A 72089-nucleotide genomic window follows, 5' to 3' on the forward strand; every position below is an offset into this window, starting at 1 on the left:
AAGCAATGTCCCTGTCCAATTGCGCTAAAAGTGTTGGTTTTCACGAAAGGACTTATTTTTCTCTTTACTATTTTCATTTATTTATTTATTATAGTACTAACTTTCCTACTATACTGAAGAAAAGATATCCTCCTTCAAGTGAAAGAGAATTTCCAATGAATCCGTGTGCGAATCAGGTACAAAGATATATTCATACCCAAATTTAACATATAAACTTTAGAAGGTACATGAGCATGAAAAATCAACAATTTTGAAAGATGCGATGCAAAGAGTATTTGAAGATGAGAGTGGTACTTTGACTGGATTGTGATCTGGAACCAATGCTCGATGTAATCCTGGTGGTATCAGACCATTTCTTCATTTGGACCACTTTGAAAATCCTCCTCGATCATGCCAGGCAAATTTGGATAATTGGTCTCTGGTATGCATACAAGGCTTGCTACTGGGCATGGTGAAAGTTCCTCAATCTCAGGTTCAACTGGATACTCCCCATCAGATTTGGTATATGATTCGTCGATATCCTTGATAGACAGGCAAGAGGAATCAAGGGAGGCTTCTAAATCCTTTTCTGGCTGCGGAGAGATAGATAATTTCCTGAATGTGGTCAGGATGAACTCTTCCTGAGCGGCAAATATCCCAACTACTGCTAGGATTTGAGAAAGTACTTCAAAGGACATTTTTCAAGCTCTCAATCATTATTTGAATTTATCCTACCGGTTTTTGATCCCCGTTTCACAACATGGATTAGTACACAGGGTTCTAATAACACCCCATAAATGTTTTATCTTTAAAGAGCTTGAATTTTTAATCTAAATGAATAAAAACTGCTAATTGCAATAAAATTCACCAAACATGCTTACTTGGACAACCTGACTTTGGAGAGACCCCAAACCAAAGCAAATGTGTGGCTTTTCACTCACATCTTACCGTCTTCTCCGCCCTCTAATTTCCCTGCAACTAAGATCACACCAAAAACTTGTGAAAAAAACTACACTCTAATCCCTTTAGCACCTCCTTGACAACGACGCCAAAAATGTTGGGGAAATTATATGTGTTATAATTCCAACATTAAATTATCAATCTAGGGTCGTAAGACTTAGAGGCACAAGTGCAGGTAATGTGGGATTAGAGCATCTAACCTAAATTAACATCAAATTCCTAAAATCAATTCCTATTCCTATTCCTGAATTAAGTACATAATACAAATCACTAAACAATTTTAATCTCAATCTAAGTAAAGTGAATCAATCAAAACTTAATTTCAATACAAGTAAAACTTAACAACAATGAAACCACACTAATGCATTAACTACAAAATACTCATAAGCTATCTACGAAATTCAACTTATGTTCAATGAAAGCATTCATTCAATCACTCTAATGCTAATCAAGACAGAGCATTCTATTCGAATAACATGAACACTAAATCAAAAAGCATGAACACTAAATCTATGCTAAGCTCATGAATATGAAATCTAATTTAAACTAATGAATACGAAATCTAAACTAAGCTCCAGAGTTTCTGATCTACTTTGGCTCAATCAACAAAAGACATTCAAATGAAAAGGCTTCTAAAATAATGTTATCTCAAGAAATCGATTTATAAAACTCAGAGAAATCGAAACAAATGAAATGTAAGGAAATTGAAACTCTATTGTCAAATAATTCATCAAATCTATTGTCCTAATCAAGCTAGTGATAAAACTCAGATAAATTAAAATGTCTGTTCTAAATTTTTACTATTGTTCACAATCAAAACTCAAGGGAATCTAACTATTGTTTATGATAAAACTCAGAGGAGATCTAACCTATTGTTCATGATAAAATTCATAAAAAATTAAAGCTATCATTCATAACGAAACTTTAAAGAAATCAAGACTCTTGCACACAACAAAACTCAAAGGATTGAAGCTATTTAACGAAACTCACGAAATCGAAACTATTTCTCACTCGAAACTTCAAAGAGATTCTATAGTAATGCATGTAATTCTTAATGTTAACACAACCTTGTTTTCATTATATTGCATAGTCAACTGAGGAACATAGAATTGGAGCATTCATGTAATGCCATCAAATTCATGAGGAATATAAACTATGGGTTTAAGATATTTTCAATGCTTCAATTGTGAATTTGAATCAAGAAGAATTCATAAATGTTTATGTATAGTAAGATTATCAAAAGAAACAGTGATATATTAAAACATCGCTTAGCATGACCTTGATCAAGTTATATCAATTAGGGAATTTTATCTTTGTCGACTTGGTCTATGAAATTACAACAAGAACTTTAAGTACAAAAAGAAAAAACTTAAGCAATCACACAAAATGTTGTTGTAAATTAACAAAGAAAACTAATCCTAAGATCTAAAATAACTATAAGACTTGTTTCCAGAGGTGGTGGATCCTTGCCACTCCTGGAGCAAGCCTAGATTAACTCAAATCACTTAAAACTCAAGAACCAAAATCACTTACAACATTTAAGTACAGAATTGGAGTTGTATTAAAATTCAAAACATAAATTCATATGGATACCTTCTTTCAGTCCTTTCGATCTATGCTCCTTCTTCCAAAAAAACTTTTAATACAGGCCATGGCTAAGCTATTTATAAGATATACAAGGCGAATTAGTCATTTTCCCCAATTCTGGAAAACTACCCATTTTTAACAAATTGACCTCAAAGATATTGACATGTTTTCCTAAGCATGGAGAATTTTAGAAAACGGTTTGGATGGATCCTAATGTGTTATATTTTCAATAAAAGCCTCTCTTTTATTTGTCTCATTCAAATCTAGATCCTCGTAAATCATGCCTGAAGTTGGTTGTCTGGCTGTTTTTGCAAGATTTTAGAACTTTGGAAAAACAATCATTTTTTCTAAAACTTGCTCAAACACCCACGTATAACTTTTAGAAAAATTTGAATATGGAGAAACGGTTTTGGATATAGATAATTTTTTATATTTTTAACAAACTCATTTGCTCATATTTTCCAAATTCACCTCCAACTGCATGAAAATCGAGGAAAAACTTGCCAGTTTGGAAACTGAGCGAATTTTGAGTAGATTTGTTGATTTGCTTCTAAAGACCCACATGTGAGACCTGGGTGAAATCCAACTCATGGGAAGGTGTTAAAACATTATTTTGGACAATAACCTCCCTCAGTTTTCCCTGAAAGCGTGCCGAAATGTCAAAGCCCCAAATTGGATATTTCCGTACTCTACTTGCACCAACTAGTTTAATTGACCTATGAGGAAATTTGGCAATGGAAACTTGCAGAAAATGAACTTAGAAAAAACTGTCATTAGTAAATCATGGAAAAATCATCTCTAACTTTCGAAAAGCTAAGAAAACTAATGATAATCAACCATAAGATGCAAAATGTGATTTGACGGCAAGTTGAAGAATTATGGTACAGAATGAGTGTAAAAGTATATGAATTTAGGTTATGAATGGAGGTAATATATAGTGGAAAATTGGGCATATTTGAGGCCCAATAGACTTCTTCTCTATCTTTCTTATTATTTCCCTTCTTGAGTTTAGGATAATCTTTCCTATAATGCATATAGCAATGATTCTTGGCTATGAGGACCAAATTTTCCAAAATTCCCTTTCCTTCATGCAAATGTTTGAATCCTTTTATTTTAACCTTCAACACTTTTTCCATAAACCTGTCTTCTTCTATCTTGCATAGAAACCATAAGTTGTTGAATGGGATAGCCTTCTTATCCTCATAATCATTGTTACCTTGTTCATCAGTTAGTGCATTTAGAACAATAATGATGATCTCTCCCAGATCTTGCAATTGAGATCTTAAGAAGATAACCCTTTATACTTTAATACCTTCAATGTGTGTAGATCAAATTTAAGTGATGTGATATTCTTTATCACAACTTAAGAGAATAGTTCTACTAGCTTATCATATACATCTCTTTGATGTCTCCAATATTGCTATATGAGGAGACCTTTCATAAGAACCCCTTTCCATGTATTCAGAGGAGACCTTTCCGTTGATAAGTTCAATCAATTCACTTTCTTCTAGGAATGTGTCTATCCTCCTTTTCCATGCAAGTAACTTTGATGACCCAACCAACTTATAGATCTCCTTGCAAAACAAAGTTATTTTACCACATTTGATTATATAATTAAAGATAATTACTTGACAAGTGAAGATGAAATATTCAAATTGATCACTTTGATGGTGGTTGAAGAAGATTTATTAGCACTCATTTTGGATGATATTCTTCCAAATGAAAATCACTTCTTCAATAAAGGAGATTTATCCTTTTATGATATTAACGCCCTTAGATATAGCTTCATTTCTTGATGGTGATTAATGAGGATGATTTGATGATTCCTCAGATGATCTTCTTCAAGGATATGGAGGGGATCCTTGCTTCAATGATAGGGAACTTGCCTTATAACTTTTGAAGATGATTATAATGCCTTTTAGCCTTCAAGATACTTCGACTTCTTTGGTGGTGAATGAGTGTAGATCAGAAATGCTTCTGTTGGGTCCCTATAATACTAGTGATTACCCCATTACTATTGTAGTTATACCCCTTATTTATATTGTTGTGCCCCTATTACCCCCATATTGTTATTTCTGTGCCCCATAGAATCCCTCTATTGTTATTTTTGTGGCTTTATATTATTATTGTTAGGTCGGCTGGATTATATTGTGACTCCTTAGACTCCTATATATAGAAAGGAGGTTTTGTCATTTGTATCATCCAAGAATTGTTCATTTATGTAATGTAAAGGAGGTTACCCCCTCGAAGAGGCTGAATTCTAAGGCGTGGATCTCTCTTTTCTATCTTTTTGTGAGCTGGTTTCATAACATTTGGTATCAGAGCTTTGGATTCTAGGGTTTCGCTGCTCCAAACAGGTCATCGTGGAATTTTCGCTATAACTTTTTTTCTGTGATGTTTCAGAAGTCGCAAAAAAAACCCATTTGAGAAGAATTGGCTCTGAACCTTGGTTCCGAATTTCAGAGCTTTTCGCGCGATATTTTCGGAGATATGATCTGAGGAAGTTGGCCTTTCTGCAGACTCCTGAATTACATTCAAAACAGGTGACCTGGGGAAAATCGTCATAACTCTCTCTCTGAGGATCGGATTGAAATTTCGTAAAAAGGTATAGAAAGAGGACGGAATGTAGTTTCTTGTGTGTGTGTTTTAGATTCAAAGGTTGAAACAATGACTCGTGGCACGTCATACAAGTTTGCTATACCGAACCAGTCTAAAAGCAAGTCACTGTGGGAGATTTCACATAACTCTTCCTTGGAGAATCCAATTTGGCTCAGACTTGTGGCATTGGAAAGAGGACGCAGAAGGCTACTACAGGTAGCAATTTCAGAAAGGGTCACTAATGGTGAAAATGTAGTAAAGGAAACTCATGATGAGAACAAAAGAAATGTTAATCATGATACCATAGACACTAATGTTGGATTGAAGAATCACCATATTCCAAAAATCGATATGAGGAAGTTTGATGGCAAGGATCCCGCTACATGGATATTACAGATGGAGCAATTCTTCGATCTCAATAATGTGCAAAATGTGCAAAAGGTACGTATGGCAACTGTATATTTGGAACCAAATCAGTTTGTATGGTATCAATGGCTTTGCTCTCGTAAACAATTTATCACTTGGGCAATTTTTACGGAAGAATTGATAGCACATTATGAAGATACAAAAAGCAACACTTTTTTTAGCCAATTGATAAGTCTCAAACAAAAGGGTTCAGTAATGGAGCACATTGAGGAGTTCCAAAAATTGAACATAAGGGTAAAAGATATTCTAGAGGAGCATAGGATTGATGTGTTCATAGGGTCTTTAAAGGATAATATCCAACATGATGTTCACCTTTGGGAACCGGATTCATTAGAGAAGGCATTCAGGTTAGCAAGAAAAATGGAAAGCAAAATTATGGCAACCAGGAAGCATACCACTCACAACTATAAAGACGGAAGTGTTGTTGCCCCTAGTCTTCCACAACCTATAAGGTTGACACCACAACAATTGGAAGAAAAAAGAGCAAAAGGGCTTTGTTACAGTTGTGATAGCAAATACACTAAAGGTCATAAGTGTGCTGAGAAGAAATTATTCTACATAGATTGTGAAGAGGAAGAAGAAAAGGAGCAAGAAAGGTCAAAAGAAGAAGATATACTCCAGGAACAAAGCCTAGATGAAGAACAAATAAATCCGACCATATCTTGTAATGCATTGGCGGGAATTACCACTCCTCAAACCATCAAGATAGAAGGAAAAATCAAGAAGAAAAAGGTAATAGTGTTGATTGATTCAGGAAGCACCCACAATTTTATTCATTGTAGGGTAGCAAAAGAATTGAATTGCTTCCTATATCCAGCACCAGAGTGTCAAGTGATGATTGCAAATGGAGGAACAATAAATTGCTCTGGAAAGTGCCATAATATCAAGCTATCCATGGGAGAATATGTATTGACTAGCCCAATGCTTTCCATTCCAATGGGAGGTGTGGATGTTGTACTAGGAGTCCAATGGCTACAATCCTTGGGTACAATAGCTTTTAATTTTCAAGAACTTTTCATCAAATTTTCTTCGGAAGGAAAGGAAGTTGAATTAAGGGGTATTGCAGGGAAACCAGGAAAGATAATCAGCTCTCATGGTATGACAAAGCTTCTAAGAAAGGAGCAAAGAGGTGTAATTGCACAATTATGCTCGCTAGATGTTTCCACATTGGAATCATCTATTTCTCCAGATCTCCAAAAAGTCTTGGACAATCATTCCAAGGTATTTGAGACTCCCAAGGGTCTCCCACCTATGCGTGATCATGATCATGCTATTCATCTGATTCCAGGAAGTGTTCCTCCAAACATCAGGCCGTACAGATATCCCTATGTCCAAAAAAGTGAAATTGAACGTATGGTTGCAGAAATGCTAGAGGCTGGTATAATTCAACCGAGTCAAAGTTCTTTCTCATCTCCAGTAGTATTGGTGCACAAGAAGGATGGATCATGGCGCATGTGTCCAGATTATAGGGAGCTCAACAAGCTCACTATTAAAGATAAGTTCCCCATTCCTGTTATTGATGAATTACTGGATGAATTGCATGGATCAATTTACTTCACCAAGTTGGATCTTCGTTCGGGATATCATCAAATCAGAATGAAGATTGAAGACATTCCAAAAACGGCATTTAGAACTCATGAGGGTCATTATGAATTTTTGGTCATGCCTTTTGGCCTTACCAATGCACCTTCAACATTTCAAGGTTTGATGAATTCAATTTTCAAACCATTCCTTAGAAAATTTGTGTTAGTATTTTTTGATGATATACTAATCTACAGCAAGTCTTGGAAGGATCATGTTGAACATGTTGACAGGGTGCTACAACTATTGGAGGAGAAACAATTATATGCAAAAAGATCCAAATGTTTCTTTGGAGTCCAGGAGGTGGAATATTTGGGTCATATTGTATCTCATGAAGGAGTTAAGGTAGACCCTAGCAAAATTAAAGCCATTAAGGAATGGAAAATCCACACATCCATAAAGCATCTGCGAGGATTTCTTGGGTTGACAGGGTATTATCGCAAGTTTGTTAAGAATTATGGGAGAATAGCAGCACCTCTAACAACATTATTGAAGAAAGATTCATTTTCATGGACTCTGGAAGCAACAAAGGCCTTTGAACATCTTAAAGAGGCAATGTGCCAAGCACCGGTCTTAGCTACACCGGACTTCACAAAAACCTTTATTGTGGAATGTGATGCTTCAGGAAATGGAATTGGTGCTGTTCTAATGCAAGATGAAAGACCCATTGCTTTTGAAAGTCGTCCAATCAAGGGAAAGTTTTTAAGCAAAGCTATTTATGAGAAGGAAATGTTGGCAATACTCCATGCACTTAAGAAATGGCGACCCTACCTAATTGGAAGACACTTCAAGGTAAAAACGGATCATGATAGCCTTAAATACTTTTTAGAACAAAGATTATCCTCTGAAGAGCAACAAAAGTGGGTCACAAAGATGTTGGGTTATGACTTTGAAATCATCTACAAAAAAGGGAAGCAAAATGTGGTGGCAGATGCACTCTCAAGAAAGGATGAGGATGTGGAAGCATTGTTGTGTGCCATTTCTATTATCCAACCAGATTGGATAAACGAAGCAAGGGAGGAATGGAAGAATGACGAAGAAGTGTGGGCACTTATTCGAAAGCTACAACAAGATTCCAGTACTTTTGATACATTTAGCTGGCAAAATGATTCGTTATGGTACAAAGATCGCTTATACCTCTGTAAGAATTCCCAGCTAAAACAAAAGATTCTTATGGAATTGCACACTTCTCCCTTAGGAGGGCACTCAGGATTTTTAAAAACTTACCACAGGGTTAAGAAGGAATTTTTTTGGGATGGCCTTAAATCAGATATTCAAAAGTTTGTGGTGGAATGTTTGGTTTGCCAGCAAAATAAAGTTGAAACAATTAAGACACCGGGTCTATTACAACCTTTATCCATTCCAAGCCAACGTTGGGAGGAGGTTTCAATGGATTTTATCACAGGTTTACCCAAGTCTGAGGGAAAGAGTGTCATCATGGTGGTAGTTGACAGACTTACCAAGTATGCACACTTTTGTGCATTATCACATCCATTTAAAGCCAGTACAGTTTCTACTGCATTTATGGAAACAATTCAAAAGCTACATGGAAACCCAAAGATTATTGTAAGTGACAGAGATCCCATTTTCACTGGAAATTTTTGGACATAATTATTTTCTTGTCTTGGTACTCAGTTAGCTCATAGCTCATCTTATCATCCTCAATCTGATGGGCAAACTGAGATAGTAAACAAATGTTTGGAAGGATATCTTCGTTGCTTTGTATCTGATAAACAGACACAATGGGTCAAATGGTTGCCTCTGGCTGAATGGTGGTATAACACTTCCTTCCATACAACAACAAAAATGACCCCATTTATGGCACTTTATGGGTATCAACCACCATCCATCACATCATATTTAAGAGAAAATTCTAAGGTTCAGGCAGTGGAACATCACATCGAACATCAACAACAAGTCCTCCAACTCTTAAAGGATAACCTCGTGTTGGCACAAAATAGAATGAAACAACAGGCAGATCAACATCGCAGTGAAAGAAGTTTTGATGTAGGTGATTGGGTATTCCTACGGCTACAACCATATAAGAAAATGTCCCTAAAGCAAGCTAAGAAGGATAATAAATTATCACCAAAGTATTATGGTCCGTACAAGGTGTTGCAAAAGATTGGTACTATGGCATACAAATTGGAGCTTCCTGCAACTTCTCGATTGCACCCAGTCTTCCATGTTTCATGTTTAAAGAAGGTTATAGGTGACAAGCTCCCAATTCAAACAATATTGCCAGAACTTGATGAGGAAGGAAAAATTATATTGGAACCGGAAGCAGTCACAGAAACAAGAACTCGAAAGCTACGAAATCGATCAATTTCAGAGTATCTTATCAAGTGGAAGAACTTATCCGCTGAAGATTCCACATGGGAGGATGAGAATTTTATGCAGAAGTATCCAGAACTACTCAAGCGTTGAGGACAACACTTTTTTGAAGGAGAGGGGCATGTTGGGTCCCTATAATACTAGTGATTACCCTATTACTATTGTAGTTATACCCCTAATTTATATTGTTGTGCCCCTATTACCCCCATATTGTTATTTCTGTGCCCCATAGAATCCCTCTATTGTTATTTTTGTGGCTTTATATTATTATTGTTAGGTCGGCTGGATTATATTGTGACTCCTTAGACTCCTATATATAGAAAGGAGGTTTTGTCATTTGTATCATCCAAGAATTGTTCATTTATGTAATGTAAAGGAGGTTTCCCCCTCGAAGAGGCTGAATTCTAAGGCGTGGATCTCTCTTTTCTATCTTTTTGTGAGCTGGTTTCATAACAGCTTCTAGGGTTTCAAATTTCTCTAAGATGGTGTGATCTTAATCCTTTAAGTCCTTCTCTTGGATGTCTATAATTTGGGATACCTTGCATTGTAGATCTCTTTGGCTTGATGAGGGTCTTTATGGTCTTTTAATGATGACTTAGAGGATCCAAAACTTTTGCTGGTGTAGACTCCTTCTTCGATCTAAAGTTTAATTCTTCAATGTAGATCTTGAGATTTCACTTTGATACCCTTCAAATTTCTTCGATTCCTTTCTTAAAAACTTGATCCTTGTGTGTCTCTATGATTGCATTCCCTTTTCTTGAATTTGACACCTTAGCTCCGATACCATGTTGAGAATTCAATAGGGTAGTAAGTAAGTTAATTTTCTTAACTTGGTAATTGTTTGTGTTACCTTTTCTACTTATTATCTTTGTTCCTTATTATTATATTGTGCGAAACATCAAACAACAACCAAAACAATAAGAATAGTGATACAGGGTATAGGCTACAAGCCAGGGCCAAAACCCCTCTTGTTGAGGGGAAAACCCGCAAATCATTTCTCTTCTTATAGATTCATCAATTGACTAATACCATGACCTAGTGACTCAGACAAATATCCTCCAAGATCAAGATCAACTCGACCTCCTGTTGTAGTGACTTTGACCTCCCAATGTAGATCCAAAATTCTGGCTCACGGTAACTACTGCCGCTTCTCTTGGAGACTTCGATCTCCATTGAATAGCCTTCTCCTTCCTTTGCTTGCCTTTGCTTGAGTCTTAGGGGTAATGAGACACCCTAAGATAGTCCCAACGTAAAAACCCTAACTTCGACCTTCTTGAGAGAGAGAGATCTAGCCCAAGAACTTAGACTTCTTCGACATCCTCTTCTTCATACCCTCTTCTTTGAATTCTTTTCTTCATTTTCTTTGCATAGAAAGAGATGATGAATGTATCTAATGGAGGACGAATTCCTCTCTATATATAGGCTCTTCCAAGGGGTAGACGTGGCTCTTCATGTAGGCCAACTTGATCTTGGAGGTATTTTGACACTTTAAAGACAAAATAATTTTTTCTTTACAAGATACAATGTGCCCATAGGGTCTTCAATATATAACAATAACTCTTTAACCTAGGACAAACCCTGGAAGCACTCAATGGGTGCTTGACCTATAAAATAAAAGAACTTGAGCATGAGACCCATGCTCCAATAATAATTTCTTTTCATTTTATTATTTACAAGAATACATTTCATACTTATGAAAATCGAACCTAGTTACGCATTCTTCAACACCAAAAAGTATCTAAGACTATTATGATCTATTTTTACCTTGAAGTGTCTTCCCATTAGGTAAGGTCGCCATTGCTTTAGTGCATGTAGTATTTCCAACATCTCCTTCTCATAAATAGGTTTGGGTAAATATTTTCCTTTGATTGGATGACTTTAAAAATTAATGGGCCTTCCTTCTTGCATTAAAACAACACCAATTCCATTTCCTGAGGCATCACATTCCACAATAAAGGTTTTTGGGAAGTCTGGCGTAGCTAAGATCGTTGCTTCACACATTCCCTCTTTAAGATGTTCAAAGGCCTTAGTTGCTTCTGGAGTCGAAGAAAATGCATCTTTCTTCAGTAATGTTGTTAGAGGTGTTGTTATTCTCCCATAGTTGTTAACAAAATTGTGATAATACCTTGTCAACCTGAGAAATCCTTGAAAATCATTTATGGTTGTGGGGATTTTCCATTCCTTAATGGCTTTAATTTTGTTAGGTTCTACCTTAACACTCTCATGAGATACAATATGACCCAGATATTCCACTTCATGTACTCCACAAAAACATTTCAAGGTTTTTGCATATAATTGTTTCTCCTCCAATAGTTTGAGCACCTTGTCAACATGTTGAACATGATCCCTCCAATACTTGTTATATATTAGTATATCATCAAAAAATACTAACAAATTTGAAGTGTTTGAAAATGGAATTCATCAAACTTGAAATGTAGAAGGTGCATTGGTAAGGCCATAATGCATAACCAAAAATTTATAATTACCCTCATGAGTTCTAAATGTTATTTTCAGAATGTCTTTAGCCTTCATTCTAATTTGATGATATCCTGATCAAAGATCAAACTTGGTGAAATAAATTGCTCCATGTAATTCATCCAACAATTCATCAATGACAGGAATGGGAAATTTGTCTTTAATAGTGAGCTTGTTTAGCTCCCTATAATCTGACACATGCGCCATGATCCATCCTTCTTACGCACCCATGCTACTGGAGTAGAGAAATAACTTTGACTCGGCTGAATTATATCGGCCTCTAGCATTTTTGCAACCATACGTTCAATTTCACTCTTTTGAGCATATCGATATCTGTAAGGTCCGATGTTTGGAGGAGCACTTCCTGGAATCAAATGAATAACATGATCATGATCATTAATAGGTGGTAGGCCTTTGGGTCTCAAATACCTTGGAATGATTGTCCAAGACTTTTTGGAGATATGGAGAAATAGATGATTTCGATGTTTGAATCTCTAGTGAGCATAATTGTGCAATTACGCCCCATTATTATTTCTTTAGAATCTTTGTCATGCCATTAGAGTTGATTATCTCTCCTGGTTTCCCTATGATACCCCTTAATTCAACTTCCTTTCCTTCCCAAAAAAAATTCAAGAAAAGTTCTTGAAAGTTAAAAGTTATCGTACCCAAAGATTATAACTGTTGGACTCCTAGTAAAACATTAGCACCACCCATTGGAATGGAAAGCATTTGACCATTCACCACATATTCCCCCATGGTTAGCTTGATATTATGACACTTTCCAGAGAAATTTATAGTTCCTCTATTTGCAACCATCACTTGACACTTTAGTGCTGGATATAGGAATCAATTCAATTCCTTAGCTATCTTACAATGAATAAAATTATGGGTACTATCTGAATCAATCAACACTATTACCTATTTCTTCTTGATATGTCCTATCTTGAGGGTTTGAGGAGTGGTAATTCCTTCCAATACATTACAAGATATGGCCAGATTCATTTATTCTTTCTCTAGGGTTGGTTCCTGGTGTATATAATCTTCTTTTGACCTTTCTTGTACCTTTTCTTCCTCCTCTTCACAATCTAAGTAAAATAATTTCTTCTCGGCACACTTATTAGTGTATTTTCTATCAAAACTATAACAAAGCCCTTTTGCTATTTTTTCTTCCAATTGTTGTGGTGTCAACCTTGTAGGTTGTGGAAGTGTAGGAGCAACAACACTTCCATCTTTATAGTTGTGAGTGGTAGACTTCCTTGTTGCCATAATTTTTCTTTCAACTTTTCTTGCCACCCTGAATGTCTTCTCCAATGAATCAGGTTCCCAAAGAAAAACCTCATGTTGGATGTTATTATTTAAAGTCCCTATGAAGACATCAATCCTATTTTCCTCTGGAATATCATTTACCCTTATATTAAATTTTTGGAAGTCCTTAATGTGCTCCACCATTGAACCCTTTTATTTGATATTTATCAATTGGGTAAAGAAGGTGTTGCTCTTTATATCCTCATAATGTGCTATCATTTCCTCCATAAAACTTAACCAAGTGAAACGTGGTTTATGAGAACAAAGCCATCGATACCATACAAACTGATTGGGTTCTAAATATTAAGTTGCAATGCGTACCTTTTGTGTGTGTTGCACATTACGGAGATCAAAATATTGCTCCAGCTGTAGTATCCATGTTATCAGATCCTTGCCATTAAAATTCCTCATATTGATCTTTGGAATATGGCAGGTCTTCAATCCAATGTTAGAGTCTATGAAATCATGATTAACATTTATTTTGTTCTCATCATGAGTTTCATCTAATATCTTTTCGTCATTAGGAAGCATTTCTTGTAGCAACTTTTTCAAACCTTCTTTCAAAACTTCCATGTCTGATTTTAAACCATCCTTCAAACATTCCATGTATGCTTTTAATCCATCCTTCAAACCTTCCATGTCTTATTTTAAACCATTCTTCAAACCATCCATCTTAGCTTCCATTTCATTTTTGGTTACTTTTTTCGAGGGTGGAATTTTTTGCACTTGGTCTCATAATTTTGATATATCATGTTGCATTTCTTCCTCTTCTTCATGCATCATAGTAGAGCTTTCTGGTTACTTACTAGGTGTTTCTATTTTCTTGCTTCAAGTCATTTTGGAATCAAACAATGATATTTATGCTTCTCTATGCTCTTTGAATCAATTGAAACCAATTTTTCCAAACAAAAGTTATGAAAAATTTAAAAAATACACACCTTTCTTCTTGCTTTTTAGGAGCTAGATATTGCAGCTATTGTATCTCTGTAATAGATACTCTCCAAGATATTCCATCATGTATTATCCCTCTAAGTCTTCTTTCCAACCCAATAGGTTAGCCTATGATTGGATTCTTCAAGAAAGGGTTATGCCCAATCTCCCATGATGGCCTGATTATAGACTGATTTAGTAGAGCGAACTTGTGTAGAGTTCCACTTGTCACTATTTTGACCTTCGGCCTTGAAAATGATACCCAACAAACTAAATTCCGTCCTATTTTTTTACATTTTATGAAATTCAAATCCTATGCTCAGAGAGAAAGTTATGATGATTTTCCCTAGGTCACCTGTTTGAGATGGAATTCTGGAGCCTGCAAAAACCCTAACTTCCTTGGATCATATCTCCAAAAATGTAGCTAGACAAGATATTAAATTAGTAAAAAAATTTCACAAGATTTTGGCTCCATGTGGTTTCAATTTCAGTTTCTGAAGCTTCGTAGAAAAAAAGTTATAGCGAAAATTCAACAATGACTGTTTGAAGCAGTGAAACCCTAGAATCCAAAACTTTGATACCAAATGTTATGCAACAAGCTCACAAATAGATATATCAACGACTTAAAAGTTATCCTCTTCAAGGGGAAAACCTCCTTTACATTACATAAATGAGCAATTCTTGGATGATTCGAGCGACAATACCTCCTTTCTATATATAGGAGTCTAAGGGGTCACAATATAATCAGAGCCTACATAACAATAATAATGTAAGGGCACAACAATAACAATAGTGGGTTTCTATGGGGCATAATAATAACAATATGGGGACTACATGCACACAACAATAACAATAAGAGGGATACACTAACAATAACAATAAGGGGCTACACTAGTAGTATAGGGACCTAATATCCCTTTCTTAATAACCAATAAGTCTTTTCAAAGAAATTATAAAATAAACATAGTAGATTATAAAAGCTAAAAATGCTTAAGTCATGCCATAAAGTGAAAGTAAATTATAACAAAAAAAAATCATTCCTTAAGCCATCAAATATGTAAAGAAAATAGTAATTATTATGGAAAAGACATTGAATGGATTGAGAATAGCCAAAGTCATATGTTAAGCATAATACCAAATGATTCTCAAATAAACTTAATAGAAGGGTGAAGAAAAGGTCTCTCTACTCAACAAAGGTATTTAGCTTTAAACCAAACCCTTGAATCAATGAAATTAGATGAAACAAATTATGTTACAACAAATAGTTAAATAAAACGTCAAATGAGAACTCCAATTGTTCAGGGACTAATAGAATTTTCAACTTTAGCTTTTTGAGAGGTATATTATATTGTCTTTTAATGTATGATAATACATCCTTTTCTCTCAATATTTTCTTCCAACAATTGGTGCTTGACATCTCACTAAATATTCCACGATTGAGATTTCAAATCAATTTATAAACCAAAAGTGAAACTTGCATGAGAAAAATAAATAAAATTAATGTATTTCCTACAAGGTATGGAATCTCTATATCTATTTATATTTATTATGTGTTTTATGAAACCAAATTATTTGAGAAAACATACACCAAAAAAATAAATCCATAAAACATGAGTTTGCATGGGAAAAAGTAGTTTAAATAGAGGGTTGACATCAAATGAACGGGAGGGGGTGACCACAAACTTAAGGGTGCTCTTTGTGGTTTTAAAATTGGATTGGGGTGGTAGGACATTCCTAGACATGAAGGGATAAAGAGATATGTGTATAAGTTATTAGAGGTATGTATGTAAGCTATAGGTGCTTTGACTCACTAGATTTCAATTAGTTCAGAAAATACCAAAGGAAATTAAAGAATTAATGTTGGAATATTAGAGTTCGAACCTTGAAATAGAGTTGAGTTTTATGATTTCTCATATAGAAACTTTAGTATAGAGGTAAATACCATATTACCAAGGTTTATTTATTATATTTGTTACCATGTTCACAATTAGGTCTCATAAGTAACAATATTAGTCCATTGTAGGTGTTACGTATTAGTATTGGCTCATGAGCTCAAAATATCACCTTCCATCATCCACTGGACTAAGATGGCAAGAAACAAACTTTAGATAGGTATATTCCACAAGAATGGATTTATAGGTTTATTTTAAATCTTAAATATTCTTCCGTCACTTCACTCTCCATTTTCTTCTTAATTTCCATATTATCTTCATGATCAATAAATTTTATTACCCTCTTTCATTTTTCTAGAAATAATTCTATTGACTATTCAACTTTCCATTCCTAGTATATGTTGCTATTCTGGCACCCATGAAGGCTAATTTATTCAATATAATTATCAAACTCTTTCCTTGCATCCACTAAATCATCACATTTAGCATACATATCTACACTGTATTGTTCATGTTTTCTAGGAGCTACTCTTTGTTGGTGGTCAAATATGTTTGTAGTGTACAATTTTGTATAACAAGGCATGGGGTTTTATTAGTTGACATTTGATGGATTAATTTAAGTTGTGGTAACTTGAGTTGTTGCTTTAACTCTTGGTCATTTAGACAAAAAATTGTCCAATAAGTTTAAAGGCTTTGGTGTACTTGATAAAACATGTGTTTTTTTTTAAATCTTTATCACTCCAAGATAATGATACTAGGATGCCACTCTATGTAACTTGGTGTTATGTTTGTCATAACATATGTGAATTCATTTATAGATTTTCCAAACTACATTTTTAGGCAAATTCTAAATACTTATAAAAAATGTACACATGCATTTTATAAAATATTTTTATCTAACATTATGAAAAATATTTAAAATGTTTTAAACCAAGAGTTTAAAGATTCAAAGAATAGGATTTTAATTTTCTTTATCTAATTGAAATTTCTCTCCTTTAAAAGTAGTTGTTAGTAACTTATTTTCCTACTTGATAAACCATAAATATTTGCAAGGCATCAATATAATTTTTATTTCAATTGTACATATAATTTACCTATCTTTCTTAATTATATCAATTATTAGCTATAACTTATGAAGAGATAATTTCTTGACAAATTCACTTATCCAAACTTACAATTAGGAATGCCTAACAACTAGAAGGTTGTGGGACTTAGTTTATGGACATGAAAAATGGCACAGTGAGAAGAATTTTCTCTTAAATTATCCTATTAGCTCTAATTTCTTAGGAGAAATACTACCCCTCAAATAAAATCCCCAAAATGGCATAGGGGAAATCCTAAGAATACTACTAGGAAATCCACCCATTTTCACCTTGGTGGCCTTTGCCTCTCACTTTAAGGTCTTAGAGAAAGGGGACCAAACCTTAAGTGAGGGATCCATTTGTAGCTAAACTAAGCCACAATAACTTGAGAGAAATAAGATTTGCAATGACTTGGCTTGACTCAAAGTAACAAGTCACCATAATTGTTGTAAGAGGGGTTGAATGAAATATTAGTTTGATATTATTCTTGCTTAATCAAGGGAAGGTTTCACTCTCAACAAATAACATTAATAAATATTAATCGATATTCAATAAATAATGTCAATTAAAAGATTCAACACATTGATGATATTCATAAACACTAATGGCTAAGGGATTTCCATTTGTATGAAGTCCTCAGGTATATGTTCTACTTAAACAATGATCAATCAATTGACAAAGTGTGAGCAACCAATCCAAATGGTTAACCATAAGAAACTAAGCCATATTTTGTGTGTGTGCCATATAATGTGTTAAAGTGACCAACTTATTGAAATAGCCTTGTCATAATGTGAGGATGTAAAATGATCAAAGCCATTAATGTGCTTGTAAGGATCAAAGGAGCATGTAGTCACCACCCATAAAACAATGCAACTGATTAGTGCACATGTATTAGGGTTTGCGTCACCAACTTACAATTAGCTTGCACTAAATGGCATAAACCATATTGACCACATGGAATGAGTGTAACTATAAATACCTGGCCGATAAAAAATTTAATTATCTTTTTAAAAAAGATTATTGGGGTATTCAGTTGTAAGTTTTCTATATTATCTACTAGAGTATTCATCTTTTAGAATGGTCAACATTTCAAATCCTTAATTGGATTCAACTTCAGGACCAAGTGTTGAGTAAGAAAAAAAGAAGATATCCATTATTAATGCACAAGGGACATGATGCAGAAAAGGATAAAGAGAAGGAGAGGGAGAGGTTAGCTATGAGAAAACTTAAAAATAAAAAGTAAAAAATTCCCAATAAAATAATGAATATCACTATTACTATTAACAATATTATAATATAACAATTGAAAATATTAATATTAATAATATACCATTAATAATGTAGTATAAATATAAATATTAATAATATAAGGCTAATAATATAAATAATATTAATGTTATAATTAATAATAATGATACCATAAAACCATTATTATAAGAAATACTACTAATATTTTAGATATTAATACTACACTACTATTGATGTAGTTATGAATATGAATATTAATATTATAGCTTTATGATATTATTATAAGTTATATTAACTAGCATATATCCATTCTAACTCCAGATCTACTAAGCACCTAGTGGGATCAAATCTCTCGAGACCCAAACCTCTTTTTAAGTCCAAAGATATTTTATTCCTTGAAGTGTTTGGTAGATGAGGATGTCGTCCTTAATAATATTATTTGTATTTATATACATCTCACACACACACATTCGATTAAAACATTGATAATAAATATAGTTACATATATATGGGACATTTTTGTTTGATATATTTTATAATTTAATTTTTAAATGTGATATGAATGGATAATATATATAGATTGATCCAAAAAAAGTTTCTTGAAAATATATTTTATATGTTTATTAATTAAATTTAAATATGAAGTTATGGAATATAATTATGATGAATATGAATTATTATTTTAATTTATATGATCATATATCTATATATATATATATATATATATATATATATATATATATATATATATATATATATATATATATATATATATATCTATATCTATATCTATATATATATATATATATATATATATATATATATATATTAAAAAGAAAAAAGTTACATTTGATATTTCATAGGAAATCAAAAAGTACAATCCCTTGGCTGGAGAGCAACACACTTGATAACTTAAAAATTGGGTTAAGAACAAAATCCCAATTATATTTTAGACCTTAAACATATCTTGAAACTTAACTAGAACCTAGTTGAACATGATCAAACATATTTAAAGACAAAAGAAGCAACACATTACCATTAGACACCTCTTAGATGGAAACTAACATAACATCTAATAGAAGAGCTTCCTTGGATAACATATCTACCAAGGCATTATTTTCCCGAATGTATGAAGAAAATGCACATCATCATATTGCTTCTATAGTTGGTGGATTTTCCTTTGCCACGATTCTAAATGAAGGACCCTTAAATCAACTCTTCCATTAAACTAGTCCATAAGGACTTTTGAATCCCCATACAATATGAATATTTTTACTTGCTTCCAAAGGGAAATTGTCATGGAACACCACATAACGAGTTCAACTATAAAATTTATGCCTCTGTCAAAACCTAGTTTTCATTTAATCATTAGATTTTGGGAGAAGAAAATGACCATACTCGTATCACAAACATCCCTTTGACTAGCTCCATCAAAGAATCTATGTACTATAGTAGTCAACAACTCCACATCTCTAATTAGCTTGATATTCTTCCCTTTTATTAGTTTCACTTGCTCAAGATAAGATGATCTTGCATTGTGTGCAATAACTTCAGAGAAAACCACAAAGCCTTCAAATAAACAATAGTTTTTCCCTAGCCAAATTCCCCACAATACAAAGATCAGAAGGAATTTAAGGGAAGAGGAAATAAACTTTTGATTTCAATTCCAGAGACACTCTTCAACTGAGATTCCATTCTACTAGGAATCAAGGTTAAAACAAGAGAAAACCACCTTGCAAACAAAAATTGCAAAAGGAAAATGAATAAATAAATGAGTTATGGACTCCTCATTCATCTGACATAGAACAAAAAATACAAGACCTAACCATCCTTTCTTAACAAGAATATCCAAGTCAATATTTTTCCTTCAAACAAAAGCCAAAGGAACAACCTCATTTAAGGGGGAATTTTCCCTTCCATACTAATTGTTCCCAGCATTTTCAAGAAGCAAGAGGGTTGTCTTCAACCAACACATCATATCTACATCTAGCTATGATAATTCCACTTTGTTTATTTTTAGATCACTTGTTAATGTCTTCCTCCTCCTTGTTAATTACAATACTAGATTTATCCAAACTCAATGTAAAAGAGCTCCATTCATTTGCATAAACATGATAAATTCCTAAATCTTGAGTTGAAACCCACTCTTATCTATTTTCAGCTCCATCTACCCACCTAACAACATCTACGACAGAAATATAACCCAAATGATTTAAAAACGCCATTAACCTATTAGAGAATTTATGGTGACCACTGCATCCTATCCGCGGGTCATGATCAAGGCGAATTTTAACCCTATTCCCAATCTTCCAAAATACATTTCTCCAAATATTGTAGACCACTTACCAAATTCCTCCAAATCATAGAACTCCCCTAGTCATTTATGGCTCTTGCCTAACCTAGTCTATAACTGAAATGGATTTCAAATATTTTACCCTCGTTACCTGACTCCATAGACTATTGTGAAAAAACATATGCCAATAGCTCTTGGATGTAAGAGCTAGTCCAAATTTATCCATATTACATAAGCCCCAAACCCCCAGAGACTTCATAAGCTCTAGTTTATTCCAAGACACTAGAGCCATTCCTCTCTCGTGCTTCATTCCATCCTAAAGAAAATGAATACAAACATTTTATAACACCTAAAATACTTTTAGGAATTTTTGCTAAAGTCAACTAGAATATCGAGGTTCCTTCCAAGACTTATTTTATTATGATCAAACGACCTCTTAACAAAAGACATTAATTACACCAATGACATGTGCGTTTTTCCAACTTTTTCTATATTTTAAATATTTTAATTTTTTTATTATACATTTATTAATTAAATATATTAAGTTTTTATGTGTTTATTATATGTTCTCAAATATTGTGGTTATGAATATGATATATTATTATTTAAATTTATCTAATGTGATATGCACATTAAAAAATGTTTGTAATTTTATTAATAAAAATAAATTTAAAATACAGTAAATTGAATTGAATAGATTTTTCCTATTACTTTTTTAATTGAACTAATATTATGTTTTATTGTTATTATTATTTGACTTCATTTATGAACACTATTATATCTCTCCTATATTGATTCGACATTTATATGTTTACACTTATTTACAATCACTATAATATCTTTCCCATATTGAATTGTAGAGTGCATCTCCATATAGTAATAAAATTATAGTACTAATATTTAAATATTACAATGCTATAAGTATATTTTTTTTCCTTAGGGGAAAACCTATCATAACTCAGTTGTCAAACCAACAGTGAGAACAACCATCACTAACTACTATCGATGAATGTTCATAGACTCATCACTGTTATTCAATGAAAACCATGCCACCTGCAATTACCCGTTGGTGGGTCATAAGGGGGTAGACTTTCACTCTTGCCATATGCCTATGGGTCTTGGGATGTTAACATATTTCCTTACATATGAGGAAGACAAGATATTTTCCAAGCAAAAGTAATTTTAGGGCATACTCCAGGCCTACAGACTAATTATATAGATGTAAATATCAATCTTAATACCATTATATTAATAATATAAATATAAACAACAATATTAATATCATAATATTAATTACATATATATAAACATTCGTATTAATATTATGATAGTAAGAAAATACATATAAATATCAATATAAATATTAGTAGTAAATTATCAAAACTAATATTATAGTACTAATATTGTATTATTAATGTGATTCGAGTGAGCCTAATGGTTAAGAGTATGTCTTTACTTCTAGGAGGTCATATGTTCAAGGCTAGAGGGGGTAGAGTATGTATGCTTCATAGACTTTAGCAGTCAAATCTTTGCTCAGAGATAGATCCCTTGTTCCATAAACAAGTGGGTCTCATACACCAATTCAGTGTTTGACTTGGCCATAATCTTGAAATTCAATTTGTATTAATATTATACAAATAAATATAAATATCAATATTAACACTAAAACTATAAATAAAAATATTAATATTGAAAAAACATAATTATAACTAAAGTTAGATATAAATATTAATAAGAATAATATAGAAATTATAATATTGTTATAAATATTAATAATAAAAAATAATGTATTTTAAATAAACACTACTAATTATATATTACAAATAAGATTAATAACGAAACTATAGGATTAATATTAAATTATTATATTGTTATAAATATAATAATAGTAATGATAAATTTGTAACTCACAATATTAATATCATAATATCATTCACATAAATATAGATGTTAAGATTATTTTTTTAATTTTATAAAGATATAAACTCATGGTAACGCCTAACCAGCCATACATAGGGTATTTAATGCCCGGGGATATGCACGCAGCTTAGCCCGATAACACGCGAAAGCCCAAAAATTATTTAATGCCGAAACTCCCCGCTCCCGTGTTATCGCGTTAACCAGCGTGCATATCCCCGAGCATTAAATACCCTATGTATGGCTGGTTAGGCGTTGCCATAAACTCATGGGATTGTTCAATTGACAACTACTATGTTATAAAGTATTATTATTATTATTATATATCAAAATTATAAATAAAAATATTAATATATAAAAAACATAATTATAACTAATAAAATTCAATATTAATGTTAGATATAAATATTAATAAGAATATTATAAAATTATAATATTGTTATAAATATTAATAATAAAACCTAATATATTCTAAATAATATTAATAATTTATTATAAATAACATTAATAATCAAAACTATTTCGATTGAGATGCGGGTCGATAGTTGGGACAACTTGGTCTTATTAATGATCAGTACCTCTGAAAATAGCACAGCCACCCCCACATGCTCAAGGCAACGGGTGCGGCGACACTTGGCATGAATGCATGCTGGGGTGGTGGGAAAGGTGGCAAGATAGGAGGTGAGGTGAGGATTAAAGGAAGGCAAGATAGGCAAGCGAGCATTGTTGGAGTGTTTGCTTGTGGCGGAAGGTGGTGTTGTAGAGGCATGGGAGGGAGACAGAACCGGTGCCTCAAAGCTTGATGACGAACACCATTCGAACCTGGGTATGCTATTCGGCCTCGCTCCTCCATTGTAATTATGTATGGATGGGGTTTTGCTGGGGTGAGAGGATGGTAAATAGGAAGAAGGCCTGTGGGGTAGAGAACTACTAGCGGCTATGGGGAAGGCAATTGTTGGCAATTACCTGGTTCTACGTCCATATCATTTTCTAGGTGGGTACTACCTATGGTAGTTGGAGGGATAATCTCACGCTGCTGTGTTTGGAAATATCGGGCTCCTTAAGTCGCGCATGGGGCGAGGTTGACTGTTGCAAGAAAATGGGGGCAGGCAATGAGATAGAAGAAGGGGGAAGGGGGGATCATTTTATAAGTTGCATGGGAAGCAGACATTACCACTGTAGGAAAAGTGAGTGTTGGGTTAATCAGAATTCCTCTCTGGACGATGGCAAGGCCAGAGACCCCAATTGGAAAGCTAAATGGGCAAACTTGAGAGGTTGTGCTACTACTCCCTAGGGTGAGGGGGAAGGGACCCAATTTCTTCCTGGAAAATTGTAAGGAGAAGGAGGTGACTACGAGAATGCACTAAGAAAGGGAAGGCTGACTTGCATGTGAACGAAAGTTATGGGGCTTGGAAAAGGGGAGCGACAGTGGGCTCGGTCTATGGACCACCCCAAATCCAAGGCCGAGAGAACAAGAGGAGAGGAGAAATAGGGGGTGGCGCATAGTGCTAGAAAAACAATTCAGAAAAGGACCCAAACTGTAATTCTTTGTGTTGGTTTAACAAACTGTTGTTGTCACCAGGGCTCAGGAAATCTGGACATGGCTCGACTTGCAAGGGGACACGGGAGTGGAAGGAGAGACCCGAAACCTAGGAAAGACAAGGAACCAAGCACGTCAGAACCTCAAAGGGGTAGGAAGTCGGTAGAACACCTTATCACTGAAGTGGCGGAGGCTTACTGTGAGGGGATGGATGAAGGAACCCGAAAACTATTAGAAGAGTGGGAGGAGGAAATAAAACAAGGCAGTGAAATAGAGGAAGAAATGGACAACTGGAGGACTTTAGTCCCAGATTCGTGAAACACCCGAGGAAGAATTACGTAGTTTAAACAAAATCTTTACCTCTACTAGTTAATGAAGAGTTTATTAGGCAAAGCAATGGAACATATTTCTATGGGAATGGCAGTGACACTCCAAGGTATGCTGAGTTACAAGCAGGATTTGCAGAAAATCCTCCTCTAGCTGCATAAACAAGACATCAGGATGGATAGAATTGACCGCCACATCGCTTGCATACTGGAACTAAATTAGATGCCTGGGGCATCAACCAAGGATCTGACACCTGTAGAATCTGCCCCGGAGGAGAAGAAGGGATAAACTCTTACCTATGCATATTTTTTGTTTTATGCGGATAACTTTTAATTTCTGTTATGCAAATATCAGTTTAGATAGATATGTAGTGCATGGACATGAAACCGAGACATATCTAGCTTGGCTAGAGAGATTAAGACTTTACTGTTTTTGGATGGCTTACAATGCGGACAGGTGGCCAACAGAGTTGGTTTCCCTTCGGAGCAAGTTGAGGCCACCTAGTCAATCTATGTGGTGTAAATTTGCCTTTGTTTAATAGAAAATAGAATAGTCGTGCCAAGCTTAATAAAAAAACATTAATAATCAAAATTATAATATTAATATTAAAATATTATATTGTTATAAATATAATATTAATAATAAAAAAGAAATTTTCAATATTAATATCATAATGTCAATAACAAATAGATGTTAATATTATTACTTTAATTTTATAAAGATATATGTGGATAAGAGTAGCTCCATTAACAATCACTATGCTATTAAGCATGTGCAAACCTTGAGATTCAAATCGCTAGACTCAAGCCATAAAAAAATCACAAAAATTTACATAGATATTAATAATAAAATATTCTTAATATAAATATTATTATGAATTTTAGTGTTAATAATGTAATATTATACAAATAAATAAAAACATTAGTCTTATAATTCTGAATGCGCTCACTTATTCATTGTGGTTTTGGTTCATCGGATTGGGTGAGCTACCTTTTTGGGTAGAAACAACAGATATGAGATTGCCTTTTTTACTAAGGATTAAAAAAAAAACCATCCAAAAAAATGTTTGTTATTTTATTTAAGCCTTATATATATATATATATATATATATATATATATTAAATTTTTTATTTTAAAAATATTATTATTATTGTTTAATTTATTTAACATAGTAAATACAAATTTTTATTAATCACATTAAAAATATATTATTATAATTTATCATTAACATTTCTATTTTTATAAAAGGTTATTGATAAAGAATGTCACAAGTCGGCTAAGGAAGAAAGACATAAAATAAAGTATTATACTTGGTGCAATTTGACTATGTGTTTGAAAATTTGCTCGCGAAGTACACACACATGGGATATGCCGCAGGGATGATAATTGGGACAAATTGGGAGAGTTAACACAACATGCATGCATAGGACAAGCTACGAGGGTAGTAATTGGGAGAGCTTACCAAAGATGATATATATGTATGTATGCATGTATGTATGTATATATGTTGCTATTTAATCTAGTAGCACACACACTAACGTAGCCTTGTTTAACATGAGTGTGGTGGCACAATTGCATAGGAATGCCCACTATTAGTTACACAAAGAGTACCACTAATGGAATAATCTCTACCGACCATGAGAAAGATGTGATATTGAGATCCAGCTTACATAATATAAATTCAAGTAGTATAATTAGAAGGTTACACCCATAGCTACTCCAATGAATCTATATTAATGAGGTTACCCTGTGGCATTCATAGTGGGGGTATCATCAATAACATACATATCAAAAAATGATATATGATAGGGCATAAGTCTTTAATGGAAAGTCTTGGACTAATTTCCAAGTAACCCCACTATATGGGGTTCTAACTACTTGACTAAAGTTGGTTCGATCTCAAATTCTAAAACCAATGGATATGCTCATAAACTTGCTCAATCATTACTACCAAGTATTCCAACTTGGTGGTAGTCAATCTCTTCTCCATTGTCACACTAAGGACCTCATGGGGTAGAGAAATAACACGCTTGTGTGCCAATACATGACAAGGGAAAAGTTCTTTTGGATTTATATAGGAAGATGAAAAGGCCATGTTTTCCTACTTTGTAATATTCTTTGAATTTCCATTGTTGCAACTAAAAGGCCATGGAAAATGTCAAGTATAGAAAAAATAACCACAAAAATGGCCAGGAGTGCTCTACATGCTTCCATAGATAATAGTCTAAAATGCCCCACCTTTAACAACAATTTTGATAGTCTGCCATGCATGGATCATTATTGTTGATCGAGGAGAAATTCACTATGAAACCTTTAATACCTAGGATTACAAAGAAATAAAAAACGTTGAGACAATAATAAAATGGTATTGGATGCTTTAATAATAGTCGGTCCCATCCGCCATTGAATGATTTTCTGAATTTCCCATTTGTGTCCATTAATTATGCAATGCCAATATTGTTTGCACTACCAAACACAAGGAGGACATATTGTGCAACAAAGATCCTAAACTTTAGCTTACATAATGAATAATATTTTGGTAGTTCAACCCCCACATGAAACTAATATTTATAGGTAGTGCAATGTGAAAATGCAAATCCTTCCTTAATGGAACACCAATGATCAATACATGATCAGTGAAAATTTTGTTTTGTTCCCTTGCACAAGAAAGGAGTTATTAATTCATCCGATGGATTGGAGCCCTCTAACTCAAGGCAAATTTTGCAGGAAGAAATGGATGAGCTATCACTTTCTTCATCAGCAATTTTGTCTAACAAAAACCCAACAAAATTCAATTTCTCATTTAGATGATCAACATTTCAAATTCCAACAATGGGATGCATGCACCCTTGTAATTTTTTTTCACAACCAAATGAAATTCTCATTGACAATTGAGAATGGTACATAACACTTCCTTTCTTTATGACACTAAATCCTAATGGTGCCTATGAGGCTTCAACATAGCATCACCTTATTTTAGACATTTTATCAAATAATTGGTACATAATATTTATACACCCACATTTAACATACATAACTACGAGAGTAGTTCCAACATACAAGTTATCCTCAACCAATTTTACATAACATATTAATGGAAACTTTTTCCTTCTTCCAAATACATTAATATAGTATAAGCCATGAGAAAACTCAAAATGGTGATAAGATTTGGATTTATGTTTTTCATCATCATTTTATTAAATAGCTTCGAGGCTTTGCTACATTCCTCATTCCTCACACACCATGCACTCATCGCACCACATGAGACTAGATTCCTTTTAGACATTTTTTCAAACAATTGGCATGCAATCTCTATACTCCTTGTTGCAAAGTCCATTGGATGGTACATCCTTTGAGGATTGAAGTAAATGTGAAATTGTTTGGCCACATTCTTTCCCATTACATATGATAATAAAGTGAAAGTGCTTCATTGTAAAACTCATTGCAGGCATAGAATTTTATCATATTTTTCCAAGTGACTATATCTGGTTTGGTTATGCTCTCAATTACTATTATATACCTAGTTTCCTCAATGACTTGCTAAGGTTATAGGGTACCCAATATTTTCTTTTCCTTTTTACTAGCTTGATAGTAAGCCCTAATACCACTCTGTCACGTACGGAACCCCCTCATCCTTCATTAGTGTTGTGGGGCATCACATTTTTGTCAAATAATGTCCCTTAAAGTCTGATTAAGGATATGGGGATACCACTCTGTAACATGCCTTGCTGAAATATACTACTCAATCATGTAATTTTTTTATTTATGTCTTTGAGGTATTTTATAAAACACTTTCTATGTAATCAATTACGATGCCTTTTAGACATTTCTTCAAACTATTTGCATGCAACTTTAAGAGCATTCAGGAGACCCAACTTCGTCATGGTATATATCCTAAGTTTTAGAAATAAAAGATCTAAAACTTGTACCCTTGGTTCCTTAAGATATCTTCTCTATCTCCTCCAAGTTTCAAGGTATGGAACATATCAGAAAGAATGATATACAATAATGCCAATATGATCTTTTGATGCATGTTTTTAGGAGGATTGAGGAAATCTGACTTCCTCATATCATATATAGAAAATCAAGATATGAAAATAGAACATATGTTTACTGAGATTTCCTCTCAATATTGTCCAAGTTTCAGCCTTTGAAACCTTCCAAAAACAATTTATAGCGAAAATTCCAAGATGACCTAATTAAAGTAGCATCTAGGATGTCTCACTTCCTCAAATCATAAATCCAAAAATATAGAAAACCAAGATCTTAAATTGAACCATATATTCAACAATATTTCCCCTCATTATGGTCCAAGTTTCATCCTTTTGAACCTATCGGGAAAAAAGGTTATGGAAGAAATGCCAAGATGGCTTGTTTACCCCATAAATCACATTTTGGCTTCCATATGTAAACTCTAATAATTACGGAAAAAATCTTCCTTAGTTTGTTTAAATAAGCGGAAAAATTTGAGAATTATAATTTGAGGATAAAATTAAAGTAAATGCAACACAAAATTAATAGGGAGGATGTGCAATTACCAAAATTATCATGCAGTTCCCATGTGTCCCAATTAATTTAAATTCCAAAACCATGTGTATTAAAACCCACTACACTTATTAGATTTCAAACTTTACTATCATAACTAGCACCAAGATTAACAAATTAAATTATATAACAACAAAATATAATCATGCATGTTACTAAACCATGTATTCTAGAGATATCATCAATACAAAATTAAATATTTATATATTGCATCCAGAAAGATATTGGAAGTTGAAGTAGGGTGAGCCATGTTCCACCCAACTATAAGCTCAGATGTGTTGCAATGTTTTACACAGTTGGCCATGCTAGTGCTAGATTCTTATTTCTTGATGAGAACATAAATCAGGGGTATTTCACACACTCATATTCAAACTAGATTGTAACACCATAAGTGAAGGCCATTCTCCTTCACACACACATGAAAACTAAGTGATTGACCTTCCATCATTGACCAAGATCACATTGACAAAAATACAATGAAAGTATGCACAACATAAGGGATTCCTTCCTCAATTTTTGCAATCCCTCATCCATTACATCTTCAATGCTCTATGTACCACACATGATCAGGACCATTCCTAACCCTCAGAGGCATCTAGTTTAATGAAAAAGCGTTGCAACACATTCATTTCCTACCACACAAGCTATCACTCATAGCTCTCAACCAGTCATAAGGTCTGAATCTCTTCGGGTTTTATCACCAATCCTTTTTCAATTCATAATTTCTAAGTGTGTGAGAGAGAAATATGTGTGAGAGAGAAATTGAAGAGAGAAAAAATAGAAGCTTAATAGCCAAGAAGAAGAACCCCTTAATTCCTCCTCCCTCTTCTTTTATAATCACGCATTGACTCTTCATATTCCCAACCTTTCAGATTCTTGGAAATACTAACCATCACATCAAAGGGAAATATTCACCCAAGCTATATTTTTCCTCTTAAGTCAAGTTTTTCCCCTCCCTAAGTCATCATAATTTGTTGGTTTTTATTTATTTTTATTAACAAAGATAAACATTATATCATATAATAGAGTTTGACATCATAACATCAATGTTGGTATCCTAGCATTATACGTTCTTAATTACATTACAAAATTTTGGGTAATGAAAGGGGTGTCACAAACCTCTCCCCCTTTAAGGAACAACATCTTAGGTGTTCTACTATATGTATAACCATTCTATATAGAAGAAGGGATATGCCATTTTTATATCAGCTACATTTTTCATGTCCTTGGTTTCCACTTCAAGCAAAACATTCATTTTTCAAGGGCTAGCTACCATTAGACCTCCTAGAATTATGACATATTCCCACATGGTTGTTTTTTACTTCACAAGGCTTCCACAAGGAACAAGTTCAACTCACTTTTTTCTTGGAAGAACCCAATGGATTCATGATCCTAATGAGTATGTACACGAATATTTGAAAACCAATTCATTCAAGTCTCCTCTTCCTTACATTCACACACCTTTCAAGTTTAGGCATTCCTTTCTCTACCTCCCTTACCCCTCGATCGACCCATTCCTTGGCAAGGATTCCTTGCACATGAAGAATCTTGAGAATTATGGAGTCTTGCAGCTAAGGCTTGCCTCTAGCTTACTCAAAATAGGAAAACATATTTTTCATAACATGACTCATGGTGGCCCATGGGGCATAAATAAAACGATGATAGGGTGTTCTATTAAGGCACTCTGTGTGTAAAGGTCATCGGTTCCACACTCAGTGGGAAAAAATCCAACCATGCTATGGGATGGTATGGCCTAGATTAAGTGTGATCCCTAGGTGGTTTTGACAACTTAGATGCCCATGGGTCATTACTACTCAAACCAAATGTTATGCTTGTCAATCATCTCAGGACTCAAATAACCTAGCCAAAAAAAAAGAAAAACATGACTAATGTTGCTCAATGTATATTTTAGGGTTCCTATTGTCACCCAAAAAATGATCACCTTGCCATTTCCTACTAGGTTGATAAAAATACACCATGTAGGATCAATTTTACCATGGTAAACCAACTTTCACCATAAGAAATAATTTAGTAAACCATTTTTCCTAAATGATTCCTCATTAAAATTAAAAAAACCCCATGAGAATAATTAAATAAATCATTATTTATTTAATATTCTCTAGAAATAATTATTAAATAATTATTTGATAATTGTTTCTCACCACTTTTTGATTTAATCACCTTGGAATATTTAATTAAATCATTATTTAATGATTATTTCAAATTCATATTTTCCTTAATTCTCACAAAGTGGTTAATAAATCATTTTTGTTTGTTAATTACTTCAACCACTTTCTAAATAAGGATATTTAACCATTTGAATATCTTTCCCCTCTCAAAAAATAAAATAAAGTATTCACAACGGCTAGATTTTGATTTAGTCAATAATATTTTATTATTTTCTAATTCCTAATTTGGCTCAATACTTTGTTATAAATAGAGGGTTTTCTATTGATTCTTCACCATGATCATTTCCATTGTCAACATTATCGTCTCATAGAATTTGAGCTCCCACTTGTGTTTAAGAACAATTTTGTTTTTTCTTCCCATTGCAAATTGAGAGAGAGAAGCATGTTTCTGAAGCACAAGGACAAGAAAAAGACCATCCCACGGAGGGGGAACTGCAGACCCATTTTGTCATTTCTCCTCACCACACGTATTCCTTAATAAAGTTATCATTTATTCAAGTCCTTCGTTGGGTTATTACACTTTAATTTTTTGTTGTTATATGTTTCTATTTGCATGATCTATTTTGTTGCAGGGCTTTCTCTCATGTTTTATTGTAGATCTGAAGCATAGAAGCAACCATATTTTATTGTTAGGGTTATAAGTCACATATAACTTAAGTAAGGGATTTTCACTCACTTGTAGAGAAAATTTACACTAATAAATGGCGACTCAACTGGTGTAGTATTTCAGAACCTTAGTGACTATTGTTTCAACTATTTTAAGTGTTTTTCCAGAATTTTTATTCCTCTCAATTTCTATTTTTAGATCTCTTCTATTTTCTCGAAAATTTTATGTTTCTATTAGGTTTCACATCTTTCCACGGGTCAAAGATACCAGCCGAGCAGGAGATGACACAATTTGGGTTATATCTATCAAGCAAAAGAAGCGGGACCAGAGCACACATTTTGGCCCTTTTTCTGTGCCCAACACACTTTTCAGCCCAAAATCTACATTGGGTGAACTTTCCAGGTTAGTTTCTAAGCTCTAAATTTTTTTAGAAAAAAAATTAGATTTGCTAAGACTGTTGTGTGTGTTTCGGGAAGGGTTTCTATTGTCTTCTGAGTCACCTCTAGGTTTAGATCCACTTAGTACTTTCATTAAGGAAGGAAAAATCCCCCTAGGGTTTAGAGTACACCTCCATCATTTAGGAAGATATTTGTTGAGTTGAGGAGCTTAGTGTGCAAAATTTTCAACCACTGTTTTTTAGTGTTTTTTCCACTCATTAGAGAAAATTTTGGGTCTAAAATGGGCCTCCTAAGGAATATTATTAAAGAATAGTGGAAATAATAAAATAAGAATAGATTACATCATCAAATTTTAGAGGGAAGAAAGAAAAAAAAGTACTTTTTTTTTCAACTTGTATTTTCAACTTATCTCCTTATGGTTTTAATCAAATTTCAAGCACGAGCACTTGTTGGATGCAAAATTTAATTCCTCATCCAAGGAGTACCCATGTTCCATACTTTTGATGGACCCTACTATATGAAAAATAAGAAATACATGAAAAACGTGATTGCAATCATGTTTTTTCATGTATTTTTCATTTTTCATGTAGCCGGGTCCATTAAAAGTATTCAATATGGGTACCCCTTGGATGAAAAATTAAATTCTGCATCTAACAAGTGCTCTTGCTCAAAATTTGAGTAAAACTGTAGTGAGATAAGTTGAAAATATGAGTTGAAAAAGTAGTTTTTTTATTTATTTTTTATATTTTAATACTTTTACTTTTTTACTCTAAAAATGTTGAATCATCCCTCATGGTTGACATCATCATCTTGAATCCTATTGGTTTTCATAAAGTTGATTTTGGCTGTACATTTTTGTTTTGAGACCCATTTTTAACCTCAAAATTTCTCTAACGATTTGGCAGTCATTTTGGACAGGTTTTTACAACACTTTATTCCCTTTATAATCGTGTGTTGCCTTCCCTCCTTAGGATCCCCTTATGCATCCTTATTTTTGGAGCTTATCACCTATCTTTTTACATCATTTTCACCTATATTTTATGTTGGTTTTCTGCAACATTTTCAACATATTTTTGCCTTTAGATCCCAACCCCTTAGACAATAGATCTTTTAGCCATTTTTGTGTCTTTGAGTTGCTTGTTTGCCATGATTTTCCTTGCTTCTTGATTTCCTTCTTGGGTGGGGGGTTGTGTTCTTCACTTTACTATTTATTTTATTGTTCATTTTCAATACTATTTACAATCTATGCACTTCATTTTTAACAACATTAGCATCATCAAAACATGCTTAATTAACTCATCCACTCGAATTATTTTTCACACACACACCCTAAGTGAACATAAGCTTGGTTATCGCTGCTAAACCAAGATTTGAAACAATCCACCTTAATAACTTAACTCACAGAGATTAAGCCCACATGGGCACCAAGGTCAAAACAATCTTTGTAGTTAGGCATATGATCAGTGGGACAGGCTTCCAATAACACCCATTGATCACTTACGTTGAGACATAGAAAGTTGACATATTAGGGAGCTTAAAATCCTTCACCATCCCATGGTACAAAGCCAGAGTGTGTCGAAAACCTGATTCAGAGTGGGTTAGTCTATATCACACCTTAAGGATACCCAACTCATGGTAGGGAAATCTGTAACACCCTCCTCCCACATTTACCCAAGTTAACCGGTTTGTTGGGGTAAACGTGTGATGAGAGGATACTAACATGTGATTAAACTCCCCATGTATAGTTAAGGAAGTGGAATCGACAAAACTAAACCAATCTGACCTTTCACACATGCTACAAAACCTTCAGGAGCCAACCAACCCTCCAGGTGACCAAACCTTGAGGAAATTTGACATTTCACTGATCTGGACCCCAAGTCGCTCCCATGACAAGCCTGCATGTGACTGAGGCCTTCCAGTCGCTCCCAAAACAAGGGCAGGCTAGTGATTGTGGAATTTTTTAGCTAGTTTTGAGCCAGCGACCCCGAATTCTATGCCACTTTGTTAGGGCCATAACTCAGCCCACTACCCAAAACTTCATGAAACTCTGAGAAATGATAAATAAAATTAAAACAAAGGTACTAATGCAAACACTTGAGTAAGGACTTGACTGGACCCATACTAGCCATGACAGACATTTAGTCAAACATGTCACAAATATGCAATCTACAGGTCATAACAACATATTTGAGCATAGGGGTCTCATACTTATCTAAGATTCATAAAGAAGCATTGTTTCCATATCATAATAGTTGCATGATCATCTGTTAGGTCATGTATTCATTTTATTTTCAATTACTAATCAAAACATGATGGGAGCCATACATCAAATTTGTCATAAAACATACTCATAACCAACATATAACCAACAAAAATAACAAGGATATAACAACCATAAAATCCACATATAAGCCAGTAAATTTACACATGAAATAACAAGGAGAAAGATCTCTTATTAATAAATACGAAATACAACCAAGTATGAGACTTCCACGAACCATATGACCATAGATTAGCTGAACCAAATCTTTATTTAGCTAATCAGCCCCATGCCATATTCCAAGCATGAATGTGTGACTCAAAACCAAACCAAACCAGGTTTCCTTAGGCTTTACCACAATCCCCACTAGATCACTAGGCCCTAAATAATGATGGATTCCACTATATTTCTCCACCTACAACGTGAGGAATTTTCCCGTCTCTGTGATTGGCTTGTACCAGAAACCTTCAACCAATGAAAATGCGCCAACACACCCAATATGGTATTGCCATGTGGTGGCATAGGATTGGATCATACTGCCCACTGTGCTTATCCAGTTAGCTATTGATGTCAGCGTACAACCTGCCTAGTCAACCCTGCAAGTTGACTTTTTAAATGTTTAGCAAAAACTTCAAAACGTGATAACTTGAGCATATGGTGTTAGTTTGAGGCGATTCAAGTGACAATGGAATCAGGACGATGAACAATATGATTCAACACTAGTTTAAATCAATTTTGCGCACTTTGAATTTTGAGCATATTTTTGATCCCCTGGATCAACATGTGGCACCCGATCTGCCCACGTACATGACCTAGGTTTAATTCCTATCCTTTACCAACTGTTATTAGTCCACATTCGACTACATGGCTAGCACCTACATGTTGACCGTGTTGTGGGTCCCTTAGCCTAAAAACGCCAAAATTTTGACTTTCACCTTTGAAACTTTGACCCGCCACATCTTTCGATCTAGGAGGCCTTTTTCAGGCTTCAATATACCGCTAGAAATATTTTTCCAAGCTCTATCCATCTGAGCAGTTTCTAGGTGCACTTTAGCTCTTCTGAACTAGAAATGGCTCCAAATCCTTTGCTCATTGACCAATCTATCAATCTCCTTGCAATCACCTGTGCTTTTGCCATCAATCTATGTGCAACCACCTATGCCTTTGCCATCAATGACAACTTATGTCTAACTGAAAGGATTATAAAGAAAGGGTTGTCCTAGATATGGGAAAACTAGCCATACAAGAAAATACCATAATAACTAGAGAGTGCATCAAAGTGAATTGAACAAGCAAAGATAAAAACTTATCAATCATGAGGAAAGGAAGGTATCCAAATCTATGGAAGGGCCTCCATCCTTGCAATGCAACATCACTCTCGACCTAGGGGTGAGCCCATTTCTAGGTGGACAGAACGACCTTCTACTACCATGATTATCTCCTTCAACTCCTCCATCTTATGTAGAAGATTTCCTTTGCCATTTCATCTATCAATCACCATCTCACCTAGTAATAGCTTGACATGACAGTGTAAATATACAATATGCAGTAATGATTATGGTGCATGCGCATATTCTCAGTATCAGAAACCCAAGCAATAGTGTTATCAAGGACCTCAACATCTAGAATGCATTGGAATTGATGGTGGACCTCAACATCTAGAGTGCATTGGAACTGATGGTGGACCTCATCCTCTATTACCTAAATTTCAGACCAAATCTCAGGAGTGGTGTGGTTCAGATATTAGTGAGCAAATGATTCCACTCGAAAATGATTCCACGAACCTCCAATGTTCCCATGTCCACCACCACCACGTCAACACCAAGTGTGCTTGCAAGTCATCAATGCATTTGGGAGGAAAAAGTGAGCCAGATTGAGGTGTTTCAGAGCAAACAGGATGATGAAACAAACACTAAAGAACAGGTTAAGGCTGTGCAGGTACATGCCAATAGAGTCAACTACAACCATGACATGTCCCTCCACTATGAAAAATTATGGTCAAGTTGAAAAGAAGGCCAATGGGTGGTAGTTAAGTGGAGCTTTGTAGAAAGATAACTAGGAAAAAGTCATGGCTAAGAGTGGGAACATCAAAGGTGAGGAGGCTTAAGCGATAAAGGAAATCATGATCCCAAAGTAAGAGAATGCACCCCTATCAAAAATTTGGGAGAAGGTGCCAGTATATGTAGTGTTAATTCTCATCGCAAAGGGATCAACCAATAAACCAAGGTGAGCAATACATGCTTTTGAAGAAATAGATGACACATCACACGAATATGTGGCCTGGGGGCGAGATTTACTGACATCACCCTTGTATAGTTCATTATCCCTCACCCTACGGAAAAATGATTATAAATCATGAATATGAATAATTATATTATATTCAACAAATTTATGTAAGATCATTATGATATAGGAAATGTAACTAGAAAATGAAATTAAATATTGTAATATCTATCATGTGTATTTGTGCATTTTAAATTTTTTAATTAAAATTTAAGTGACTCGTGCATTTAAAGTTTCTGATGAAAGTCATCTTGAAGATGAGAAAACCCATCTCCTCAAGGTCTTAAAAATTAATGGTTATAATAAGCTCCAATGTCTTAGGGATTTCCTTAAGGCTGTCAAGGGTTCCAAGATTTAAAAAGAACCCAATGATCGGTTTTCTTGGGTATACCTTCCTTTTATACAAGGAACCACTGACAAGATTGCAAGAATCCTAAGAAAGCACAAGGTTCCCTCAACCTTTAGGCCCCTTAACCCTATTCAAAGTTCCCTAAGATCTGTAAAAGACCTGGTGGACCCTTAGAATATGAAAGATGTTTATGTAATCCCTTGTTCATGTGGAACACCCTATGTGGGTGAAACTGACCACTCAATAAATGAAAGGATTCAAGAACATGCAACAGACATCAAACATGGGAGGACCCACTCCTCAACATTAGCAGAACCTGTGAAAAAGACAAAACACCACATCTACATTGAAGACGCCAGTGTCATTGCTAAGATAGATCATTTCCATCACCGTAAGTTTAGGGAAGCTATAGAGATTGAGAGGAGACCAAGCAATCTAAATAGAGACAATGGTTGGAAAACTAACAGTTGTTGGATCCCTGCTATTTCTTCTTAAATTTTTATTTTATATATATATATATATATATATATATATATATATATATTATTTTTTTTTTCTAATTTCCTAATTTTTATTATTTAATTGTATTTTTATCTTGACTACTAATAAATGATTAATTATTATTTTTTTATTATTGATTGATTTATTTAGTTAATCAATTAATTATTATTATTTTTAAGTTTGACCATTTATTCTTTTTATTTATTTTTAAGTTTTTAGAATTAATTGTTTCCATTATTTAAGTTTGACCTAAATAATTTTTATTTTTTTTTAAATTTTATTTTAGTGTTTTGATTATTTAAGTTTAACCTAAATATTTTTATTTAAGTTTGACCATTTATTATTTTTAAGTTTTTAAAATTAATTATTTTGATTATTTAAGTTTGACCCAAATATTAATTTAATTTATTTTTTTATTATATTTATTTTATTAGTTGTTTGATTGCTTTGATTATTTAGGTTTGATTTAAATATTATTTTTATTTTTATTTTTAAATATTTATTTCATTAAGATTTTCCTTTTCATTAATTATTTTCCTTAATTCAATATTAATAATTATATTTTAACAATTATTTATTTATATTAAAATAATATTTATTTAGTCAAATCTAACGGTTTTCTTTATATGAAAATATTATTTATTCAGTAAAATTTAACTGTTATATTATAAGGCTAAAAAATTTCTTTTCAATTATTTAATTTGATGCCAAGATCTTATTCTTCAACTTGTCTTCAGGATAAACCATGTTGACTTTGACAAAACTCTTATGATGTGATTTTTACCAAAAAATTCTTATTTTATTTAAATACTTTTATATTATTTAAGAAAAAACTTATTTGAAACTTAATTGTTACTTGACATAACATGATATGCAAAGTAATAATGGTGGAAGTCTCAATACATGATATGCATGGTAATGATGGTGGAAGTCTCAATGGTATGAAAATGTAATTGATTTTAAGTATTTTTTTTTAAATGTTAATATATTTATTATAAGTTTAATATATATATATAGATAATTCAAGTGAAAAAGTTAATATCTTTTTCCAACTAGCCAAACTATTTTTACAAAATTAAATTTTTAAATGATATAATTCCATTCAATTACCAAACAAATGGAATGATTCCTCAATAGTTCGTTGGACTGAACCAAACCCGACAATTATTAAAAGGTTATGCGTAGGAATTTGGAAGGGTCAAAAATCAAAGGTGCTCTGATTGAATGGTGTGATTTTATGACTAGTTAAAAGGTAATGAGTAGGAATTTGGAATAGTCAAAATTCAAAGGTGCTCTCATTGAATGGTGCGATTCTACGACTAAACCGTTTCTTATTATTAAGAATATTATTTAAGCGTTTTTTAAATTTATTTTAAAGCAAAATGATGAAGTGTCGTATTATTAGTCCCTGCCCTCAGGCATGGACTATTGTAATCGTTCGCGAGCTATTTAGCATTAATTGACCTGCTTCTGATGCCCGGTCATCAACTATATACCAAGTTTTTTGAAGACATATTTATAAATCACCTTATTTGGCCTCCTCCCGAGGACCTAACGTAATCCGAAGCTAATCCCAACCTAAACCATATGTTAAAGCAATTAAGTGCGGTGCATTTTCAGCTAACCGTCACGGGTGTATGGTTTTAATGCTAGCATTACTTCTGGCGGTTATGCAAAGGTGGTGTTCCCTATTACAATGTACGCGCTCTGTGGTGAGGTCCTGCCCTACACCCCGCGCTCTGTGGTGAGGTCCTGCCCTACACCCGTGTCTTTGTGCATGCCCTGCACCCGTGTCTTTGTGACGTCGGCCGACTGCATCTCATTAAATACACTGCTACCCTCCTGGTTTTGGATTGCTCCAAGGCAGAGCGTTCGCAGACCCTCTAATGCTCTCTGCAACAGCAGACGGTTCCTGCAGCGAGAAGCAATGAACAAGGTGAGATTTCTAATGTGAACCTGATCATTCCTACTGTGCAGTTAATTATTCGAAATTTCGAGGCGCTGAAATGGGGAATCAATAAATTTTGTTGAGTGAACAAATGTTCAGATATTCTCGACATACCGATTGCCAAGACCTGCAACAAAAATTCTTTCCGCTCTTTCTGCACCGGTTAATTCTTTCCGTCTTGCCTTCCTGCTTTGCCTTCTTTTGTTTTCTTGTAGTTTTTGTAAAGATTCTCGAATTTCTCCCGGCACTTCTTGGAACTTCTCTGGTAACCGTGCTCCGCAAGAGCCCTGTAGATAGCAAAATAAAGACTCGGTTTAAAGATTTAGTTTCAAGTGCAATCCTATATGCGGAAAATTTTCAAGAATCAAGAAATCGTAATCATACAGTCAGTCAAGACTAGGTTTTAATATTTTGTTTAAAGAGCAATGCTGTATCTAAGAATGAAGAAATCGTAATGCTGCACTAATTACGCTTCGAAACCTGTCAAAATGTATACTGTAAAAGTTAAATTTTCCACATTTTCTTGTTTCATCGCCAACTACGCATTCATTTGCTACACTATACGGTTTGCTGTCCATTTGTTGACATGTATGGGTTCTTATTACTTTTATAAAGCAAATTTAAATTTATTTTACAGGGAACAGCAAGCAGACTCACTATCTTGTATAATTTGCTCTTCATACAAAGGCTGTGCAATACGATGGTATTCCGAGGAGTTTCCCCCCTATTATTTTAATGAAAATAAAAAATACACTAATTTTCCTCCCAACGAGTTCGATTTAATACTATGTTCAATAGAAAAAAAAAAGCATTTTCAGAGCTAACAGCAAGCAGAAACTGAAGTTCCTTCAAATAAGATAGAATTAGCACGAGTAAACACCCTGGCGGAACCATGTCATTAGAGAACACACTGATATCTGTTTGCCAGGAGATTCGAAAATATAGATTTAAAGCAAACCTAAAAATTCAGATCGTGTTAGCTTTATTGCTACTAACGAGATTCGAACCCTAACTCTTTACAATTTAAAATATTCGACTTTAGCTTTATTAGGCGCTTTGCAGTTGCATAAAAATAATGGCCACAAGAAATCTGACACTAGTGAAGTGAAACCTCGGATCTGTACTTAGCAACTGGTATAAGCCAGCCCAGACTAGGCAACTAAATCCAGCTTTTCGAAACTGCGATGTGCATTACGATACAGAAGTAACATTTTTCACAACTAATTCGTACTGCAAAATAAAGTGAAATGTGACCTAAATAAGGACAGAGAACTGATAAATGCCAGCAAACGAAGCCTTTATGTTTCCGGCAACGCACAAGTCCAATTTTTAGCAAAAACAGAGTATCTCAAATTCCATTTTAGTTTTCAAGAAGATTGTTCTTAAATTCTGCAGGACACGGATTCTTTCAATGACAAAAGCTTTGCAGCGAAGCCAGAAACAGCGAAAGCCGCCATTTTCATAACTAGGTCATTAAATGAGCTTACCTCCTAGAAAATTAGCCGATCGAGAGCTAAATCGATGCCTCTTCAGAATGTGCATCTAACAGAAACACTCCTCTACTCTTAAGCCAACACAATCCGCGGCCTTTAAAGCTCTTGAGCAGAGTTTCCATGCAGCCTCGCCATAGAAGGGGACGGGACATGTGGAGACAAATATGCTCAGAGCGCAGGGAAAAATGTCCAAAGGATCAAGAACCAGCTCACAGAATGTGAGTGTGAACACGAACTCCTAACTGCGACAAGTGAAGCCGGTCATCCGAGAGAGCTTACCGACCTTGCATGTCGAAGGATATGACATTTGAATCGGGAACTAAAATCTGGATCGGATGTCATCTTCATGGAGTTCTGTAATAGTGACCGAAGACAGATGTTTTGGATTGTTACAACAAAGTTGCGAGCATGCAAGCCACGTGTTATGGCTCTACCTCGGTGTGGAGCAATCTTATGACAATGACATATTCCAAAGTCAAATCGTATATCACGAATATTCCGTGGGGAGCTATGTCAAACTTTGGTTATATTTGATATATGCCATGGGTTAGAGTAATATTCCACCGTCAATGTTTACCACACCGCCGAGGAGAATTACATAACTACTAGAGTTCATGCACTCATATGACAATGTTACATTTATTATAACCATCCTATCCAATCATGGATGACGCACCATTGGACTCTGGTCATAATGCATATGGAAAAGTTATCAAATATATGCCACGTTGAACCCAAAAATATCATCCGTCAGTTCAATTGAGCTTATGTTTATCCTATGCTTATGACTATATCATATCCAATGCCATGAGGTCTTGTCACCGCCGGGTCTTTGTTATGCCATATGTGGTATATGGTTGCACCAGAGCGAAGTGCTAAGTGCATACTTTGGTTTTATAACCGAAATGTACCACAAAGATTCGTATATCTGCCAAACTCATCGGCAACGATTATATGCAGTGAGACAAGGTATGAAATATACATTGCATTATGGTTTTCAGCCATGATATGGGGAGTCATATTTATTGACGACGATTCAAAAGTTTTAACCATATATTATATGGTAGGAATGTTGTTAAAACCATATTTTAATATGGTGCAGATTTGTTGATATATCATGTCGCAAACTTTGGAAATGCTCCAAATATCACATGACGCGGATGCATTCCAACGATTACTATGTTTGCAATATTGTTGCAACGAATTCTCAAATTAGAGTTTCAAGTCAATGCACTAGAGCCAGGGACAGGTGGGTTGTGAGCTAGCTTTGGAGCATAAATTGAAATTGGCATTCCAAAGTCTTACGGAAGCTAAATTGAGCGTTTTAAAAACCAAAATAGGGGTTTTGGTGTGCTCTGGTCTTCTACCGTTGGAATCAGCAGCTAGGTATATGCCCAGAAAGATAGAGAATTGATTTGAGGCCTCTACTGCTTCCGTTCTGTAGTCCCGTACTAAAGCGCTTAACCCTTCCTTCTTTGGGTGCATAATTACAATCAACTACAAACAATTTGCTTTTGTTAACCAGATAAATTTTCTCTGCTTCTGCTGTCCTCCATAGCCTTTTTTATGCTGTGGAACCCATAGTAAATAAGCAATCAAGCGATAGAAGCTATCTAGCTTTCAGGTTATGGGCCTGGATCGAACTTCACGCAGGGACTCGCTGCGTCGCAGCTTCTCTTGTTTTAAAATATTAAAGAGAAAATTGTAGGAAATAATACTAGGAAATAAATATTATATATTATATATGGAATAATAAATATTATAAATTATAAAGAGAAAATTGTATGAAATAAATATTATTTATTATTCTCGTGATTATGTGCGACACCTCATCATTTTGAAGTAATTTGCTTTTTAAATTTTATTCCCATAAAAGGACATCCAAAGTCGTTATATTCATAGTTACCCATTTACTGTGTACTCTTTTTTCTTCACAATCTAATAATATTAAATTGGTTTTTGAACAATTATTTATTATTTTTTGATTGCTAAAAGTAAAGAACAAAAGTACTGTAGTAAGGCGTGCTATAATGCGTGGGATTATGAAGAAGAAAACCTTTTCCTATTTTTATTTAAATTTTAAAGAATTAAAAAAAGAAGAAGTAGGTTTTATTTATACTTTTTATTTAACTTAAAAAAAAATAAGTAAGTTTTAGTTATGGTTTTTATTTTTCAAATCTAATTGTTAATTTTAAAAAAAATAAGTAAGTTTTAGTTATGGTTTTTATTTTTCAAATCTAATTGTTAATTGTTATTTTCTTTTTTCACAATATATTGATGTATATTTTATATGAGGAATATATGTATATTATCAACATTGTCAACATTTATCATATTATTTAGGGAATTGTACATCGGTAATAAAGATTCCATTCCTAAGCACTCTCGATAATCTTAATTGACTATATTATATTAATTAATTATTTTAATTTTCAAATAATTTTTAATTAAATAAAAAATTTAAACTAATTTTTAATTTAATAAAAATAACTAATAAATTAATTAAAAAATTTATCTACATATAATTGTTTATACTAATGTATGCTTAGCTTAGATATTAAAACAAAAATAAACATGCCAATTAGATATATGAAAAAAACAATTCTACTTACTAAGAGTTAAAAGCTTATACATAAATACATAAATCAATATTATACTAATTTATGTTTATTGTAGATATTAGTATTTAAAAAATACTAATCAAATTTAAACATGCAAATTAGATATATAAAATGAATTACACTTATTGGTTGGAAAAATATCGCTAAAAAATTCTCTTTTGTGATTTTTACGAAAAAACTTTTCTTAATAACACTAAACTCAACTATATAAAAATTATAGATTTTGAAACTGATAATAAATTAATAACATAATCATGTGTAACCAGTTGTTTGAATTGATCAAATATTAATAGTTTTCACCTCTATTATTAAATTTAATGAGACATCACAAACATAAAATCATAGGAAAATTATGGATTTTTGAACCAAAGAGAAACTAATAACGTAAACGTGTAGTAGTTTCTGAATAGATCAGAGATACATTGTTTTCACCTCTACTAAATTTAGGAGGACATCACAAACACGAAGATTAGAATCTTCAAAGAGACAACTCGTTTGTGCTCCTGTAGTAAACCACCCACAGGACGATAATACATTATTTGTTAAGCACCAATACATTATTTGTTAAGCACCAATAGGACTTGTGATTGATAGCAAGAAGAATGCAATTTTTTTAATCTATCTCTAGGTGTTTTGGATGTAATTAAATTGTTAATTTAAATGGATGGTGGTGTCTATGGGAAATATTAGGAATAATTTGAGCATGTTAAGGATAGATGGTTTTCATCCTCATTAAATTTAATTAAGATATAAGGAACATGAAGACTAAGATTTTCAAAGAAGACAAAACGCATTTGTGCATCTTAGTACACTACTTATAATGAATGGGAGATAATCTCTTATTTGTCTTAGTACACTATTTATAATGAATGGGAGATAATCTCTTATTTGTTAAGTAGTATTAGGATTTTTGAGTGATAGTAAAAGGGAGGTCAATTTGGGTAATAGTAAGAGGAAATAAATTAGAATTTGTGAATGATATTTAAAGGGAAGCCAATTTGGGTGTTAGTAAGAGGGAAATAAATTTTTGAATATATTTTTAGGTGTTTTATATTTAAGTTTATTGATAATTTCAATGAATAGTGTTGTTTATGGGAAATATTATGAATAGTATGAGATAATAGGATTAGTTATATATATTAATATCAAATTTTAGTATGTATGGTTTGTGAAATTGTTAATATTTTAATAACTTTTTAAGTTTTATTTAAAATGTGGGGAAAGAAAAATTTAAGGATGAAAATTTATTTTAAAGTGTAGAAATTTTGGTGAATCTTTAATAGGTAAAGTTTAAAATGTTTGGTGAGATTTTTTTATTAATATTCAAATTTCTAAAGATTTTATATCATTTTATAAAATTTTCACAATTTTTAAGGTAAAAAAAATATCCTATAGAATTTGGATGGATTATTTTTAGAAAAATGGAATTGGTGAATCTTTTTTTTTGGAAAAAACATGGAAAATTATCCCATGAGCAAGATTTAGCCCCTAGATTTTCCCTAACTTAGATCCCTTCCTACATTCTTCATTTATCTTTCATCCCATTTCCTCATGGCCTTGAAGAGTGGTTTTTTCATTCCTTTTAAATGAATAATTTAATTGGGCCTACCATGTTTCACTCTCTTTATTACAATTTGGTTGCTTTTTTATTTTATTTTATATGATGTTTGTTTTTAAGAATTATTGAACTGGTTTACTTTTCAAATTTTACTCCAATTCTCAAAATGAACTTGATTGCCAAATCAAACCCCTTCTTTTTTGACTAACTTGCATTCCCTTCCAATTTTCATTTAAGTATTAATGGCAAAAAAAACCTATTTTTCATTTCTTTTTCTTTTATTCAAATTTCTATTATTTGTTATGAATTTCCTATGGCCCAAGTTATTTTTCTTGTGTTCAAAGCTTTTCTCTTTGCACTTCCTTCCAATTTTCATTTAAGTATTAATGGTAAAAAAATCCTATTTTTTCATTTCCTTTTCTTTTATTCAATTTTCTATTATTTGTTATGAATTTCCTATGGCCCAAGTTATTTTTCTTGTGTTCGAAGCTTTTCTTTCTTCTCCTTTTCCAATTCAAATTTATTTTCAAACTACGGTTCCAAACTTTCTAACTATTCTTTCAATCTTTGCTTCCCCCCTACCCCCACCACCCACAACTCCAATTTCCAAATCTAATCCAATTCATAGATTGACCCCTTTCTTCACTTTGATTTGCTAAGTTCTTCCCTAAATTTGAAATTGTCCCTACTTGCTAAATGGGGGCCCATTTTTAAGCTTCAAATTTTAGTTTCCTTTTGAATTGGAAGTTTATGTATCTTTTGTGGGTACTTCCTTTTATTCTTCCTTTGAGTTAAAGTCATTTTTTCAAAGTTCCAATTTTATGTTTTCTCCTACTTTCCTTTCAAATTTGCCTCTCCCAATTGTCAAATCAGTCTCAACTTCAAATTCAAGCCCTTTTTCTTCTTTTACTTGTGGAAACCTCTCACAATCTCCTTATCAACCTTTATTTTCAAACTAGGTTCCCTCCCTTGAGGTTAGGTGTGGAAAGGCCTTAATCACCATATTGTTATTGATGTTCAAATTGAGTCTTGTTATCTAATTCCTCCCTTGAGTTATTTTGATCCTTCATTCAAACTTTTGATCTTTTACCTATAAATGTGAAGTCTTATAAAAAAAAACCATGTTAGGTTGGATAGTTGATTGGACCAAACCTTCAAAATTTGGGCCTTTTCTTCAAAAAATATTAACCTAATTTCATGATCATTCCCAATTTTCAATTTGGGACTCCCTTTTTGAATGCTAACAAGAATGGATCATGATTCTTTAATTGGCCTGAGTTCTCAAATCAATGTTGATGTTTGTAGCTTAGGAAGGTACTTATGCATAGGCCTAAGTGTTTAGGTGTGCAAAAGTTGCCCAAGATCTCCTTAGACACCTGCTCTAGTGTGAATACGATGCATTTGTAACTTAGCGTATGTTTAACTTAGGAAAAACATATAAATATTATGTTGACTTATTGAACTAAAGAAACATTAGAAAAAGTAAAGTATTTACTTTAGTTAATATGTTTTAATCACATCCCTTGATCTCAAGTGAGGCAAGATATAACATTGGTTATCAATTACATTGGATATTCGGGTTAGGCATTTGCCTCAACAAAAAATTATGAAAGAAAGACTAAGCAAAGGGAGAAGACACACCATATAGAAGAACAAGACTGAGATAGGTATCTTAGTGAGGAGTGTAATACTCTAGTGTTTTTGATCCAAGGAAGGAGGTAGTAAGGATATCTAGATCATCCAAGGATGGTTTTATTAGTTGGATTATATTCGATGTTGTACTTGTATTTTCTTAGTCAGACCATTATCCCAAGTTGGGAGCCAAAATAGGTTTTGAATCAATTTAATGATAAATTGATTTGGTTGGAAAGAATATATTGTGTCATTATGAGACTGGTTATGTTTTTTATTCCACTAATTAATGTTAAGAACCTAGCTTTGCAATTCATTCAGTAGATATGTAATATGATAGGTTAATGGTTTACCGGGTGCTAAGTTCATAAGAAAATCAACATGGTTTCAAAGTGATAAGCTCCGAGAACAAATCTTAAGGTGTCATGTTTGTAGAGGATCATCAAGGTCATGTTCGATTGCAATCTTACAGAGTACCTTTTTTTAAGACCATACAAATCCATATAATCGTACTGTTAGCTCTACTATTGATCTCAATATTTAAAGGTCAAAATGCATGCCTGATGGGGTTTTCTATGATAAAACAAGATTTGCAGTGGCCAGCCCGCCCTTTCCCCTTTACTCTGCTCATGTTCTCATAACTCCTCGTACCTCTGTTCCCTCCTTCCCCTTAATTCTCCTTATTCTTCGTTAACCCCGTTATTTCCATTTTCCTCTATAATCCTTTGAAAACCCCGTATAAAACCATTTTTTCTTTAGCCCCAGGTGCTAAGGTTTTAAAGCACATATAACTATGTGCCTTTGCAAATCATATAACCCGCTAGGGTCCTCACCTGTCACATCACTCAAAGCACGTGCTATAATACCTGGGCTGTCCGATCATTTCCCGTGGATCTGACGGTATTCGAAGCTCCCACCCCACGAACCCGCACGAACGATAGCCCACGGGGAAAGCGGTTTCCCGCTGGACCCTCCAGCCATGTGTCACAATCTGATTGCATCGCGCCCCCACTGTACGGTTACTGCCCATTCCCGTAAGTGGTGCGGGGGAAACCGTTTACCGCCCATCCTGCCTGTTCCTGCGCGTTATCACCTGCGCATGTTAGCCGCCCGTCGACCGTCCAATCGTCCATCCTGCGATCCGACGGCCCATGATCCTCCATTCGTGTTCCCTCCCGATAGCCTCCGTAAACTGTTCTCCACCGTTCAATTACACGATCCGACAGCTCGTAGTCGCTTTGCCTTGTGTCTTCCCATCGCCTCCTGCCATCAGATCTCAGCCATCTGTCAGTTGCATCCAACGACCAATATTCATTCCCTACCCTCCATTCATTCCCCATGCAGTTATCGTGTTTTTAGTCTGTCCCATGCATCCGAGGGAAGAAGGCAATCACCCACCAGCGCTCTTCACAGTTAAATCTTCAACTACCTCATTCAAGAGACAACATGGCCAGGGAAGGAGAGTATTGCCTCGAGCAGTTGAATTCATTTACCAGTTATGGAGTTTTTGTCCCATACGGTACTCCGCCTGCTCAAGAAGGACATCAGAGTACCAGAAAGGCCGATTTTGTTCATTAAAACACACAGTTTGCAGCAGAGACCCATATCTGATTGTAAATGTGGTTGGTGGTCCATTATGACCCCTCCACACATAGAACAACAGAGCAATTTGGTAAAAAAACCCTATATATACCCAAAAACAAGATGTAGTGAGGGTTGATGGATGTTATTTTTATGTAAAGTTCAACTTCTGGAGACTGTAACTACTGTGATACCTGTAGCGTCTAGTCTTCATTTTCAGCTAATGCAAGCTTCTTTTGCTGTTAATTTCTCACTTTCCACTTCTTCTTTGTTCCAGGCTGTGCCTGTTATGCATTTTTCATGTACTCTTGATGTTTAACATTAGAGGGGCTGTCATCCCACCTCTGTGTTAGAATCTAGTATGTATCATTGAATTTGTGTGAAGGTTTCTGTTATTTTAATGCCAGAGAGCTGTCATCTTGTTTGTGCATTAGGAAATATATTTGCAGACCTTCTTACTGGTTGCAACTGGCTATCACAGGGTCCTGTGCATCTGCTGGTGTGATCAGTATTCTCCATCATCACATTTTCTTTAAACTGTGAGTAATTGGTGGTCTAAAGCCTTGTAGTCTGCGGGTGTTCACCCATGTCTGGGGTTAAGCATAGTAGAAGTGGTTATTTGGCTTGAGTATGCATCATTTCTTCCATTCATCCACCATTTTGTAGCATTTTTGTTGAGTTTCTAATGTTCCTGAGCATATATGAGATACAACCTAGGAGAGTTTCTTGGGGCGAGAACATTAATTGGCGCCGTTGCTGGGGAGAGGAGGTTGAAGCTCAGCTTCCCTAGGAGAATGACACAGTTCCAGATTTTGATGATAGACATGGTCTGGGCACATTTCTGGTTGTAATCATCTATCTGGCGGCTCCACTGGGGGAAGACCAACCTTTGGCGACTCCACATTGAAGTTCTGGCTCAGTTTGTGAGACATACTCAAAGAAATCCTCAGAAATCATCAGCTGAACCAGCGCCTGACCCTGAGAGAACTGTCAAATCGAAGAAAGCATCACAGAAAGGGGCATCAGGATCAGGTAAGCCCAAGAAATATTATTTGTTTCTGCATGAGGAGTTTTTAGTTGAAAATACACAATTTGAAGACTTAGAGCCTAGTGCTGCTAGTGAACAAACACCTGCAGAGATTAATAGAGCCCCTTGTCCATATAATTCCCTTCTGAATCTCAGTCCAAAGAAAACTTCCCATTCAGTCCAAAACATCCCTTTGTCTTTGCCATCCATCACATTACTTCCTACCATTCAATCTGCTAGTGTTCTTCCACATATCCCAATCATGGCAGGCCAGCAAGCACCCACGAAAATAGAAAGAATTGTTGCTGCTAGATATGGACCTTTAGTCTTGCCTGTTCCTTTAAATCCTATGCCTGTGGGAGAATATCAAAAATATATGCCTAAGTTCACTGGCACAGAGGGAGTAACAGCTGAAGAACACCTTGAAGCTTTTTACAGTTATGTTGATAACTTGGATATAAGTGAAAATGATGTTTGGATGAGAGTTTTTGTTCAGAACCTTGATGGAGAGGCCAGAAAATGGTTCAGAGAATTACCCCAGAGATATATTGCTGATATTGAAGCCTTAGATGAAGTATTTTTGAAGCACTGGGGAGATAAAAAGGATTTTCTATATTACCATACTAAGTTTGGTAACCTGAAGAGGGAAAATGGGGAATCATTGCCTGATTTTAATAAAAGATTCAATCGTATGTATAGTAAGATACCAGCTGAGGTAAAGCCTACCCCCAGCTCTACCAAACTCACTTATGCCAATGCTTTTGACTCTGATTTCTGCCTATTATTGAGAGAAAGGAGATGTGCCACTTTAGCTGATATGCAAGATGCAACCCTAGAAGTAGAGTCTAATATCATGGCTGCAGAAAAGCTAAAAGGTAAAGCTGACAGAAGGAGGCAGAGAGGTCAGGCTTCTACTTCCTCTACTTCATTTTCAGAGCCTAAATTAGACAAAATGACTAAAATGATAGAGTCATTGGCTGCTTAAATATCTAAGCTGAAGATTGAGCAGAATTCAGGGAAGACAAGGCAGCAAAACACATTTGCTCCAAGAAATCCCAATCCATTTAGAAGAGAAAATGAACAATTACAAATAATTTAGAGGGGTGAAGAATCAAAAGAATAATAGAAAGTTAAATCTCCTTTCCAAAATGTAGTTATGGAGGAGGAACAATTTGAAGATTAGGATGAAATTCACTGCATGGAAGATAAATGAAGCGTTGCCTTTTTGAAATTAGCTGCTTATGAAGAATCTTTGCTGTAGGAAAAAGAGAGTTAAGAATGGGACAGAGAGGCTGTCCTACAAACTGAGGAGCAGCGAAGATATAATCTGAGGTCGAGTACAAAAAATGTCAAAGAGAATCTTGCCCAAAGAGCTGTTGTCCAAATAGAGTCATAGAATATCAGGCAGAGAAGATCAGCAGCTGATCCAGTCATCCTCAAAGCCCCAGTTCATGAGGTAAAAGGTTCCGATAAGTTATCTTCTTCTTTTAGCTTTGAGTTAGAAGTTCAGAAATTGAAAATATCTGTGCCTCTGGTAGAGTTGGTAAAGAGTGAAGTATTTAGAAAGCCTATCCTTGAAGCTCTTGAGTTGGAAATCACGCAAACCTCCACTGACTCTGTCAATTTGCAAGATGACAAACCTGCCATTGTGCTCAGCCCTATGATTGAGCCTACTGATAATAATTCTCCATCTTTTTATGTCTCCTTGACCATTCATGACAAAATCCTCCACAACTGCCTGCTAGATATAGGGGCCAGCCACAATTTAATGCCTAAAGCTGTCATGGAAGAGTTAGGCCTTGACATCACCAGACCTTATCATGATTTATTCTCTTTTGATTCAAGGAAAGTGAAATGCCTAGGATTAATCAAAGACCTGGCCATTACCTTAACTTAGCTGCCCATGAAGAGTATGATGATGGATGTTGTGGTAGTAGATGTCCCTCCTAAGTTTGGGATGCTGCTGTCTAAAGGGTGGATTAAGAGACTAGGTGGGACATTACAGAATGATCTATCTTATGCTATTGTCCCAGTTTTTGGAGGAGAGAGTAGGAGATTGTATAGAGAAGCATAGTTGGCATACATCATCAATGATGAGAAGAATCCTACCAATCATCCCATATATGCAGTGGACATCGATTTTGGAGAATGTATCCTCCAAATAGAAGAATCTCAGAAGGCCTCAATGCAGATCAGGAAACCAACAGTTCAGGCCAAAGAAGAGCAAGGAAGTCAGGTTTGGGAGATGTTCTTTGATGGAGCATGTTCCAGGAGACTGCAGGAGCAGGGGTGGTGCTAGTATCTCTAGAGAAAGAAAGCATACAATTGTCTTTTAAGCTGGTTTTCCAAGTTACAAACAATATAGCAGAGTATGAGGCTTTGCTATTGGGCCTTAATGCAGCAAAAGACAGAGGAATCAAGAATCTGAAGGTATTTGGAGATGCTGATTTGATCATTCAGCAAGTAAATAAAACATTTCAGGCAAAGCACCCAAGGCTGAAAGCATACAGAGATGAGGTATGGAGAATCAGAGATTCTTTTGATTATTTCTGTATTTCATATATTCCTAGAGCCCAAAATCAGCTTGCTGATTCCCTTGCTGTTTCTGCTAGTCTATTTATCCCTCCAATGCCTCCCAGACTAGTTTATGAAGTCCAAATGAAGTATAGACCATCCTTGCCTGATAATGTCCAGCATTGGAAAGTTTTTAATGATGATGATGAGATAAATAGGTTTTTACAAGTTATTGATGAGTTTTCTAAAATGCAAATTGATCAAGAAAATGAAGCCTTGGAAGAAAATCCCCAGTCCCAGCTTAGAAATAAAATTAGAAAAGATAGCATTGTCTAGCTTCCCAGCAATCATATTCCTAAGGGTTTAATCCCTCTAGAAAGACTGTTTGACCAGAATGATGTGCCTTACAAAGCTGCCCAAAAAGAAGGCCAATTTGCAGTATGTAAGCACGATATAGGGAGTCCAGGTCAGCCTAGATACATACATTTGTCCACTCATCTGTCTACTGACCAAAGTGTTGAATACTGCAAATTAATGAAGCAATTTGCTGATGTGTTTGCCTGGGAGTATAGTGACCTGAAAACTTATGATAAGAAGATAATTCAGCATAAAATCCCTTTAGAGAAAGATACCATTCCTTTCAAACAGAAGATGAGACCAATAAATCCTATTCTTCTTCCTCTAATTGAAAAGGCAATTAAAAAATTGCTGGCTGCCAAGATCATAGTCCCTCTTAGATATTCCAAATGGGTAGCCAATCTAGTAGTGGTGAGGAAGAAAAGTGGAGAAATCAGACTATGTGTCGATTTCAGAAATTTAAACAAATGCTCCAAGAAAGACAACTATCCTCTACCCAAGATGGAACATTTGCTGCAAAAAGTCTCAGGGGCCAAAGTAATGTCTTTCTTGGATGGATTTTCAGGCTTTAATAAGATTGTTGTGCACCTAGATGACCAAGAGAAGACTGCATTTACCACTCCTTGGAGCAATTTTATGTATGCCAAGATGCCTTTTGGATTGATGAATGCTAGAGCAACCTTTCAGAGAGCTATGGATATAGCATTTGTGCGAGAGAAGGACAAATTTGTCCTTATCTACCTTGATGACATAACAGTATACTATAGCAGCCATCAAGATCATTTGCAACATTTGAAAAAAGTGTTTCTGAAGTGCGGGAGGTTTGGAATTTCAGTCAATCCTAAAAAATCTCAATTTGCTTTAGAAGAAGGCAAGCTGTTAGGACATGTTGTTTCTGCTGTAGGTGTCCGAATTGACCCAGAAAGAGTAAAAGCAATACAGACTTTGTCTGTCCCTAGATCAAAAAAAGATATCCAGTCCTTTCTGGGTAAAATTAACTTTGTTAGGAGGTTTACCCCAAATTTTGCTAAATATGTGAATCATATTACTTGCATGTTGAAGAAAGGGGCAGAGATCAGATGAACTGATGCAGCAAGAAAATCATTTGATTCCATCAAGAAAACTATTATGGAGGCTCCCACTTTAATAAGTCCAGATTACAGCAAGGAGTTCCATATATTCTCATTTGCCTCTAAAGATACCATTGCAACAGTTTTATTGCAGGCAGATGAAGAAGGTTCAGAACATCCAGTAGAATTTTTCAGCAAGAACTTGAGGGATGCTGAACTGAGGTATGATATTATTGAAAAACAAACATATGCTCTTATCAAATCCTTGAAAGCTTTCAGAGTTTACATTCTGCATTCCAAGATAATTGCATATGTGCCCTCTGCTGCAATAAAGGATGTCTTAACGCAACCTGGTGCTGATGGAAGAAGGGATAAATGGATTGTAAAATTGATTGAATTTAATATAGAGCTGAAGCTTACCAAACTTGTTAGAGGTCAAGGTCTTGCTAGGTTGTTAGTTGAAGAAAATTGCATATCTTTGGATATTGATTCCTTGTGCACAATTTCAGAAGTTGGTCAGACAGATAAAGAAGGGGAAGCAGCTGAACCAAACAGAGAGTAGTCAGTGGTAGAAAATCTAGCTTCTTGTGATTGGTATTCTGCAATAATTAATTTCTTTCTAAAGCTAGAAATCCCTTCAGGATTTACTCAAAGTCAAGCCAGAACTATAAAGCTTAGGGCAGCTAAATATTGCATTAATCAAAATCTGCTCTACTGGAGGGATCCGTTTGGAGTGCTTTTGAGGTGTCTGGACAAAGAACAATCAATAAAAGTCATGCAACAATTTCATTCCAGCATGTGTGGAGGGCACCATTATTGGAATACTATAGCCCATAAAATTCTCAGAGTTGGATATTATTGGCCCTCTTTATTTTCTGATGTATTTTCATTTGTTAAGTCTTGTGACAGGTGCCAAAGATTTGGAGGAAAACAACAGTTGAAGTCCCTGCCCTTAAAACCAATTCATGCAAAGGGACCTTTTCAGCAGTGGGGCTTGGATTTTATTGGAGAAATCAATCCACATTCCAGTGGCCAGCACAGATGGATATTAGTAGCCACTAATTATTTCACTAAGTGGATTGAAGCAGTTCCTATCAGAAAGGCTGATCATAATGTGGTCATGAAATTTTTGATTGAAAATATCTTTACCAGATTTGGTTGTCCACATAAGTTAGTCACAGACAATGCAGTAGCCTTCAGGGCAAAAGAATTGGTGGACATGGGTGGTTCAATAGGTATTAAACTAGTTCATTCCACCTCTTACTATCCTCAAGGAAATGGTCTGGTAGAATCCTCTAATAAAAGCCTGATAAGGATAATTAAGAAGCTGCTAGAAGACAATAAAAGGAATTGGGATTCCAAGCTCAAATATGCACTGTGGGCTGACAGAGTAACCATTAAGAAATCCACAGAGAATTCTCCTTTCAAGCTTGTATATGGTATTGAAGCTGTATTCCCTATTCAGTTGACTCTCCCTGTGGCAAAATTCCTTCAAGAAGAGCAGAATGAGGAAGAAGAAATGGCAAAGAGGATCACTGATTTAGCATAGGTACATCAGATTAGAGAACAACTAGTTGAAAAGGTTGCAGCACATCAGAAAAAGATCAAGGAAGCCTTTGACAAGAAGGCAAAAATAGATGATTTTCAGGTTGGAGACTTGGTTTTGAAGTGGGATGCATTGGAGGAAAAGAAAGGCAATCATGGGAAGTTTGATGCTTTCTGGACATGCCCTTTCATTATTTCACAGATTCAAGGGAACAACACCTTCATACTGAAAAGTATGGGAGGAGAAGCAGTTTTTGATAGCCCAGATAATGGGCATTTTCTGAAGAATTATGTTGTTTAAGGTCTTTGGCCTTAAAAGTTGTAAATATTTGGTTTTTATCAGTTTTTGTGTAGGAAAAGTAGATTCCATGCCCAATGGAACACTAGGAAGTTTTGTTAATTTGTTTTCAATTGGAAAGGCATTGATCTGCAGGTTCTTGAGACCTCACAGGGAGGATCTCATCCCAGAAGGATCCAGCGTTAGCTCTGCTATTGATCTCAATATTTAAAGGTCAAAATGCATGCCTGATGGGGTTTTCCATGACAAAACAGGATTTGGAGTGGCCAGCCCGCCCTTTCCCCTTCACTCTGATCATGTTCTCATAACTCCCTATACCTCCATTCCCTCCTTCCCCTTAATTCTCCTTATTCTTCCTTAACCCTGTTATTTCCATTTTCCTCTATAATCCTTTGAAAAACCCATATAAACCCATTTTTCGTTTAGATCCAGGCGCCAAGGTTTTAAAGCACATATAACTACGTGCCTTCGCAAATCATATAACCCACCGGGGCCCTCACCTGTCACATCACTCAAAGCACGTGCTGTAATACCTGGGCTATCCGATCATTTCCCGCGGATCTGATGGTATTCGCAGCTCTCCCCCTGCGAACCTGCACGAACGATAGCTCGCGGGGAAAGCGGTTTCTCGCCGGACCCTCCAGCCACATGTCACAATCTGATTGCATCGTGCCCCCACTGTACGGTTACCGCCCATTCCTATAAGCAGTGTGGGGAAAACCATTTACCACCCATCCCGCCTGTTCCCGTGCGTTATCACCCGTGCATGTTAGCCGCCGGTCAACTGTCTGATCATCCATCCTGCAATCCGACCGCCCATAATCCTCCATTCGCATTCCCTCCGGATAGCCTCCGTAAACTGTTCTCTACCGTTCGATTACACAATCCGACATCTCGTAGTCGCTTTGCCTTGTGTCTTCCCATCACCCCCTGCCATCAGATCTCAGCCATCTGTCAGTTGCATCCAACGGCCAATATTCATTCCCTGCCCTCCATTCATTCCCCATGCAGTTATCGTGTTTTTAGTCTGTCCCGTGCATCCGAGGGAAGAAGGAAATCACCCACCAGTGCTCTTCACAATTAAATCTTCAACTACCTCATTCAAGAGACAGCACGGCTAGGGAAGGAGAGTACTGCCTCGAGCAGTTGAATTCATTTACCAGTTATGGAGTTTTTGTCCCATACAGTACTCCGCCTGCTCAAGAAGGACATCAGAGTACTAGAAAGGCTGATTTTGTTCATTAAAACACACAGCTTGTAACAGAGACCCATATCTGATTGTAAATGTGGTTGGTGGTCCATTATGACCCCTGCACGCATAGAACAACAAAGCAATTTGGTAAAAAAACCCTATATATACCCAAAAACAAGATGTAGTGAGGGTTGATGGATGTTATTTTGATGTAAAGTTCAACTTCTGGAGACTATAACTACTATGATACCTACAACATCTGGTCTTCATTTTTAGCTAATGAAAGCTCCTTTTGTTGTTAATTGCTCACTTTCCACTTCTTCTTTGTTTGAGGATATGCTTGTTATGCATTTTTCATGTACTCTTGATGTTTAGCATTAGAGGGGCTATCATCCCACCTCTGTGTTAGAATCTAGTATGTATCATTGAATTTGTGTGCAGGTTTCTGTTATTTTAATGCTAGAGAGCTGTCATCCTGTCTGTGCATTAGGAAATAGATTTGTTGACCTCCTTACTGGTTGCAGCTAGCCATCACAGGGTCTTGTGCATCTGCTGGTGTGATCAGTATTCTCCAACATCAAATTTTCTTTAAACTGTGAGTAATTGGTGGTCTAAAGCCTTGTAGTCTGGGGGTGTTCACCCATGTCTGGGGTTAAGCATAGTAGAAGTGGTTACCTGGCTTGAGTAGGCATCATTTCTTCCATTCATCCACCATTTTCCAGCATTTTTTTTGAGTTTCTAATGTTCCCGAGCATCTCTGAGATACAACCTAGGAGAGTTTCTTGGGGTGATAACAAGTACAGATGATGTAGGGGCTTAAATTTGAAAAAAAAATATGGCATGTAAAGAATAAAGAAAAGAAGAAGGGAAAAAGTGGGTGTCTGACACCTATTTTTGGTTGTCAGACCCACAAATCAATGATGATGATGGAATTTGGGCTATCAAAAAAGGTTGACAATTGCACCGGGGCCTAAGGAAGATTAGGTGGTATGGATTGACCGCAATCAATGAGAAACAAATAATGGTTGGTTGAGCTGACAAGTGAGGTGAAGACGATGACTTGATGGCATGAGAGGTCAAGATGCGATGGGTGGGAGGTGTAAGGTTCGACAAGTGAGTGGAGTATCGTCACAATCAATAGTCATAAGTGAGTAATCAAGGGAAAAACATTAAATGGTAGCAAAGTGCACAACTGCATTGGTAGGGTGAAGGCAACACAAATACATGCTAGTTAGACAATGACACAGATATCAATTCGCACAAGAGAGTGAACCATTGTATTAGACAATGTAGAGTCAAAAACGCATGAGGAAAAAGAAAAATGGATGTTGGTGATTTGGTTGTGGGATGAGAAGCATGTTGAGACATTAACCAAGGGAGAGATAGCCACTAGTCACTATACTACAGACAAAATAAAATGTTGTAGTAGCCAAGTGAGGCAACTCGATTGTGCAGTTCATAGAGGAGGTTAAGATAGAGAACTACAATATTGGCATAGGTACATAGGTGTGGCAACCACAACTTCCAAGATGAGTAGTTATATGAAGCATGTAAAGTGTGCAAAATGGCCAACTTAAGACATGCACGGAGAAGGACGGTGGAAGGCAGAGACCCATAAAGCCATAGGAAAGAAGCTCACAAAGTTTCCTTTTGTATATGATTGGTAGAGGTAACCCTTAGAGGGAGACTATACTAATTAAGGTGTAAAGAAGGACCACACTTTTTTAGTTGATTTATGATTTTGAGATGATAGTAACTAGTCTAAGGTTCAAGGATAGGTTTGATGACACTTGCAAATTCAATCCATGGAAGGAGAGGATAACATTAGCTCTCATGGAGAATGAAATATAAGAGTTTGTTAATGTAACCGCCCCTCCCACATTTACCCACTTTTACAATCTCTCTAGGGTAAATTTGAGTTGAGTGCTACTATGACATGAATAGACCTCCAAGTTCGAGTTATGGAAGTGGGGCCCACATTCATAAACCTTACTGGCATCCCTCGGGGACTACAAACCACTTAGGAGCCTGACAACTACCCCAGGTGATCAGTCCTTGACATGAAACTCTTTTTCACTGACTTTACTTTTGATGAAAGGAGATTTTGGGGGTAAACAAATTTCCCCTTTCTTTATAAATTTCGATCCTAAGGCCTCTGGGTTATGGCCCACAAACCTATCGGAAGCGTAAATTGAAGCCTTAAGCTTTTTAAACCCGGGACCATACAATTATTGGGATACAGGAAACACAGGAAAAACACGGAAACATGGAAATGCAACCCGAAACCCTTAAGGCTGGACTTCAAATATTATACATCCGTATTCATAAATCGTCGGGTCTGCACTCCTGGTCCATCACCTTTTTTCTGCCCTTCATTATCTCCAATCTTCGATCGGCCAGTGCTTCATTGCACTATCGCAATATCGCACATCGCCATTCCACTGCCACTGTCATTTGACTTTGCTGAAATGCGATTGCCGATCAAATCTTGACCATCAATCTGGACTCGATCCAACGGTAGGACTTCACCTGATCAACAAAATAGAATGACGATCCTCCACCGTCGATCTTCCTCCATCATATCCGACGGTTGACATTGATTTCGGGTAGACAACAAGCACAGGATTTAACCTCTCGATAAAGCGGTTTCCTCCCTCCACCTTTGTACTACGCGTCGAATGGTTAGTGTAATCGGGTGCTCACCCTTCAATACCACTTACCATTTAGGCCTTGCCCGAAATGCCACTTTCTGTATCAAAATGGCTTTCCTCACTAATTAACTTTCGCGCTCTTCCACCATGCGATGACCATTGATCTAATCGATCGATGGTTATCGTTCTTTTTTGCCTACGCTGTTGATCTTCTACTTATTGATGGATTTACGCTAAAACCCCAGTTTCTCTACCATACTCTGTCTTCACACAAAACACTCATATATAAAATTACTTCGTTAATCAATGGATCACCATCAATCCTTATAGTGATCAATGGTCGATCAAAACTGCAACACTAACACATTCAGATTATCTATGAAACAACACATAGATGCACAAATTCAACCCTGAAACACACTTTTCTATTATACACAGACGATTACAAGCTAAGGCATTTCACAGTTTTCACAGTTTTCTGTCTATTTCTCTATATCCCTCTCACACACAGACTCTCTTTTTATAAGAGATTACAACAGTCGTGGATCATTTAAGATGCACAATTTCTTTCCACAATCACTCAACAAACCCATAAACTCTCTATACGCATACATGCATATGGTAGATTACATTTAATTAAGTCTTCGAGAGACTTTATCCATTCCATCATTTACTCTGTTTTAAACAGAATTTGTCCCTTGTTTTGCTCCCATGGTCCACATCCTCTCGTTCTCCACTTTGGATTCCTCCTTTAATTAAGAGTGCTGGATGCTCCTGCATCAACTTCCCAACCACAACCTTGACACATTTTTTGTGAGATTATGAGGCTCCAACTGCATCCACAAGCCTGCTTGTGTGCAGTTATTGCCCAAAAATCCTTGTTTGGTGCCTGTAGTCATGAGATCTATGCCACTTTTTTAGGCAAGCCTCCATACCACTACCCAAAACTTCTTGTAACTTTCCAGAAACATAAATAGCATGATGACAAGACTAACTATTCAAAACTTGAACAAGATCTTGACCAAATAGGTATAGTACACAATAGACATTTCGTCAAACATATGGTAAACATATAAGTTACAACTCATGAAAGCATATTTAATCATACAATTTTGAACTTCATCTAAGAATCACCAAGAAGGTCTAATTCCTCTCAAGCAGCTACAACAACACTTGTTAGCTAATGCATTCATTAACCATTCAACAAACTATCAAATCATGAAGAAGAGCACATCATAGAACCATGCTTATAACAAGTATATAATCATAATAGAAACCATGATAGCCATAAGATCACTTAATATCCAATACATGTGCTCATAATCATAAAGAGGAAAATAGCTTGTATTTACATATGCAAAAGCCAATCAAGTCAATAATTTCCACGTACCAACCTGTTGTGCTATTCAACAACCCCCCCATTTATTGATTTAATATTTAATATACTATTATAAATGGGGACCCTTTATTAAAAATCCTCCAAGAAAAATTTAGCACGTAGGGGCTTTATTTTTAATTTTTTAGAAATGAATTAAGGTATCAAGTCAAATCCCTTTAAAACTAGCAAATCTCGCTTTTATCGCATATCGCTAGTCCAAATGTGTCAAAGGTTAATTAACAACTAGGATCCATGAATTGCGATGGAAGGGATCACCGCATTTAACTTAGGATATCATTAAACTTTCCATTTAAAAGCTAAGACTTAAGGCATTTGTTGTAAACTGAAGTGCCTATCGCAATCACATATCGAATTTTATAAAAGACGCAACTCACAAAGCCTATCATAATATGCGAACTGCGATATTGCGGTAGAGCGAGCCAATACTTATCGCATCACGACACTTTACTTAAAAGCCAATCTTGTGAACTACAAAAGTTTGCGAAGTGCGATAGAACCTAGACCCAATAAAAACAAATGTTATAAACTATAAGTTAAGTTCGATGTTAGTAAAAAGGCACTTTATGAAGTAATTATTCATTTAAGCAAAGTGCACTCTAAACAATGAAAAGTATGCCACTCACCTAGCATCACGCGGAATTCTAAACAACTCTGGAAAAATGCACAACCGAAAATGTGATAGTACAATTTACGATATTGTGATAATCTTATCACAATCACATAATCTAAATTTCACACTTTGAACTCACCACCTTAAAGTTTTCCCTTTCCCGTTTGTGATGCAGTAGTTTAAATCAGTAAAAAAGGCAATGATAAAAGCTCTTAGTGCGTATTTAATAAGTTTAATGGCATTTATGTTAAGAGTAGCTGGACGTGATTTGATATATTTTCATCTGCATTTTGAATAAAATCTCCTTTCTTGTCACCTTTAAAGGTTAATTGTATCATTTAATTCTCATTGTCCTTATCTGATAACTTCCATTTGCTCCAAACCCCCATAGAAAATATTGTTAGAAAGAATGGCGAAGAAGGGAAAGGCGACCACATCTAAGAAATCAAACATGGTACCACTTTTCTCTAATACCACATGCAGTAAGGATGAAGGAACCATGAAATGGGAAGCCATGCATAACCTGTTAGAAGAATAGAAGCCTAGGCCACTGGTAACAAGGGTCAAGGCTGATGCTCAGGAGTCATATAATGCCTCCTATTTTTAGATAGCATGTTCATTCTTACACCAAATAACTGCGAAACCGAAGATAATACCATACACGGATATGGTAAAATGGGTAATTGATATGGTAGACATATCAGAGAGAACTTTCAAGAATAAAAGGCAACAAGTCATGGGGTCTTTCTCACCAGATAATCTACGCCTAATGTACCAGCTACCAGAGCCTCAAAATCTCTACAACAAAGAGTTCCTTGAGCATTTCGCCAAAGAGAATGAGGACCATTTAGACGTTACACAGACCCGACGGTCAAGCGGAGGTAAAATCGAACGGGATAAAACTGGTATGTAATCAATAGCATCCATCTCCCCCCCCATAGTTTCGCAGCAACAATGATATGTAGGTTATTCGGTAGACTCGATAGCACCAAATTTTCCATGGAATGGATCCCGTTAATAGATGTAGCAGTTAATGCAACAATTATGAATTGGGTCATATTTTATCATACAATTTAGGAAAGGCTATTATGGAATATAGAAACTAGAGAAGTGTTTCTTTAAGTATTTTTCCCCCTTTCTTTATGAGTGCTTTTGTTATGGATGAAATTTGTTTTTGTTCTCAGTTTCTGAATATGGGATGGAAGTGGATTGTACTTTGCCTTCACCCAGGCTGCATTGCACAATCTGGAGAAGGAAGGCTCACCTTCCTCTCTAGATTTGTGCATTTTGGCCTAGCATTGGCCTCCTAGACTGAATTGCGCATTTCTGGAGGTCAGTGGCTGCTTGGCCCAAAAATTTGTGCAAATCTGTCCCTGGGCCAGTAGGCTTTTCCAACTAGAATCGTGCATTCCGCAATCCCAGCAGCTAACTACCCAACTGGATTTCCCATTTTTAGTTCCAGCAGTCATTTTGTCTCCTAGTAGCCAAGACTGTGCCTTGTGTAGTCTTGGCAGTCAGTCTCCCGACCTCCCGACTAAAATTGCGCAACCTTCATGATCATTCACCCAGGTATGCTGCAAGTCAATTCTCATGTTCATTTTGGTTTTTGACTGACAGATTTCTTGCTGAGTGTTGCCATGTATCCAGGTATCACAGGTGTTCAATTGTCTCTCAGAAGTACAGGTACAATGGTTTCCAAGAGAGCAGAGGTGAAGACACTGTTTAGAGCATGCTTGGGGATGTAGTCGATCAAGTGTCCATGGGCTTACCTACTCACGAAGACATCAAGTTGTTCATGGACAAGGACATCAAGCAGTAGCATCACAATGAGCAACATCATGAACAACAACTGAAGACAGCATATCGAATGCAGCAAATGCAAGAAGAAGGTTGTTGACAACATAGAGGCAGAGAAAAGTTGCAAGGTTAAGCAGATCCACTGATAATGAAAGCAACTTTGGAGACTCAAGCTATGAAGGGACGATGCGACATGAAGATCGCGCAAAGACAAAAGATGGAACAAAGAAGTAGTTGCATGTGCTGAAGCAGCAACTCAGGAAGAACATGAAGCTACTCAGACAGACCAATGAGTTGCAGCGGGAACATGAGTAGTAGTGGGCGCAACATGCACTCAAGGATGAAATTGCACCAGTACAAGTTAAGGATCCATCCCAGCAACTGACACAGAGCAAACATGGTGAACAGTGTTATTGATCGCATGAAAAGCATCTAGCAACATGCATGTCATTGAGCACACACATGCAATCCAACCCATTCAACACACTCACCAAGGCGAAAACAAGAAGCAAGTCCAACTGGAGCTGAACATACACTTCAGCAAGTTGATGCACATGACCACCAACACACACTTGAAGATCAGCACTGACACTATGCATTAGTGTGTTATCGGTTCAACCGTACCCAAGAAGACCATGCACATGTTAGCAAACAAGTTGGATGAAGGGGATGAATCGATGCACCAGTTGCAATGGAGGAAAGAGTTCGCTTCAACAAGATGTCACCATGAGGTGCATGAACACCATACGGACGACCAAGCTTGGAATCAACTCACCAGCTTCACCATCACAAGCATGTCAAAGAGTTGGTCTCACCATAGCGGATCAAGTTTTAGTGATGTCTTGCAAGGCTTGCTCAAGTCATATTGTCTCACATGCGCACATGTGCATTGTAATGTTAAGTCATGTCAAGTGTAAGTCGAGTGTCAACAGTTGAATGTAACAGCCATAGAGTAGGTGAAGAGTCATGAGGGTAGTTGAACTGTCACAAAGGGGAATGTCAAGGGTCACCCGACCCTTTTCTATAAATAGTCCCTCATTACTCATTGTATGGGCTTTTGGTCAACCAAGCTTCTACTAAGACCATCGTGAAGAAGACTTGGACAGTATTGTAATGTGCCTTGGCTTCTCTGCTGCACAAAGCTATTACATCTCTTTGGAGAAGTAGGCAGATGTGGCTGTAATGTTCTACTAATAGGGCTAGCAGGTTTACATGTTGTATTGTATGATTGTGACTTACACTTCTTTATATAATAAAAGACAACACATTTTCATGCATATGTTGTTATTGTAGTTGGACTGCTTTGGTTGCCTTAATGATATATGTTGTTTAACTTACGTACTTGTGTATGAACCGATTCACATGCAATTATATGAATCTTGTTGTTAATGTGTTGCATATGTTGTTAATGTTGTCACCGTCCATGTCGACTACTCTGCCGAACACCAAACAAACCTTTCTCTAAACCTTGTTATATCAACTGTCACACTCGTCTCAGACTGATCCGTGAGTGCTATTCAGGTTATCTTACCTTGTATGTTGGACTATCGCATTTGTGTTGACTGCTCTGCTGGAAGCTATGCATGTCCTTTATGTTGTGTGTTCTTAACTGAGTTGGGACTGATCCCTTTCAACCTGGAACTCACCTTCACCTTCCTCTCCATTTGAAGTGTTGGAACCTCTCATACTCATTCCTTGACTCACTGCATCAGTCACACTCTTGCTACTGACAGAGTTATCTTACTTGCTTCTGTGCGACATCACAGTCAAGGCATTACCTTATGACCCACTGCTGGGACTCCTACACCAAATAGTCTGAGGTCTAATTGGGACTTCTTACTGGGGAGATCCCCTTGACATGTTGGCGGGTCCAACACCATGAAAAAGATCTTAGATTCTCATGTGTCACTATTACTCAAACCACATGTTAGGCTTGTCAGTCATCTCAGGACTCAAATAGACTAGCCAAAAAAAAAACATGACTAATGGTGATCAATGTATATTTTAGGGTTCCTATTCTCACCGAAAAAATGATCACGTAGCCATTTCCTACTAGGTTGATCAAAATACACCACGTAAGATCAATTTTACCATGGTAAACCAACTTTCACCATAAGAAATAATTTAGTAAACCATTTTTCCTAAATTATTCCTCATTAAAATACAAAATACCCCATGAGAATAATTAAATAAATCATCATTTATTTAATATTCTCTTGAAATAATTATTAAATAATTATTTGATAATTATTTCTCATCACTTTTTGATTTAATCACCTTGGAATATTTAATTAGCTCATTATTTAATGATTATTTCAAATTCATATTTTCCTTTATTCTCACAAAGTTATTAATAAATCATTTTTGTTTGTTAATTACTTCCACCACTTTCTAAATAAATATATTTGACCATTTGAATATATTTCCCCTCTCAAAAAATATAATAAAGTATTCACAACGGTTAGATTTTGATTTAGCCAATAATATTTTATTATTTTCTAATTCCTAATTTGGCTCAATACATTATTATAGATAGAGAGTTTTCTATTCATTCTTCACCATGATTGTTTTCATCGTTAACATTATCGTCATATAGAATTTGAGCTCCCACTTGAGTTCAAGCACCATTTTGTTTTTTCTTCCCATTGAAAATTGAGAGAGAGAAGCACATTGCTGAAGCACAAGGACAAGAAAAAGACCATCCCACGGAGGGGGAATTGCAAACCCATTTTGTAATTTATCCTCATCAAATGTATTCCTTAATAAAATTATCATTTATTCAAGTCCTTCGTTGGGTTATTACACTTTAATTTTATGTTGTTACATGTTTCTATTTGCATGATCTATTTTGTTGCAGGGTTTGCTCTCATTATTTAATGTAGATCTGAAGCATAGAAGCAACCATCTTTTGTTGTTAGGGTTATGAGTCACATATAACTAAAGTAAGGGATTTTCACTCACTTGCAGAGAAACATTACACTAATAAATGGCAACTCAATTGATGTAGTAATTCAGAACCTTGGTGACTACTGTTTCAACTATTTTAAGTGTTTTTCTAGAATTTTTATTCCTCTCAATTTCTCTTTTTATATCTCTTCTAATTTCTCGAAAATTTAATGTTTTTATTGGGTTTCACATCTTTCCACGAGTCAAAGATACCATCTGAGTAGGAGATGACACAGTTTGGGTCATATTTGTCAAGCGAAAGAAGTGGGAGAAGAGTGCACTTTTTGACCCTTTCTCTGTGCCCAACACACTTTTTAGCCCAAAATTTGCACTAGGTGCACTTTCTAGGTCAGTTTCTACGCTCTGCAATTTTTTTAGAAAAAAATTCAAATTTGTAGAGACTATTGTGTGTGTGCTGGGAAGGGTTTTTATTCTCTCTTGAGTCACCTCTAGGTTTAGATCCAATTTGTAGTAGCTCATTGAGGAAGGAAAAATCCCCCTAGGGTTTAGAGTACACCTCCATCATTTAGGAAGATAATTGTTGAGTTGAGGAGTCTAGTGTGCAACATTTTCAGCCACTGTTTTTTAGTGTTTTTTCCACTCATTAGAGAATTTTTGAGGTCTAAAATGGGCCTCCTAAGGAATATTATGAAATAATAGTGGAAATAGTAAATAAGATTAGATTACATCATCAAATTTTAGAGGGAAGAAAGAAAAAAATACTTTTTTTAACTCGTATTTTCAACTTATCTCCTTATGGTTTTACTCAAAGGAGCACTCGTTAGATGCAAAATTTAATTCTTCATCCAAGGATTACCCATCTTTCATACTTTTGATGGACCCTGATGCATGAAAAATAAAAAAATACATGAAAAACATGATTTCAATCATGTTCTTTCATGTTTTTTCATTTTTCATGTAGCAGGGTCCATCAAAAGTATTCAACATGGGTACCCCTTGGATGAGAAATTAAATTCCGCATCTAACAAGTTCTCCTGCTCAAAATTTGAGTAAAACTGTAGGGAGATAAGTTGAAACTTTGAGTTGAAAATATGAGTTGAAAAAGTAGTTTTTTATTTATTTTTTGTCTTTTAATATTTTTACGTTTTTACTCTAAAAATGTTGAATCATCCCCCATGGTTGACATCATCATCTTGAATCCTATTGGTTTTCATAAAGTTGATTTTGGTTGTACATTTTTGTATTGAGACCCATTTTTGACCTCAAAATTTCTCTAACAAAATGCAGTCATTTTGGATAGGTTTTTACAACACTTTATTCCCTTTAGAATTGTGTGTTGCCTTCCCTCCTTCGGATCCCCTTGTGCATCCTTATTTTTGGAGTTTATCACCTGTCTTTTTCCAGCATTTTCACCTATATTTTTTGCTAGTTTTCTGCAACATTTTCTACATATCTTTTCCTTTAGATCCCAACCCCTTATACAATAGATCATTTAGCCATTTTTGTGTCTTTGAGTTGCTTGTTTGCCATGATTTTCCTTGCTTTTTGATTTCCTTCTTGGGTGGGGGGGTATGTTCTTCAGTTTACTATTTATTTTATTGTTCATTTTTAGTACTATTTACAGTTTATGCATTTTATTTTTAGCAACATTAACATCATCAAAACATTTTTAATTAACTCATCCACTCGTCTCATTTTTCACACACACATACCCTAAGTGAACGTGAGTTTGGTTATTTCTACCAAGACAAGACTTGAAACAATCCACCTTAATAACTTAAATCACATAGATTAAGCCCAGTTGGGCACCAGGGGAAAAACAATATTTGTAGTTACACATAGGATCAGTGGGATAACCTTCCAATAATAGCCATTGATCACTTCATTGAGACATAGAAAGTTGACATATTAGGGAGCTTAAAATCCTTCACCATCCCATGGTACAAAACTAGAGTGTGTCAACAACTTGATTCAAAGTTGTTTAGGCTATATCACAGTGCAAGCGGTTCACCTTGAGGCTACCCAACTCGTGGTATGGAATTTTGTAACACCCTCCTCCCACATTTACCCAAGTTAACCAATTTGCTGGGGTAAACATGTGACGAGAGGATACTATCATGTGATTAAACTCCCCATGTACAGTTAAGGAAATGGAATCAACAAAACTAAACCAATATGACCTTTCACACATGCTACAAAACCTTCAGGAGCTAACCAACCCTTCCAGGTGACCAACCCCTGAGGAAACTTGACATTTCATTGGTCTGGACCCCCAGTTTCTCTCATGACATGCCATGCATGCGACTGAGGCCTTCCAGTTGCTCCCACAGCAAGGGAAGGCTAGTGACTATCGAATTTTTCATCTAGGTTTGAGTCAGCGACCCTGAATTCTATGCCATTTTTAGGGCCATAACTCAACCCACTACCCAGAACTTCATGAAACTTTAAGAAATGATAAATGAAATTAAAACAAAGGTACTAATGCAAACACTTGAGTAAGGAGGACTTGACCAGAACCCTACTAGCCATGACAAGCATTTAATCAAACATCTCACAAATATGCAATCTACAAGTCATAACAACATATCTGAGCATATTAGGGGTCTCATACTTATCTAAGATTCGTAAAGAAGCATTGTTGCCATATCACAATAGTTGCATGATCATCTACTAGGTCATGTATTCATTTTATTTTCAATTACTAATCAAAACATGATGACAGCCATACATCAAATCTGTCATAAAACATATTCGTAACCAACTTATAACCAACAAAAATAACAAGGATATAACAACCATAAAATCCACATATAAGCCAGTACATTTACACATGAAATAACAAGGAGAAAAAGATCTTATTAATGAATACAAAATATAACCAAGTATGGGATTCCCACGAACCATCTGACCATAGATTGGCTGAACCAAATCTTTATTTTAGCCAATCACCCCCATGCCATATTCCAAGCATGACTATGGGACTCAAAGCCAAACCAAACAATGTTTCCTTAGGCTTTACCACAATTCCCACTAGATCACTAGGCCCTAAACAAGCATGGATTTCACCGTATTTCTCCACCTACAACACAAGGAATTTTCCCGTCTCTGTGATTGCCCTGTACCATAAACCTTCAACCAATGAAAATGCGGCAACACACCTAGTACGGTACTGCCATGTGGCGGCACATGACTAGATCATACTACCCATTGTGCTTGTCCAGTTATCTATTGACATCAGTGTACGACCTGCCTAGTCAACCCTGCAAGTTGACTTTTTAGATGTTTAGCAAAAACTTTAGAACGTGATAACTTGAGAATATGGTGTCAGTTTGAGGCGATTTAAGTGACAATGGAATCAGGATGACGAACACTATGATTTGGTGCCAGATTCAAGAAATTTTGAGCACTTTGAATTTTGAGCATATTTTTGATCCCCTGGATCAATATGTGGCACCCGATCTGTCCACGTACATGCCCTAGGTTTAATTCCTATCCTCTACCAATTGTTATTAGTCCACGTTCACCTACATGGCTAGCACTTGCATGTTAACTGTGTTGTGGGGCCCTTAGCCTAAAAACACCAAAATTTTGGATTTCACCTTTGAAACTTTGACCTACCACATCCTACGATCTAGGAGGTCCTTTTCAGACTTCAATATACTGTTGGAAATATTTTTCTAAACTCTATCCATCTGAGCAATTTCTAGGTGCACTTGAGCTCTTATGAATTAGAAATGGCTCCAAAGTCTTTGCTCCTTGACCAACCTATCAATCTCCTTGCAATCACCTATGCTTTTTCCATCAATCTATGTGCAACCACCCATGCCTTTGCCATCAATGACAACTTATGTCTAACATAAAGGATTATAAAGAAGGGGTTGTCCTAGATATGGAAAAACTAGCCATACAAGCAAATACCATAATAACTAGAGAGTGCATCAAAGTGAATTGAACAACCAAAGATTCAAACTTATCGATCATGAGGAAAAGAAGGTGTCCAAATCTATGGAAGGGCCTTCATCCTTGAAATGAAACATAGCTCTCGACCTAGGGGGTGATCCCATTTCTAGGTGGACCAAACGACCTTCTACTACCATGATTATCTCCTTCATCTCCTCCATCTTATGTAGAAGATTTCCTTTTCCATTTCATCTATCGATCAACTTCTCACCTAGTAATAGCTTGACATGCCAGTATAAATATACAATATGCAAGTAATGATTATGGTGCATGCGCATATTCCCGGTATCAGGAACCTAAGAAATAGTGTTATCAAGGACCTCAACATCTAGAGTGCGTTGGAAATGATGGTGGACCTCAACATTTAGAGTGCATTGGAACTAATGGTGGACCTCATCCTCTATTACCTAAATTTCAGACCAAATCTCAGGAGGGGTGTGGTTTAGGTATTAACAAGCAAATGATTCCACTCGAAACTAATCCCATGAACCTCCAATGTTCTCATGTCCACCACCACCACGTCAACACCAAGTGTACTTGTAATTCATCACTGCGTTTGGGAGGAAAAAGTGAGCCAGATTGAGGTTTTTGAAAGAAAACATGATGATGAAATGAACACTAAAGAATAGGTTAAGACTGTGTAGGTACATGCCAATAGAGTCAACTACAACCATGACATGTCCCTCCACTATGAAAAGTTATGGTGAAGTTGAAAAGAATGCCAATGGGTGATATTCAAGTGGAGCTTTGTAGAAAGATAACTAGGAAAAAGTCATGGCTAAGAGTGGAAACATCAAAGGTGAGGAGGCTCGAGAGATAAAGGAAATCATGATCCCAAAGTAAGAGAAGGTGCCCCTATTAAAAATTTGGGAGAAGGTGCTATTATATGTAGTGTTAATGCTCATCATCAAACAAAGGGATCAACCAACAAACCAAGGCTAGCAATAAATTCTTTTGAATAAATAGATGACACACCACATGAATATGTGGCCCAAGGGCGAGATTAACTAACATCACCCTTGTCTAGTTCATTATCCCTCACCCTATGGAAAAATGATTATAAATCATGAATAGGAATAATTATATTACATTCAACAAATTTATGTAAGATCATTATGATATAGGAAATGTAACTAGAAAATGAAATTAAATATTGTAATATCTATCATGTGTAATTGTAAATCTGAAAATTTTTAATTAAAATTTAAGCCACTCGTGCATTTAGAGTTTCTGATGAAAGACATCTTGAAGATGAGAAAACCCATCTCCTCAAGTTTTTCAAAATTAATGGTTATAATAAGCTCAAATGTCTTAGGGATTTTCTTAAGGCTGTCAAGGGTTCCAAGATTTAAAAAGAACCCAATGATTCATTTTCTTAGGTATACCTTCCTTTTATACAAGGGACCACTAACAAGATTGCAAGGATCCTAAGAAAGCACAAGGTTCCCTCAACCTTTAGGCCCCTTAACACTATTCAAAGTTCCCTAAGATCTGTAAAAGACCTGGTGGACCCTAAGAATATGAAAGATGTTTATGTAATCCCTTGTTCATGTGGAACACCCTATGTTGGTGAAACTGGCCGCTCAATAAATCAAAGGATTCAGGAACATGCAGCAGACATCAAACATGGGAGGACCCGCTCCTCAACATTAGCAAAACATGTGGAAAAGACAAAACACCACATCTGCATTGAAGACGCCTGAGTCATTGCTAAGATAGATCATTTCCATCACTGTAAGTTTAAGGAAGCTATAGATATTGAAAGGAGACCAAGCAATCTGAATAGAGACAATGGCTGGAAAATTAACAGTTGTTGGATCCCTATCATTTCTTCTTAAATATATATATATATATATATATATATATATATATATATATATATATTTCTAATTTTCTAATTTTTATTATTTATTTGTATTTTTATCTTGACTACTAATAAACGATTAATTATTATATTGCTCAGATCTCCCGGAAAAATCACATTGAGAAGAAAGGGTCAACGCTCAAATCTAGGTTCAACATCAGGACCAAGATGAAGGGAAAGATTAACTGATAGAAATTTATTGATCTCAGAGATGAAACGGTAAATTCCCAATGGTTAAATAAAACATGTGAATGTTAATCTATAAATTTCTGTCAGTTAATCTTTCCCTTCATCCTCGTCCTGATGATGAACTTAGATTTGGGTTTGAAACGCATCGACCCTTTGTTCTCAATGTGATTTTTCTGGAAGATCTAAACAATATATCATGAATCACAAAAGCATAAAGTCTGAGATTAATTATTATTTTTTCATTATTGATTGATTTATTTAGTTAATTAC

The 72089-nt window shown here is 35.4% G+C and overlaps 1 protein-coding gene, 1 long non-coding RNA gene and 1 pseudogene across 2 annotated transcripts; 1 reads left to right on the top strand and 2 right to left on the bottom strand.

Moving 5' to 3' along the window:
* Nucleotides 1–26544: 26544 nt before the first annotated feature.
* Nucleotides 26545–27509, bottom strand: LOC149252478 (uncharacterized; annotated as a pseudogene).
* Nucleotides 27510–39217: 11708 nt separating this feature from the next.
* On the top strand, nucleotides 39218–39590 carry LOC149252479 (uncharacterized). Its single transcript, XR_016266061.1, has 2 exons — nucleotides 39218–39323; nucleotides 39356–39590. It is a non-coding gene; the product is annotated as an uncharacterized LOC149252479 (long non-coding RNA).
* On the bottom strand, nucleotides 39400–41387 carry LOC149252480 (uncharacterized). The gene is made up of 3 exons (XM_089456671.1): nucleotides 41042–41387; nucleotides 39669–39841; nucleotides 39400–39518 (listed from the first exon to the last, which is right to left on the bottom strand). The coding sequence occupies exons 1-3, from the start codon at nucleotides 41094–41096 to the stop codon at nucleotides 39441–39443; spliced, it is 306 nt and encodes a 101-aa protein (XP_089312797.1). The 5' UTR covers nucleotides 41097–41387; the 3' UTR covers nucleotides 39400–39440.
* Nucleotides 41388–72089: the final 30702 nt, after the last annotated feature.

Source organism: Pinus tabuliformis, chromosome 7, assembly GCF_031772625.1.
Source record: "Pinus tabuliformis cultivar Carrire ecotype Pingquan chromosome 7, CPIR1, whole genome shotgun sequence".
In the NCBI taxonomy this organism is placed as follows: domain Eukaryota; kingdom Viridiplantae; phylum Streptophyta; class Pinopsida; order Pinales; family Pinaceae; genus Pinus; species Pinus tabuliformis.

Coding starts and splice junctions, on each gene's coding strand:
- LOC149252480 (XM_089456671.1), bottom strand. CDS start 41,096: ATGCACATTCTGAAGAGGCATCGATTTAGCTCTCGATCGGCTAATTTT. Junction 39,842..41,041: donor ATCGGCTAATTTTCTAGGAG/GTAAGCTCATTT, acceptor TGCTATCTACAG/GGCTCTTGCGGAGCACGGTT. Junction 39,519..39,668: donor GTTGCAGGTCTTGGCAATCG/GTATGTCGAGAA, acceptor TTCTCGCTGCAG/GAACCGTCTGCTGTTGCAGA.